The sequence below is a fragment of the Henckelia pumila genome, chromosome 1, assembly GCF_033568475.1.
Source record: "Henckelia pumila isolate YLH828 chromosome 1, ASM3356847v2, whole genome shotgun sequence".
Lineage (NCBI taxonomy): Eukaryota > Viridiplantae > Streptophyta > Magnoliopsida > Lamiales > Gesneriaceae > Henckelia > Henckelia pumila.
In genome coordinates, this window is record NC_133120.1 from 79,402,651 (window position 1) to 79,472,037 (window position 69,387).

Here is a 69,387-nt window from a genome sequence, read left to right on the forward strand (position 1 = left end):
CAGGAAGAGGTGGAGTTAGATGTGGTGAACTCGGGTTTATGCAATAGAGATGATGTCAACCTTTGTATCTAGATCTTGTATATGTTTTGTTATAAACACTTACTCATAAAGACTTGTATGTTTGTCAAGAACAAGAGTATGTAAGATCTTGTGGGTTGTATATCAAGTTCTATGTTTTGTTGCTTGGTTCACTCATAGTTATGCATGTTTTTGCTTAGATTTTGAAGCATGTATCATGTTTGAAAGGTTAGATGTTGTTTGAGATTCAAAACAGGGGCAAAGGAACCATTTTTCAGCTCTTTGGAAGCCAAATCAGAGGGTCAGGCGCGCCCGCCCAGCCCAGAGGCGCGGCCGCGCCTAACCAAGGCACTTTGGGTGCCTTGGCCCGAGCCTTAGGCGCGCCCGCGCGTCAAGGTAGTCTAAAAAAAATGTTGATCTTTTGCGACGTGTTTTTGCGTTGCTAAATGTTCTGTAGTATTTATTTGATTTTTAAGCAGATTAATATTTTGATTGAATATTTCTTGTTATTAATCGCCCTTTAAGATGAGATTAGCACCCGAGATCCCCACAATAGGTGGTATCAAAGCTTAAGTTCTGGACTGATTAGAGAGAAGCGAGCGGGGTAGATCGAGTCCTCTTGATTGATTGATTTTGCTTGCATGATTTAATGTTTTAGATTAAATTGATCACATGATTATGTGTATTGATTTTATAAGCATGCTTTACTGCTTTATCAAGTATGTATTATTTGAGCATGAATTAGAACCGGTTTTGGATCAGAACTTGATCTCTAGAGAAGGCATGAAAATGCTAATCAGAGGGGAATGAAACAGAATGGGTGAGTCTGATATATTGATACCTTTGTGTGCTAATACTTTTGAATATCAGATATGCCTCCTCGTCAAGCGCCGGTTACTAGACAAACATTCGTCGTTCCTCCGCCAGAATAGGCAGATGTGCCACAAGCTACAGAAGCTCCTAGACCAGAACAGGGCAGTACATCCAATGACCCAATGGATGTTACAGCAACACCTATGGAGACTTTACTGAAAAGGTTTCAATCCTTCAAGCTGCCTACTTTGAAAGGAACCGAGAACTCAGATGAACGTGAATGCTGGTTAGAGGATATGGAAATGTTGTTTGATTCCCTAGATTATGCAGATGACAGAAGAGTCAGACTGATTGGGCACCAACTACACGAGGTTGCCAAGAGTTGGTGGATAACAACCAAGATAGCTTTTGAAAATCGAGGTACAACTATCACTTGAAAAGTATTTACAAAAGAATTTTATCAACGTTTCTTTCCAGTGTCGTACAGAAAGGACAAGGGTGCAGAGTTTGCAAATCTGAAACAGGGGAATCTGAATATAGAAGAGTACGTTGCCAAGTTCTCTTCATTGCTAAAGTTTGCTCCACATGTAGCCGGAAGTGAATAGGCCAAAGTTGATCAATTCATCAATGGACTGAATCCAGATGTCTTTACCCTTGTGAACTCTGGGAGGCCGAATAACTTTGCTGATGCACTTGATAGAGCAAAGGGAGCGGAGGCTGGTTTGATTAAACAGAGCGGATCATCGTTTGTTGCATAGTATCAACGACAACCACAACCCCCAGCTCAGTTTCAACAATCATCTCCTAGATTGGAGGGAGGTAGCAGCAGCGGTGGTAAGAAAGATTATCTGAAAGCAAAAGGAAAGCAGTGTAAGAATTTAGGCAGTGGTTCATCCAGCTCTAGTGGGCCAAGACAGAGTAGTGCTGGACAGGATTCAGGCTATACAGGAATGTATTGCAACAAATGCGGAGGAAGAAATCCCAGTGATCAGTGCAGAGGTGTGTCTGTAAATTGTAACATATGCCATCAGCCAGGACATTTTGCCAAGGTGTGTCCACAGCGTGGTTCAGTGAGGTCTCAAGGTGCGGGATCATCACGATCAGTGGCTCAGCCTGAAAGGCAAGCATCTACTGTACACTCCTTCCAGCCACAGCCTCAGCAACAGAATAGAGCAGGAGGTAGTCAAGAAACGAATCAACCTCCAAGACAACAAGCTCGAGTCTTTGCCTTGACTGAAGAGCAGGCTCAGGCAGCACCTGGCGACGTTATAGCAGGTAACTGTACTCTCTGTGGTTATCCTGCTTATGTGCTCATAGATACAGGTGCATCCCATACGTTTATATCTGAACAATTTGCAACATTACATGCATTGTCTGTTGAGTCATTATCTGTTGTAGTATCTATATCTTCACCTTTGGGGAGCGGTATAGTATCAATGAAATCTGTCAGAAATTGTATACTACAGTTTGAAGGTAATGTGATAGAAATAGACTGTATTGTGCTTGGGTTGTCAGACTTTGATTGCATTATCGGAATCGATATGTTAACCAAGTATAGGGCTACCGTAGACTGTTTTCAGAAGGTTGTGAGATTCAGACCAAAAATGGCAGGGGAATGGAAATTCTATGGTAAAGGTTCGAGATCTCGAATACCTTTGATATCAGTTCAATCTATGACTCGTTTATTGCAGAAAGGGGCAGAGGGATTCCTTGTTTATGCAGTAGATGTGTTGAAAACTAGCCCAGAATTGGCAGATCTGCTAGTGGTTAGTGAGTTTGCTGATGTCTTTCCAAACAAAATTCCAGGATTACCTCCAGCTCGGGAGATAGACTTCAGTATTGAATTGATGTCAGGTACGTTACCGATTTCTAAAACACCTTACAGAATGGCGCCAATTAAATTGAAAGAATTAAAAGAACAACTTGAAGATCTCTTAGCAAAAGGGTACATTAGACCGAGTGTTTCACCCTGGGGCGCTCCGGTTCTATTTGTACGAAAGAAAGACGGCTCAATGAGACTTTGCATTGATTACCGGCAACTGAATAAGGCAACGGTAAAGAATAAATATCCATTGCCTAGAATAGATGATTTGTTTGACCAGTTGCAGGGTTACTCAGTGTATTCCAAGATTGATTTACGATCCGGATATCATCAGTTGAGAGTGCGGAATGAAGATATACCGAAGACCGCATTCAGAACGAGGTATGGTCATTTTGAGTTCATTGTTATGCCGTTTGGTCTGACGAATGCTCCAGCAGTATTTATGGGTTTTATGAATAGAGTATTTCAGAAATATCTCGATGACTTTGTTATTATCTTTATTGACGATATTCTGATTTATTCTAAGAATATGTGTGATCATGTCGAGCATCTCAGAATTATTTTAAAGACTTTGAGAACAGAAAAGTTGTATGTCAAACTGTCAAAGTGTGAATTCTGGTTGAAGAGAGTGGTCTTCCTTGGGCATATTATATCCGGAGATAGGATTTCTGTTGATCCTAGCAAGATTGAAGTTGTGATCAGTTGGCCTAGATCGACATCTGTACCAGAGATACGGAGTTTTATGGGCTTAGCAGGTTATTATCGCATATTTATTAAATATTTCTCCAGTATTGCCAAGCCTATTACTCAGTTGACTCAGAAGAATGCACCTTATGTCTGGACTGAAGCATGTGAAGCCAGTTTCCTTGAGTTGAAGAAGAGATTGACGAGTGCACCAGTTTTGATTATTCCTTCAGGTACTGGTGATTTTACTGTATATTGTGATGCTTCTCACAGGAGATTAGGTTGTGTGCTTATGTAGCGAGGACATGTCATTGCTTATGCCTCGAGACAGCTGAAACCACATGAAACCAGATATCCTATCCATGACCTGGAACTTGCAGCCATCGTATTTGCATTGAAGATATGGAGACATTATCTATACGGTGAGAAGTTTGAAATTTATTCAGATCATAAAAGTTTGAAATATCTATTTTCACAGTCTGAACTGAATATGAGGCAACGAAGATGGCTAGATTTACTGAAAGATTTTGACTGTGAGATTAAATATTATCCGGGAAAGTCCAATGCAGCTGCAGATGCCTTGAGTAGAAAGGTATGTGCCTTATCCTTATCTACGATAGGTATCACTAAATTGGTAGAAGATTTCTGTGTTTCTGGATTGATATTTGAAACAGATATGAAGTTTATCAGAATTTGTGCACTTCAAGCTGAGCCAAAATTGTTGGTTAGAATTAAAGAAGCACAGAGAAATGATCAGAGTATTCAGAAGTCCGTTGACATGGTCAGATCAGGGCATCAGTCTGAATACAAGGGTAGTGTAGATGGTGTTTTATATGTGAATAACAGACTTGTTGTTCCAGATATTTCAGCTTTGAAACAGCAGATATTGAAAGAGGCTCATTGCAGCTGATATAGTGTTCATCCTGGTGGCAGAAAAATGTACAATGATTTGAAAACTCAGTATTGGTGGAAGCAGATGAAATCTGATGTTACAGAGTTTGTATCTCGTTGTCTGAATTGCCAGCAGATAAAGGCCGAAAGAAAGAAACCAAGTGGTTTATTGCATAGCTTACCTATTCCAGAATGGAAGTGGGATCATATTTCTATGGATTTTGTAACGAAGCTACCGCGTTCATCCAGAGGTTGTGATGCTGTTTGGGTAGTTATCGAAAGATTGACGAAATCAGCCTGTTTTATTCCGTACAGAATTACATACAGACACGACCAGATGGCAGAGATTTATGTCAGAGAAGTGGTAAGATTACATGGTGTGCCTAAATCTATTGTTTCAGATCGAGACTCTAGATTTACATCGCACTTTTGGCACAACTTGCAACAAGCTCTTGGTACTTGATTGCACTTGAGTACTGCGTATCATCCTCAGACTGACGGACAGGCAGAGCGGACTATCCAGACACTCGAGGATATGCTTAGAGCTGTAGTGCTAGATTTTGGCACTAGTTGGCAAGATTCACTACCACTTGTGGAATTCTCGTACAATAACAGCTACCAGACTAGTATCGAGATGGCTCCATTTGAAGTATTGTACGGAAAGAAGTGCAGATCTCCTCTTTATTGGGATGATATGTCAGAGACACCTGATATTGGGCCAGATATGATTCGAGAGATGACCGAGAAAATAAGATTGATTCAGAAAAGAATGAAAACAGCACAAGATCGACAAGCCAAGTATGCAAATGTTCGACGCAGGCCTTTGTGTTTTGAACAAGGAGACCGAGTGTTCTTGAAGATTTCTCCATTCATAGGCACTGTCAGATTTGGCAAGCGAAGGAAGTTATCTCCAAGATTTATTGGTCCATATGAGATTCTCGAGAAGATAGGCAATCTTGCCTATAGACTTGCTCTTCCTCCAGCTCTTTCTGGAATACATGATGTCTTTCATGTTTCTATGTTGCGGAAGTATCAGCCTGATATTTCTCATGTTCTCCAGCCAGATGAAGCAGAATTAGGTGAGACTCTGAGTTACTTTGAGAAGCCGATACAGATACTTGATCAGAAAGAAAAACAACTCAGAAACAAGACTATTCCTCTTGTGAAAGTTCAGTGGAGTAGACATGGAGTTGAAGAAGCAACTTGGGAAGTCGAATCAGATATGAGACAACGCTTTCCAGACCTATTTCACTGATGTGAGTTCTTATTCAATATTTTTGTTATTTTTTTTATCTTATATGCGTATAGATTGCATGTGATTTCGAGGACGAAATCATATCTTAGAGGAGGAGAATTGTAAGGCCCGAGATTATTTAATTTTAATCCGAGAATATTTAATTTGAAAATTTTTGGAGTTTAGATTTAAATTCTAATATTCTTAAATTATTTAGGATTGAAATTGAATTAAAAAGAAGTTTCAAGGGCCAATTTGCAAATAGTGAAGAAATAAGGGGCCAAAGTGCAATTTTAACATTTTGAGTGTGGCACTTGGCTTGATATAGAGATAAACGTGTATATGCATGTTTTACATCAGATTACTCAGCCCAAAATCAAGAACATCATCTTCTACCTTGGAATTTCGTCTTCCAAGTTAAATATTTCAAGATCCGTGCATCTGAATTAAATTTCGGGTATAGTTCCGTGATCCTTGAAAGACGAGCTTCGATTTGGTGTAAGTATCTTTATGATCCAGCATATTTCGAAATTGAGAGGATACAAAACTCAGAATTTGATGTTAGATATGTGTTCTTGAGTTTCTATGTGTTGTATTATCGCAATCGGGTTGAAGAACGGATGTCGTTTGGAATTGATATTATTTTTCCAGCTAATATTCGAACCTAACCATGTCTGAGTTGCTGGTTTTTGATGATATATTGCTGATATGAGATGCTTGTGAGTTAGATTTGATTGATAGATTGGTTAGATTTCAGTTTCGGTTACCGATTTCGTACCGTTACGCCGTCGGTTTGAAAAATGATCAAGTTGGAGTCTAGATTGTTTGAGCTGAGTAGTACGTGAGTTCTTGCTGATGTTCTTAGACATGTTTGATGTATTTTCAGATTGAAAACAGGGGGCTTCAAGTTAAGAATCACGACTTTGAAACCAATCAACGGAAGAACAAGGTTTGTGACTTGTTAGCCTTGAAGATTGAGAAGAGTATGAGCAGATTTTGATTGTGTTCTTGTTGTGCAGCTAGATCAGATTTGAAGAGCTTTGAAACCAAGTTAGAAAGATATAAGACAACCTTTGAATAAGGGCTTGTACATTCAAGAGATTTTGCTTGAATGCCCTTACAAAACCACATACTATGTGCTTATATATCTTGTATTTGCACATTTACTTGCTTGTTTGACTTAGCTTGTTATTAGTTGGCTTTTACTCTTCTGCTTCTAGATTTTGATGCATTCATCTTGAGCCAACAACCCTTTGAGATTTGAAATGGCAGATTCGCCAAAAGAATACGGACGTTTGGATATATATAAAGGAACCTAGGAGATAGATCAACTCCTATTGTTAGAAACTTGATATAGTATGCCAAAGTCCGGGAAAAGAGCTCAACGCCACCCCGAAAGGGAGAGTAGGTGGGAGATTTGTTGTGTTCTTATTCCTCGGGATCTCAAGAATCGATATAGAACTTGATAGCAGATTTTAAAATCATGCATTGCAATAGATTGGTTTAATGCTTGTTGAGATGTTTATATGAGTATTTATTTAAACTATATGATATGCATGATATAGTTGTTTTATACTGGGATTCAATTCTCACCGGAGATATCCGGCTATTTCTATTTTTGTATGTGTGCATGGGAATAGATGGGGCGAGCACAGGACAAAGAAGGTTGTAAGCAGAAAGAGGTGGAGTTAGATGTGGTGAACTCGGGTTTATGCAATAGAGATGATGTCAACCTTTGTATCTATATCTTGTATATGTTTTGTTATAAACTCTTACTCATAAAGACTTGTATGTTTGTCAAGAACAAGAGTATGTAAGATCTTGTGGGTTGTATATCAAGTTCTATGTTTTGTTGCTTGGTTCACTCATAGTTATGCATGTTTTTGCTTAGATTTTGAAGCATGTATCATGTTTGAAAGGTTAGATGTTTTTTGAGATTCAAAACAGGGGCATAGGAACCATTTTTCAACTCTTTCTAACCCAAATCAGAGGGTCAGGCGCGCCCGCACAGCCCAGAGGCGCGGCCGTGCCTAACCAAGGCACTTTGGGTGCCTTGGCCCGAGCCTTAGGCGCGCCCGCGCCTAAATGAGGCGCGCCTGCGTGTCAAGGTAGTTTTAAAAAAAAATGTTAATCTTTTGCGACGTGTTTTTGCGTCGCCAAATGTAGGGTTTTGCGTCGCTAAATGTCATGTAGTATTTATTTGATTTTTAAGCAGATTAATATTCTGATTGAATATTTCTTGTTATTAATCGCCCTTTAAGAAGAGATTAGCACCCGAGGTCCCCACAGTTTGGGTATTCGTTGTGTACCTTGTGGCGGGGCAGGTTTGAGGCTGGACGGTCTAGGCGGCTCTCAGCAAGATTGAGCTTGGGAGAGTGTGAAGTTGTAGGGGTAGGGATTTATTTACCCTGAACCTTCGATTTGGTTGTATAACAGTACCTATACACTTGTGATATCGTCGGTTGTATTCTGCCGATTGGATTTGTTGTATTTTAATTATCCGCACTTTACGCTTTAAGCTTTATTGCGTGCGCTTTTACCATAACTCTGATTAGGTAGTGGATACGGGTTGGGTTACTACAGGTCCCGACCCGACCCCGATCGGGTCCAAAAATCGGTTAAATCGGTTTTTTAATCGGGTTCGGGTAATAACCGAACCCGACTAATATTTATTCGGATCGGTTTCGGGTAGTAAAATGTTACCCGAACTACCCGATCGGGTACCCGACTACCCAATTTTTTTTAATTTTTTTTAAAAAATATAAAATATATTAAATCAAAAGAAGAACACAGAGAAGGGAATAAGAATGCGTAAAAAAGATATAAAATAAAATACTAATAAAAATGGAAATAAGGAACGATTTTGGTACTTGAAAGCATTAAAATAATTAAATTAATAAAAATAGGCATAATGGCATTTGAACTTGAAAGTTGAAACCAGTAAAATAAATTAAATTCCCCACAGGCCACATATCTTATTTTCCATTCAAACATTCCACCCACAGTAGCCCAACACATAGAGATTATGCAAAGTTTGAATCCATTTTGCATTTTTTTTAAAAAAAAAAAACGGGTAACCCGAACCCGAACTGAGCCGAACCCGACTTAATCGGGTACCCGACTAGGTTATCGGTTCGGTTTCGGGTAGTATAAAACACAACCCGATTAATCGGGTACCCGACCCGAACTACCCGAAACCCAAAATACCCGACCCGTTCCCACCCCTAGTTGCAAGAGCGAGTGGTCATAGGATGAGATGGTGGGGGAGGTGGAGGTGGTGGTTGTTTAGTATGGTTCGGTGGCGGTCTGGTGAGTGGTTGGTTATGTGGTGAAGGCCCAGCTGGTAGGTTGATCTGCACGGCCGGAGGAGGTGAAACCAAGGAGGTGAGTGGGACCACATTAGTAGGGGGTTCTGTAGGAGGATGAGACTCGGGGTTGAAAGAAAAGAAAGGGAAGACAGACTCGACAAAGTGAACATGATGAGAGACACGGAGCTTGGAAGAGGAGATGTCTAGACAAAGGTAGGCACTTTGAGTGAGAGAGTATCCATGGAATATACAGGGAGTGGATTTTGGATCGAGTTTGTGAGAGGTGTAAGGGCGAAGCTAGGGATAGCAAAGACAACCAAATGTACGAAGTTTCAGTAGGTTAGGAGATCTGTGAAAGAGCTTCTCGAAGGAGGAGAGCATGGAGAGATTGGGCTTAGGCATGCGATTGATTAAGTAAGTGGCAGTTGCGAAGGCAAACGGCCAGTAGGTAGTGGGTAAGGATGCTTGGTGAAGAAGTGTAAGACCCATTTCGACAATGTGACGGTGTCGGCGTTCCGAAAAGCCATTGTGTTCCGGTGTATGGGGTGGAGTGGTTAGATGAGATATACCATGATTGACAAGAAGGGATTTGAGAGCGAGGAATTCTCCTCCATTATCAGTGTATAGGGTGATGATTTTATGGTTGAAATAGGATTCGACGAGCGATTTGTATGCCGAAAAGACTGAGAGAACCTCAGATTTCCGACGTATGGGATATAGCCATATATATTTGGTGAAGTGGTCGACAAAAATGACATAATATTTATAACCATCCATGGAGAGTACGGGTAAGGCCCATACATCAGAGTAAATTAGTTCTAGAGGAGCAGAGGAAGTAAGTGAGGAACTAGAGAATGGAAGTTTATGACTTTTATTAATTTTGCAAGAATTACAATGAAAATGGGAAGAAGAGCGACTAAATACTGGAAGTGCCCTAGACGAGACTAAATGACGCAAAATATCAGAAGAAGTATGACCAAGACGAGCATGTCATAACTGTGTGGAATCAGATTGAGCTGGATAGGCAGAAGGTGGAGTATAGCAATTAGAAGAGAGTGGCCACACATAAACCCATTGATTACACGGTCCGGTGAGAAGCAGATTCCCGATGCTGAGATCCTTCACCTGAAAATACGAGGAATGAAAAGAGACAGAAACATTGTTAGAATTGCATAGTTGAGATACAGAGATTAGGTTTTTGGACATTGAGGGAACACATAATACATTATTAAGGGATAAGGTACTAGAGGATGTTGGTAAAACAAGCAAGCCAATATGAGAGATAGACAAACCAGTTCCATTGCCAACTACAATGGAGTCATGACCATCATAGGGGGAATGGAGTGAAAGGTTGGCAAGATCTGTAGTGACATGGTGAGAGGCACCCGAATCAAGCAACCATTCATTGGGAGTGGCTGTTGGATACGAAGTGGTGAGTGCTTGAGGGCCTGCATAAGCTGGACGAGAGTGGCCGGGAGGAGATTATGCATTGTAGGGCATGTAGCGGAAGTCAGGGCAATATTTTGCAGAGTGGCCAGTCACACCACACAATTGGCAGCGACCCAAATAGGGCTTGGGTGCCGAGGGTGGATCATGAGTGGATGAACGAGGAGTCCATGAGTCAGGAGGGCGAGAGTCACGGGGACGGAGTGGAGCTGAGTGCCCGGAGGTACCAGTATGTGGAGAGCGAGCGGAGCGATGCGTTGGAAAAGCAGTGGCAGGACCGGAGGGGACTGGTTTGGAAACCATGAGATGCGCCTCAAAATTAAGCAATTTTTCATGGAGTTCATCGAACGTGATAGCTGAATCACGTGCCTGAATTGCAAGGGACAGATCCTTGTAGGTGTCATCAAGGCCATTGAGAACCTTGAGAGTGAGATCTTCAGGATCAGTGAGAACACCCATAAGAGCAAGGGCGTCAACGTTGTCCTTGATTCCTTGAATAAATTCAGTGATGGACTTCGTGCCTTTGACAGCATGAGAGAGTTGAGATTTAAGTTGCATTATGCGACCCCTACTAGGAGCAGCATAGGTTTTGGCAAGCGTAGACCATGCTTCGAGAGACGTTCGAGACGTGGCAATAAATGGGATAATAATGGGCGAAAGTGCACCAATAATAGCACTAAGCAAGAGCTGATCTTGGCGAATCCAATGAGAGTAAGCAGGGTTCGGGATTTGCAGATTGTTGGAGGTAATGGTAGGTGATGGACAGGACGTGGTACCATCAACGAAACCGAGAAGATCATATCCAATAAGAAGAGAACGAAACTGGATGAGCCAGGCGGTGTAATTTGTGGAAGTGAGTTTAAGGGGTGCTTGGGCAGCAATGTTAAACGAGATGAGAGCAGTGGCCGGTGGAGGTGTGACAGCAGGGGGCGTGGGCTGTGATTCAGAGGTGGCCATGATCGAGAAAAAAGAAAAAAAAATGGAGAGACGGAAGTGGCGTGAGCCTGTAGGCTTTGATACCATATAATGTAGGGAGAATTAATGATTGTATTGACACCTTTGAGATATATATATACAAGTTACAACATAATCACATATCTTTTATCTACATATATAAAAGATATTATCCTAACTATAAAGATTTGTACAAGGCATAAAATATGGAGAGAGATCTCAAAGAATATATGCAAATATATGCTAACAGACACATCATCGATAATTGTTCGTATGACATTAGCCTCTTAAATTTAAGATGAAATATATATTCGAGACATAATCATAAAAAATTCTCTAAATTCAAAAATAAATAAATAACCTTGATTTCAAAAAATATGCATAAATCGTTCAGAACTTGTCTTTAGGTTTAAGTTATCCACTCAGCTAATACAAATATCAAACTGGTTTAAGTTTCTATCATTTTTCGTTAACAATAACAAAGATCTACCAAATTTTCTCCGAACTTGATGGAGAATCAGATATCCGATCCGAATGGAGGAGGATATGGATAGATGTTTTGGATCCGATTAAATAAATGGATAATTGCGTATGAGGATTTTCAAGTTTGGGAATGGAGGAGGATGTAGTTATTGGAATATATTTTATATTATCTTTTATATATTCTGTTTTATCTCTTCTATATTTTGTATATTATGTTTTCTTTTATTTTCCTATTCATTGTATATAAACACATCGTGTATTCATATATGTCCCACATCGATAAGATAGAGTTCCTGGGAGTTCAAGATATGATCTTGGACAACCCACTCCCCTTGAGCTAGCTTTAGGGGTTGAGTTAGATCCAAGTCTAATATCTTAACATGGTACCGGAGCTCATGCTCACCGTTATGTATTGGATCTCGCCTATAATTGCGCCGCTTATAGTTAGACCACATATTAATATCTCCAAGCTCCAGATGGGCGTGTGGTGTGGCCGTGTGGGTATGTATTGAAATTCTGAGAGTTCAGTATATGGTTTGGATAACCCACTCCACTAATTCTATTACTGTAGTAACAATCTATATATATATATATATATATGTGTGTGTGTGTATGTGTGTGTGTGTGTGTGTGTGTGTTAAAAGAATATTATTCTAATGTACTTTTGTTGAATAAAGTATGATGAAACAAAAAAAAATTATTAGTATAAAGCAAATGTTATTTTTATAGAATAATTGTTTAGAAATAAATTATTTATATTATTTTATTATTTTTATATGATTTTTAGTTTGTTATTTATTTTATTTTATTGTTTTTAAGATTTTTGTAATTAAGTATAATTTTATTGAAATAATTCAAATTTGAAAAAAATACAATTATTGGTGATAATTAATAGGATATTTGGGTAGGATATGGATATCCGATCCTTCGACTGGTATGAAGATGAGGATGAAAGTTGAATATAAGATGAGTATGAGAATGAGTATAAGGGTGGATAAAATAGAGATGGGGACTGAAACATGAAATTTTATCCGAGCTCGACTCATTGTCATCTTTAGTTAATATTTCTAAAAATCATGTCGTATCCAAGATGTATACATTAAATATTATTTCATACAAAATTTTGAAATAATTTAAGATTGAATTGATTCTTTCCAACAACTTTATTTTGTACAATTCGACATTTTTTTAAACAAATATATACACATGTTGTATCTATAAAATGTGATATTATAGATGAATTATATTCAGGTGACAAAGATAAGACAGCTAAAACTTAAAACCAAATGTTTCATTTAACGTTTAGATTATATAGTGGTCAAAACAAGTTGAATAGACAAGGTGCATGGGGTAACCTGTAACCCATCATTTGGTGAGATGGACCGCTATTTGGGTGTGTTGAGACAATCTTCTCATTGGGCCAAGTGGAGCAAATTTGACGGGATAATTGCATTTTGACCCCCTGTGAAATGTCCAAATAGCTGAAAACCCCCCGTGAAAAATAAATAAGCTAAATACACCCTATGTTATACAAAATGCAGCACACGTACCCCTAAATCCGTGAAGTAATATTCACGCGCAGTGTGATGTGAGTATTGTTTGCTATTTGAAGATTTTTCAACCCAAAGTACCATAAATGCCCTTAACCCTATATTAAATCATTGGCTACTTTTTGCTCTTCTTCAATAATTCCATCGGGCCAATTGTGAAAGATTGCAATGGAATCTTCTTACAAACCCAGAAATCCAACCATTTTGGAGCGCTTGGATTTAAGGTACCCAACTCCTACAACTTGTTCTTGCAATGTTAGAGCTGATATCAAAGTTGTGTTGTCCGAAAAGAAGAAAACCAAGGGCCTTTTATACTACTGTTGCTCGAAGAACCTGTGTGGTTTCTTCCGTTGGTGTCACCCCGATGATTATACTTTGTTTCCAAATGAAGATGGAGATGAATCTGATGGTGAATTTAAAGGTCAGAGTTACAATAGCTATGGTGGTGTGAAGAACAGAGATAAAGGCTTTGAAGTGGAGGCTACTTCTACTGCGCGAGGAAGAAATTCTGCTGAAATTGAAGCTGGTTATGTCCATGTTTCATGGGTTGCTTGTGCGTTGCTTCTACTAGTGCTAACTGTTCTTTTGTTAAAGTAGTGGGAAGACAATATGTGTCATAGCCCATTGTTGATGTATTTGAAGTTTTTGTGTTTCATTTGAGTTGTGTTTCATTTTGTTGCATTATGTGTGTTTCATTTGAGTTGTGTTTCATTGTGTTGCAATATGAAATTCGTGCCCTGTATTGAATCCAAGTGTTTAGATATGAAATTTCAATTTCTGTAATTTCTCAGTTCATCAATGGAGCAATTTATGTCTTATAATTTCAACTAAAGATCATAACTTCTTTGAAGAAAAAACAACCATTACATAATTCTAACTTCGAATAAAACACCATAAAGAAGCAACAAAAGCAATTTTATGTCTTTGTAGATATTGCATTCCATACAAACCAAAAGTAATCAGTAGCCCATAAGTAATGACTTAATACAAAACATTAGAAAACAGCAAAAATACTGTCATGTACAGACTACGGCCCCCATCTTGGCAACCTTCTTCCCAACCTAGCAGTTGCAGTAGCTCTGGCTATTGCATTTGTTTTTCCAATTGCAGTTGCCGTAGCTGTAGCTCTAGCTCTGGAGTTTGCACCAAAAGCACTTGAATCACCAGCTGCAGTAGCAGTAGCTCTACCTATTGCAGTTTTATCTCCAATTGCAGTAGCAATAGCAGTAGCTCTACCTCTACCTCTTGCAGTTGCATCTCCAATTGCAGTGGCTCTGGCCTTGGAACTTTCACCTCCAGTTGGTTTTGCAATAGAATTAGAATCCACACTTTCATTTGCATCTAGTTTTGCCCTATTCAAATGGCTCATTTGCACCCTTCTTGCAGTAGTGTTAATATCCTATCATCATTTTGTACATGTTAAATTCATAAAATGACACTAAATTACACAACACAACACACAAAAGAGGCACGGTGCACAATACCATCAATCTATTACTTACACTTGAACATATATTTGATGCAAATGATGTAGAACCAATAAAATCTTGTTTTTCAGAACTTTGAGGTGTACTACTCAATGATTCATAAGGCATAGATCTAACACTTGCATCTCCACTTGTAGCTGCTGCTACTGATTCTTGATTTCCAGCATGTCCTTCAACAGTCCCCTACATTAAAATTAATGTCAAACACATTCAGTTATGAATATGCAATTGAAATGATTACATGTGATTGAAATGTAAATATGAATTTTCACAGCTGTGTTTCGGGGCCTAACAGTTTTGGCTCTGCTTTGGGACCTATCATGCACGGATTCTTCATTAGTCCCCTGCATTGAAGCCACTATCAAAATAATTCAATGTTATAAATATGTGATTGAAATATATATATATGAAATTACCTTGAAATATTTGGATCTTGGATGTATTGGATTTTTACAAGTTGTCTTGTTATGAGATTGTTTCAAACACCTTGAACATGTATGAGTAAGACCCTTTCTTGTAGAAACACTGGTTTCCTCATCAACTTGTCTCCTTCTCATTCTCTGAGGTCTGCCCTTTTTGCTCTTATAAACATATGCATTAAGTGGTTGATAAGGTGTTTTGCAGTAATCAAGTTCCCCTGGAACAACATGTATCATGTGTGAGTACACCTTTAAATATTCATCCTTGCTGTAACAGTTGTGTACAAAATCCTCCAACCTCAACCTACTATGACCAATAGAAGTGCATGCATGAGAGCAGGGATAGCCACATAACTGGAACATCCCACATGTACAAGTCTTCTTCAACAAATCAACCACATGTTGTGTTAAAACTCCGTGTACTGACAAACACTGAACTTGATACTCATTTTCACCAGAATATATAGCAAAAAAGTTTCTGGAAAACTTCTGATTCTTGTTAATCCTTCTCAAAATGTTAGGACATATCTGACCAATGTATTTCTCCATACCAGTCTTCTTGACTTGAATTCTCTTCATCAACTTGTTTCTAATATACTCCAGCATTGTTATGATAGGCTTGTCCCTTGCATCTATAATGAAACTATTGAATGATTCGGACAAATTATTGACTACACAGTCAGACAAACATCTTGTGGAAAAATGGCTTCTAGCCCAATGAATTGCTGGAATTTTCTTCAGCCATTCATATGCTGTCTCTTGACCTTCATTTGACTTAGGATTCACTTCAATTTTCTTCAGTAGCTCCTCAAACTGATTCTTGTTTCCTGTTGTAGCAGCCTTCCAAAATAAGTCTTTCAACTCTAAACTTTTGAATTTTTTTTTTGAAGTTTTGATACATATGCCTCAAGCAATATCTATGCTCACAATCAGGAACAAGTTCTCTCAATGCTTCTACTAATCCTTTCTGTCTATCTGAGATGAAAGTCCACCTATCTTCTCCCATTCCTCCTATATCTTTCAACAGAATTTGAAGAAACCAGGCCCAATTCTCTCTGTTCTCAACTTGCACTACTGCAAAAGCTATTGGCACCATATTATCATTTCCATCCCTACCAACAGCTGCCAATAGTTGTCCACCATGTGTTGTTTTCAAAAAACAACCATCTAGACCAATAATTGGCCTACAACCTGCTAAAAATGAGCATTTCATTGCATTCAAGCTAAAATAAAGCTTATCAAATATTGGGGGCTCAAAATATTCCTTTCTCTGGAGAAAAAAGAACTTCTTGGGTTAAAATTTCTCACTGTTTCACAATAATCCCACAGTCGATGGTACTGTAAACTGTTGACCCCTCGTAGATTTTGGACAGCAGCCTTCTTAGCTCTAATCACTTTCCATTTGCTCACTTCAACTCCACATTTTGTCCTTATCATGTTTTTGAGCTGATCAATCTTAATGTCACAGTTATCTCTAACAATCTTCTCAATTCTCCTACCCAAATACCTTTAATTTGCAAGCTTGTTCTCATTAATTCTGGCACAATTATGCTGACCTGAGATTGTCTTGATTTGAAATATTGGTCCACCCATTACCAAAGACGCATGAATCCTCCAATTACAACCATTTTTGCACTCACCTGTTATCCTAGTCCTTTCATTTTTCCTCAAAACTAATTCGTAACCTTGTCTAACACTATGATCTCTCAAAACCTCCCTAAATTCTTGTGCGCTCTTGAATTTCATGCCCACAACTAGTGAAAAATTCTTCATATCTTGTCCATCTTTGAAAGTTGGATGCCTAGGCCCCTCTTCATCAGAGCCCTTCATACTAAGATCATCATCTTCTTCTTCATCTCCATCACTATACCATTCACACTCAACTGTGGTTTCACTTTTCTTCCTTTTTTCACCTACTTTACTCTTCCCCCTCTTCTCATTTCTAAATTTGTTTTTCTTTGAAAAGCCATCACCCTCAGTACTCAAACTCTCAACAAATATATCTTCATCACTGCTCGATTGAACATCATCCAAACCTCCTTTGGATGATGGATTTGAATAATTTTCATCACTTGAATCATCAAATTCGCTAGAATCTAAAATGTCATCATCTGCACCACTAACAAAATTAGTAGGATCAGGGTCATGAGAGCTACTTTCATTGTCAAGTACTTGGTCAGAGGCAGGATTACATTCATTCTCAAGTACCTGGTCAGAGACTTGGATTTCAGGATCAATTTCATTCTCACTCACTTCACCAGAGGCTGGAACATCTTTCTTATATTCAATATAACCCACGGGATTAGTAGGTACAATGTTTCCTAATTCATCTAAAACCATTTCTGGTTCTGGCATTGTCTCTTCAATCCATATGGTTACCAAGTCTGAATCCTTATACAACGAATACATATTCGACACATCCACATCTCCAAAAATATTCACCAAACCGTGTTCAATCACTAAACCAGGAATTCTATAAAAAAAAATTAACATTCAACTTTTTTCTACCACAAAGCTTGTATAGAGCATATAAATCCATAAAATTAAACCTGTCAAAGTTAACTTTTTTAAACTCGTGCTTAATCCCTCCAACATAAATTAATTTGGGGTACGTGCTCTTGGGATTAACTTGAAACGTACCTCCATGCCATACATCAAAATTAATTGAAAGATCCATACAGCGTGAAAGAAATAGAAATGGGAAATTGATTTGAAGAATAGGGTTTCTGCAAGAAAGTGGTCAAAGATCGCGATCTGCAAGAAAGTGGTGATGTGTGGGTATTATTACTTGAAGGGCAAAATAGCCTTCACCAAATTATATATAATTAAATAAACTCAAATATTACGATGGCACGTGTGTAACTTGTTTAATAACATAGGGTGTATTTAGCTTATTTATTTTTCACGGGGGGTTTTCAGCTATTTGAACGTTTCACAGGGGTTCAAATTGCAATTATCCCCAAATTTGACCATATTTTAATTATATTTTGTCGGGCGGGTTTAATGCGGAACCGAGTCTAGAATCGGCCCATTGCACAATTTTGAGAACTAAATTCAGTCTAATTAAAAATTTGTTTTATATCTATTAGTGCACAATTTTGACAACTATAACAAATGCGTATATTTTTAAATCGGTTAGGCGTTATGATGAGAACCTCCTCCTATGTATAGGGTAAGATTTGTGTCCAACAGTATATCTATTGATAGGAAAGTGGATTGAACCATAAATCTTGTCACGATATATATTTTTTTCCCATTTGAAACATATTTTATGTATCGCGAACGAGGGCTTTTTCTATGCTACACCGAGTGAATTTCATTCGGTCCAGATTCACATGAAATCCGAAACGAGACATATATTAATATTTCCAAACTAGTGCAAAAACGAATAATATATTTCTAGGTATATATCCCCCGAAGCAAGCTAGCTCCTCTATTTTGTTGACAGAAGCTATTGAGAGTGGAAATCTGAGCAAATAAATTAAGTTAAAGCAAAAGGTTCAATCAATCAGAAGCCAATTAGTCCTGAATTGAAGCAACGAGTGGGGACCCAAACCCCAATAAAATCAGAATAGTACTGTGCTTTTGGTGGTGACTGATAACAAGAATTGACTCATTCTTAAATTACTTTATCAAATCCTGCAAACCCTTTTCACCATTTAAGTAACTCTTTCCTTTTCTGGTATAATATGGTCCCTCCAACTCTTTCACTTCAACCCCACCTCCCCTCTCTTATATATTTTTATTTATTACCAACAAATTGTAAAATACACGTTACACTTTGTGAAAGTGGAGTATAAAGAGATGTTAGAATATTCCCTTGCATATATAATCGATTTATTTATTTCAAATACAATTATTAGATGTGTGAGTATATATGGAAATTGTTAGAAGGAATTAAGACCTTTGCTTGTGTTTGGGCCTTGTAATTAATTTGAGATCTATTTACATGTTTGTATCGTGCATAGAAAAATCCGGAAAACTTTTTCATAAGCCTCGCGAGACTTACAGAAGGAATTAAGGCTCCGTTTGGTACCGTTATTAATAATTTATGTATAAAATTATCATGTCTAATCACACGTTCTTCTCATTATATTATTTATCCATCTATTAATTATAATTTTACATCAATCAAATCATTAATTATTTATCTTATATCAATCAAATTATTGAATTGAAATTACTATATTACCCCTTATAAATAATATTATTCATATTTTTTTATTATTAAAATGATAATATGGTAATTTGTCATTTTTATATAAAATTTAATCAATCAAATCAAATAAACTATAATATATCAATCAAATCAAATCAAATCAAATATCCACTATCTTTTCTTATTTATTTTTTATTACATTACATTACTTATCTATATATTATTTATCACATCACTCGTATCAAACTCAGCCTAAGGAGTCTAATTAAACAAAAGAAACTAGATACTATTATTTTTTTTATTACAACATAGGAGTACTGCTGAAGCCGGGGGGGAATTTTTTTTTATTCTACTGTCTACATGGCTTCGAATCCATACATATCTTTCAAATGGGAGATATTTACGTCGTTCCCTAGGCGTTGCATGGTGTGATCCCTAGGCGTCGCTGGAAAAATCTGTTGCCCATCTAGGCGGTGTAAAACCTGTCTAGGTTGGTAATAAAATTAAGAAAAAATTGTAAATTTGGTTCTGTATATTTTTCATTTTATGATTTTGGTCCTCTATGTTTTCATATTTTAGTTTTAGTCATGTATGTTTCGATTTTGGCAATTTCGATCATTTTTATTCAAAAATGCTTACGTGGTACTGTACACATCAGCTCCACATCAGCGCTGATTTGGTGTTACGTCAGCGCTACGTCGGAAAAAAGACTAAAATTGCAAAAAAAATAAAGATAGCGGACTAAAACTGAAATCTGAAAATATAAAGGACTGAACTCGCAAAAGTGACAAACATACAGGACCAAAAAAACAATTTTTCCTAAAATTAAATGCTTAGGCATGTAGTTCAATTTTTTTTTTCAAAAAAAAAAAATGTTAAATTTAAAAATATTAGTAAAATTTTTGGGGTAGAACCAACATAACCTTGGTAGAAACCGAAACAAACCAAAGTAAATGGTTGGGATATTGCATTATATATACACTTCTAAAACCGAAAATTGAAAAAACCAAAATAAATTGTATACATAAACCTAACTCATGAACCGAAAGATGAATTATACCTGATCTAGTTTTCTCGGAGGCTAGGAAATTAAAAAGAAGAAAAAGAGAGAGATTTGAATTAACCAAATAATAATTGTATGGGGCAATTTGAATCTAAGAATTAGGTAGGTAGGCACGTACACAGTTCCTTTAATAATATATCTCCAAATTAAATCCAATATTATTACTATCCATCACCATTGGGAGGAAGGAGAAAGAGAAGAAAGTAGCTGGATGGCTCGAGGAAAGATCCAGATCAAGAGAATAGAGAACCAAACAAACAGGCAGGTGACGTATTCCAAGAGAAGAAATGGGCTTTTCAAGAAAGCTCACGAGCTTACTGTTCTCTGTGATGCTAAGGTCTCCATTATCATGATTTCCAGTACTCAGAAGCTTCACGAATATATCAGCCCCTCTTCCACGTACATATATACCTAAACTTATTCATTATTATTTTCTATTTTTATTTATGTTTCAATTCTTGATTTTGTTTTTATGTTTAAATTAATTATCAAGAACGAAGCAGTTGTTTGATCAGTACCAGAAGGCTGTTGGAGTTGATCTTTGGAGCTCACACTATGAGGTTCTTGTTTTTTTATTTACATATATATGTATTTTTTACATGAAAGTAAAACATACAAGATCAAAATAAGTTTAATTAATCAGCCAGATCCATCACAAATTATTTACATATATATTTAATATTTCATTTCTCTCAAAAATTTGTTTCTTGATGAGTTAAATCTGTAGATCTGCTATTATTATTATTATTATTTTATTTTTACAGAAAATGCAAGATCACTTGAAGAAGCTTAAGGAGGTTAACAGAAATCTTAGGAGGGAGATTAGGTATGTCAATTAATTATATATATATTTGGTTTAATTAATTAAATCTGATGAATAACTTAATCAGGCAAAGGATGGGAGAGAGCTTGAATGATCTGGACTACCATCACATGGTGAATCTTATAGAAGACATGGACAACTCTCTCAGAATCATTCGAGAGAGAAAGGTTTCATCTTTATTTTCATTTACTCTCTACAATTGTTAATTTCTTAACCAAAAAATTAATTAAATAAATAAAATTAGGGTTTTCATCATCAAGGTGAGTTGAATAAAATTACCCTTATTTCTTTAATTAATTTCCCCTAGCTAGAAAAATACTTTAAACCTAACTAATTATCAATTATCACATTAATTTGAGTCCACTAATTATTCCAACATTATTTCAAATGTAGTACAAAGTTATTGGCAACCAGATCGAGACTGGCAAGAAAAAGGTACCATATATAATGCACACATTCATGTCATTTTTCTCTTCCACATATATTAAATATTCTCTTTTTCGAATTGCTGATTTATAATCGTCATTTTCTCGGTGTGTTTCAGTTAAGGAACGTCGAAGAAATACATAGAAATCTTGTTCTGGAATTCGTAAGCATATTCTTTGCTCAATCAACTGCATGTGTTTCTCAATCCAATAATATTAAAAAAAAAAAAAAAAGGTTGACTCCGAAAGGACCCCATCCCACATGAGTTAGAGGCTCATTGGCTCATGCGGGGGTTAAATCGAGGGATGTGCACGAGTAGGCAGGGACCTGAGAGAGGGAACAACATGGTCCAACCCCCAGAGCATACCCCAAATATTTCAATGAGGAATATGCTCCACACGAGGATCGAACCCGCAACGCTGGGGAATTTCTTCCCACGTCACCTCAGACTTTACCAACTCGCCTATGCCCCTGTGGGCCTCAATCCAATAATATTGCACGATTATTAACAGGCTTTCTTGCTTGGAATATGACAAAATTAAATTATATATACATTGACCTTTAATACTTGTGCATCATATATATTATAAGAACGATTAATTTTTATCATGCATGCTTGATCACATACATGTGTATAGGACGCAAGGCAAGAGGATCCACACTACGGATTAGTCGACAATGAAGGGGATTACAATTCAATGCTCGGATACCCGAATCGTATAATCGCTCTGCGCCTCCCGGCTCATCACCACCCAAGTCTCCACAGCGGCGGGGGATCAGATCTCACCACATTTGCTTTGCTCGAGTAATTATTTCAGTTCTATTACTAAACGTTTAACCAAGTTTCTAGAATTAAAAGTACTAGTTTGTGTGTGATTGTTATGAATATTTTGTGGCATGTGGGGGTATTGTTAAGATTTCTGATGAATCAAGTTGGGGCTGAGACCAGTGGCATGCAATAATAACTAATGGTACGTACTTTTTTTTCATCATAATTATCTTTAATTGCTTTGAGTTTTGTTGGAATATATATTATGGGTAAGAAATGAATATGTTACGAAATGAATATATAAAGCTGAAAAAGTGTATTTCATCTGATATCAAAGTTCAAATTGGAGATAAAGTGTCGGGTTCGAGATCCAAATGTAATAATGTCCTTTTTTTTTGCTAAAAAAAACAATGAGTATGTTAAAGTGGAAAAAAATAAAGTGGAAAACTTTGGGGCAATGGTCCAATTAAAGGGTGTGGGCTAGACAGTATGCAGCCTGTTGACCCAAATCGATTTGTTCAATACATACGAGCCTGATGTTCAATATATACAGTTTGGTCCAATTAAGTTGTGGGCTATACAGTATGCGGCTTCCTGGCCCAAACCGATTTGTTCAATATATACAAGCCTGATGTTTGAACCATATGCAACTGGTAGTCTGGTACCTTATTATTATTATTGTTATTTTAATTTTAATCCACGTCGCCTCCTCATGCAATATAAAGTTATTTTCAACTCTCTTAGTTAAATTTCCTGACTCTGTTCTTGTTTACAACTAAATGCAAAAATAATGGAATCGAGAATTTTTGCTTGGATAGTTTTAAGAATTCTGGCTCCGTCATTGCCCGCGATTCGCTTGTCAAGAACAAAAGAGAATTGACAAGCTACTAACTATGTGTCCCTTCATAGACAACATAAGTTTCTGCGAGATGGGGAGAGAATTTGTGTTCGATACATAGTTCGGTTGTAATTATAATTTTATATTATCTGCTTATATAAATTTCAATCTAATTAATTTTTTTATATTTATTTCATATAAGATATGGTGGTTGTAATTTTATTAAATGAAAATAGTTTCTCTCGTCTATTTAAGTAAACGGCAAATAGTAGTTGTCTGGGGTTGATGCTCCGTATAAAATTGTATATATAAATAATATATATATATCTGTGTTTCCAGATGCAATTAATTTTTTCCAGTACTACGAAACTATTTTTATAAGGTTTCAGACTTTCACGTGTCAACTGAAGCTTTATTATTACTCTCACACCTGATTTTGATAATAAATAAACAGCTAAATGAGGTTATATTATCTTATCGGTCATATTATGGGTTATTCAAACTTTTTAATATATATATTATTTTTGTGGAACATATATTTCACCTGACCAAATGCATCAAAAATATCATATTTTATACAAAAAATATTATTTTTTTATTAAAAATATGTATCAAATCGAATTGTCTAAAAAAAATTGCTCATTATTCGTGTGCAACACATCGAAAAGTGTGCTAAGTATTCCAAACCAATGTTTTCAAAAGCGGACCGGACCGACTGATTCGACCGGTTCGATTGGAAACCAGTCATTGATCCGGTCCGAAACATCCTCAAAAATCTTTTTAACGGTTCAACCACTTAGAACCCGTCAATAACCGATCAAAATCGATCGAACCAGCCAAGAACCGGTCCCAAGAACATGGTTTCTAAAAGAAGGCACATGGTTTCTTTGCTCACCGCATTATTATTTGGGTTCTTCTTATTTTTGATTAAAGATTTTATAAATCGATCAATCTGTGCTCAAAAAGTTCAATTTCCAAGAAAATTATTAATATATATCTTATTATATTATTATCGAAGAGCACCGTTACTCTAAAAAAACAAAAGCAATATTTAGTAATTGAATTAAAATTAATTTGATGAAACTATAAAATAAATATTTAAAAATACATTTCAAAAAACGAAAAATATAAAAATATTTATTTATATTTAATTTCAGGCATCCAGTGCCGACTCCAGGGGAGGCCACCTAGGCAGCTGCCTAGGGCCTCCCCTAAGGTAGGGCCTCAATTTTTTTTAAAAAAATTATATTATATATTTATGTTTTATTTTTTTTTATTCAAAATTGTTGATGGATTATGGTTCATGGATCTTTAAATATTTTGTAAAAAATTTGAAAAGTTAATATATTTTATTGATTTTGGTAATTTGTTTTGTTTACGTAAAAATAAAAAATAAAAAAAATTCTTTATAATATACAAAACTCTTTTTTCGTTAAATTTTTTTTTCAAGACTAAGGTTGCTCAAAGTGGGTACATTATCATATCATTTTTTTTATAATGCATTGGTATTTTTATTTAATTTTTAACCATTTTATTTTTGAAATTTGATCTTCGGGATTTTAATTCCTTACATATTTTAGTATTTAAATTATAATTTGTACTTGTTTTGTTATATTTTAAAAAGCGAAAAATCAAGTATTTATATTTTCTTAGTTTAATGATTCTTACTATATTTATGTTATAAATATTTTTTAGTTTTATTTTTTTAAAAAAAAATTCAATTCAATTGTTTATGTCATTATTTTTAGTCGAAAGAATTTGAAATTTTGATTATCACATAAAATTAGTGTATTGATTCTTTTTTGTTGAAAATTTGACAATAAATAAAATCAGTGATTAATATTTTATTAACATCTAAAATATATTTTATATTATGTTTATATTATATCTCATATCATCGATCCATATTTGTAATTATTTATTTATTTATTTATTTATTTGTATTTGTTTTGTAAGATTTGCATCTTGTGAATCATGACGAGAAAAATAACATTAAAATCTGGAAGTTCGACGAGAAAAAAAATGCAATAGTTTATTAAATTATACATTGGTGATCGTTAAGTTCATTTTAATTATTATGAGTTCATATGTAATGTTTTTATATTTAATAAAAAAATTTATATAGATCTTAAATTAGCTTAGTACCTTCAGTTTTCTGGAAACGGCCTTGCATGTATCCATTATTTTCTTCATTTTTCATGTTTTTGTTTTAATTTTAATTTTAAATATGTTAGAAATAAAAATTCATAATATATATATATATATATATATTTATATTGGGGCCATTAAAATGATAAATATTTAATGTGCTAACATTATCACCGCACACGCAGATATTCTAGTCAAACATTTAATTTGATCCCACACTAGGGACTAGATAGTAGATAAGGCTGACCCATAGAAACGAGTAGAGATTCTAATAAATTATAATACAAAAAATCTTCCCATTGTTTTTAGAGTTCAATCTATCTTATAATATTATTTTAATTATCAATATAATAGTTCAATAATTCATCACGTCAACCCTTCAATATAATTATACTTATGTGTTAAAATATAAATAAATAGATTCATTATTTGAACAATACCATAAAAATAAGATCTCATTAACCCTCTTTCTTGTTAATAAATTCATTTGCTTCTTTTAGTTATTTCAATTTTGATCATGACAGATATTGATGTGTGGTAATATAATAATTAAATAAATCTTGTGCCATGATTTGTCAACAAATTGGCCATATTCGATACATGTGAATCTAATTAATCTGGAGAAAGATATTCGACTCTTATCTTTAAATAAAATCTAATACAAAATCAACATTATCCTAAATATATATATATATATATATATAGATATATATATATATAGTCATGATCCACTGCACATCAGTATGCAGAGATTTTATGTGCACCGCGGGATGTTCGCACGAACATCTAAAAAAAAATCAGATATTCGCGAGAACATCTCAGATGTTCACGCGAACATCACAGGGTGCACACAAAATCCCTGCACACTGGTGTGCAGGAAAACAAGATTATATATATATATATATTTATTGATATTCCACAAATATTGACTATAAAGGTCATATTTGTCTCATTGTTTTAGCTAAACTGCTATCTTATTATTATTTTTCTTAGTATTTTACTCTTAACCACGTTTAACTTACAAATCTGTCCGAGTTTAATATTTTTAAATAATCAAAGTATAGTCTTTGTCTTGTAAATTTATTTTTCTTTTGATGTTTTTATTGTTGATTTAGAGCTGTCAAAGTGGGTTGGACTCGCTGAATTAGCCCATCCGGCCCCTCGGCCCGCTATATAGGCGGGTTAAGTTGACAAATATTCAACCCGTCTAAATGGGGGGCCGGCCCGTCCGTCAAGTGGTGGGTTGCGGGCCAATTCGTCTCAACCTTCCAAATATAACTAAAAATTGGCGGGTCGGCCCTCCCCGCACCGTTAAACAGACGAGTTGGTTTGATATTTTCCAACCCGTCTAAATAGTTGGCCGCTCATCCTGCCTCCCAACTGGAGATTTTGGTAGATTGCAGGTTGGTCCGCCTCGTCGGCCTGTTTTGACAGCTCTACTGATACTAAACATTACTGACACAGTATTATAAACATTACTATCATATATGACATCACCAAGAACGCGTTACATTGGAGCATTAGGCTTTTTTTGGACATGTACTTATAAAATGTTTTTATAAAAAATGTTTTTTAATAACTTTTTATAAAATGTTTTAAAATTTATTTTAAGAATAAATATGTGTTTGGACAACTATTCTATAAAAGCATTTTAACATTACAAAAGCAATGTTATTCATCTTTGTCTTCCATAGTTATGTTCTAAAAACATCTAAAAATACCTCTCAACTGTTCTTTAAAAACTATACTTAAAGAACACTTTTTAAAAAATATTTTTTCAAAAATATTTTACAAAATTTTATCCAAACACATATTTTAAGGTTTTTCACTTATAAAACAATAAAATATTTTTAAAAACATATCGAAACGAAACCTTGTTGCCCACTATAAAATGTCCAGTCCAATTTAGTGTGCTTATAAAGTTGAATTGATTGTGTAATTTACATGGCTTTACATTAGGAAAAGTTTAATGTACCAATATATATATATATATATATTTTGATTCTCTCAATACATATAATCAGACAATGGAAATATATATATATATATATATATATATATATATATATATATATTTCCATTGTCTGATTATATGTATTGAGAGAATCAAAATTTTCTCAAGTAAAATAATGTGGTGCATATTATTTATTTGTATACTTTAAAACACAATCTGTCAAGTCCGTAGACAACAATGCATGTAAAAGCAAGTCAACGAGTATAACTAAAAGCGAATAAAAGAAAAACAACGCAAAGAATCAATATCGAAGTTTTGACAGATAAAATGACCAAAACCAAAAATAAGATCTACTTACAAAACTATTTTGATAATTTTTTTCTAAATCCGGGATTTCAAAAATATGCTCCATAATTTTCATATTTTTACAGTAAAAAATGTGTCAAAAGTGATCCTAAAATTGAGGAAATTTCATGTTGCATTTAAGATAATATTCTTAAATTGTATCTATGAGTTAACATTTATCCTCACGTGTGAGCTTCATAATTTTTTTAATCGATAAAAATAAATTCATAGTTCAAAATGTTCTAAATGTCCTTCAGACATCTATGGGCTAATCAAGATAAACATAAGCTAAATTAACTACGGAAAGAATAAGAAATCGGGCATACCCGAATCAATCTAAAACATACAACACCTATTAATTCAGAAAACTAGTTGGTGTCGCCGGAACTGAAGAAAAACATATCCGCGTGCCCAAAAAAAAAAATCTTATTTCAGATCTTAAAAATTTCATACACAGTAAACTTAAAAATAAATATCCTATCCATGGAGAGTTACTACCTATATTGGAAGGGGTTAAACTTGTGTATGAGAAAAAATTCGAAGATGTACAGGTTGCTACGAACTCTCTACTAGTTGTGCAAGCAGTTACAACTATACAGGAGGATCTCGGCTACCCAGGAGTTTGTGTCACAAATATTACGAAGAGAATGCATCTACTATCTCAAACCTTAGTCATGTTTATCGCTCAGCGAACTCTGTAGCGCATCACAGGGGCGGATGGAGGGGGTGGCAGGCCTGGGCTACAGCTCAGGCCTGCTTTGGCCCATGTAGATATATATCTTGTTTTTTAAATCAATTTTTTTTATGTTTTTAGCCCAAATTTATTATAGCACAGCCCATATTGATTTATTATTTTCGATATATTATATAAATTTTATAAATACATTGATATTTCAAAAATTTTAGCCACCCCTTATTTTATTTCTGGTTCCGCCCCTGGCGCATCATATTGTTATTTTTGCTTCTACCTCACAATCATTTTTTGTATGAATGAATGATGAATTTCCTTTGTGATTGGTTAGACTTGTAATGGATGATTTTAAATAATAAATTTACAAGTTTTACCTTCAAAAATAAATAAATAAATATCCTATCCATGTTGATAACATTACATTTGCGATAATATTTTTTGAACCACTTGATGCTAAAAATTTGGATCGAAAATAAAATTACACACCCCTTAATTTTGATTTTTATCAAAAAAAAATTCAAGGATGATTTTTATCATTTTTTAACTATATTAAATCGTGTCTAACTACATGAATATGGGTGATTTTTGTTTGTATTTATTTCTATAAAAATAAAAATATAGCAAACAACAATCCTCTTAACAATGGATACTGATACTTCATGAGAGGGATCATTACATGCTTAGGTCCAATTCGAGTTCATAGCCAAGAATCAAGGCTTGAGTCCAACTCTAAGGGTAAGGTCGGTCCATGAGAGTAGATGATGATGCAAGACATGTTGGAGTTGAAGTTGTACCAATAGTAGCAAATGGATGACACAGGTGAAGATGAGCTAAGAGGTGTGCTAAGGAGTTAGAGATGAGTTTGGGAGTTGGGAAGCCAAAGATGTGCTAAAGAGTTAAGGATGAGCCTAGAAGTTGAGAATGACGATGACGGAGGAGAGTAGGTAGGGTAGAGCCTATTTGAGATGGGCGAGCCTTAAGCCTAAGCTTTGACTCAAGGACAAGACCCTTTAGTTTCAACCTCGCCTCAAGGGTGAGGCCATATACTTTGGATCGCCCAAGGAGTTGGGGTGCAAACGAACTGAAACTGTTCGTGAGCTTTACGAACCCGCTCGATAAATATTTGATTTGTATTCGAGCTTATCGAACTCGAGCCGAATTCGAACATGTTTGAACTTTTTTTTGAGTCGAGCTCGAGCCGAAATTATTCTGTTCGATAGTCGCGAATAGTTCATCCTTAATATTTAATTAATATAATATAATTATATAATAAATATATATACATTTCGAGCTTTCGAACCATAATATCCAAATAGTTCACGAATAAGTTCGAATATTTCGAGCCGAGCTCGAGCCAAAATATTTGAAATTATCGAGCTTCGAATCGAGCTCGAACTCGAATATACTTTATCGAGCCGAATTCGAGCCTTAAAATTTTACCATTATTCGGCTCGATTCAGTTCGTTTGCACCCCTACCAAGAAGGGCGAGCCTTGATCGGATGAAGAAATGTGCGAGCTACACGCAAGTGGTACCTTACGAAAAAGACGTGTTCTCCTACATCTCTCCTTATAAATATCAGATTTACTCATTTCATTTGCAACTCATTTTCAATTTCATTTCGAGAGACGTTCAAGCTCCTCTTTTTCTTATTTGTTCACGTCTATGACCTTATCGTTGAAGGGACTACGCCGGGACACCTTATCGACCCCCATTAACACTCTTTGTTTGGTTTCAGATTCACCTCGGATTTGACACACTAGATTTATGTTGTATTTATACGTTGGATTGAACCCTCCAATTTTAACGAGTATGATATACCTAGGGCTGAGATATCGAACCAAAATATCGACTTTTCGGGATATAGTACCGAAATTTTTTCGATATATATATATTTTTTTGATATATCGAATTTTTTTTCGGTATCTATATGGTATTAGTATAGTTTTTTTCCATACCAAAATTTCAGAAATTTGATATCGATATCGGTATGAATTTTTTTCATGTCAATATTTGTGTTACGGTATACCGAAAATCCATTCCTAGATATACCTATTCTTATTTTTATTGTTTTATAAACATGTGTACATATTAAATTCATTTGGCAAACGAATGGTGCTCGACAATGGATTGCTGGTTGATTTTAATTTTCACGTTACCATTCTTCGACAGGTTGGCGCATTTGCAAGCAAATATTTTTAATCGGTGACATGTGTCCCTTCCACCCATCTAAAGTAACTCATCAAAATTCTATTATTTAAATACAAAAAACCAATCCCTAATTTATTTCTAGTTTGATTCAATTATTTAAGTTCAAAAGCTATTGACTCGAACTTCCTTGTACTCTTCAATATTGGGAAATTAAGTTAGTAGAAAATGTACTGATAATGCTATACTGAAATCAATATATATTGCTTGATGATCGAGTTTTTACATGAGTGAGTTGAAAATATAACCTTTTTTATGTTTATTTTTATATAATAATTATTAAAAGTGACATGATATCCATATCTTATAATTATTAAATTGTCCCTTCAAAAAAATTTATATAATTGAATGATTTTTTTAACATAAAATAACTCCAGAACTTGAACCTCACATCCTGTCATTCACAGAGTCCACAATTCATCTCCCTATATAATAGATTCATCATGTTCTCCAAGAATCAAAAGTGAATTGACATATAAATAAACGAAGGGAGAAAGAATCACGAAGCCAAACATCAATCAAATGAAGATCCAGTGTGATGTATGTAACCAAGATGAAGCATCCGTCTTCTGCACGGCGGATGAGGCGGCCCTCTGCGCCGCCTGCGACCGTCGCGTCCACCACGCCAACACCGTCGCCGGAAAACACCACCGCTTCTCCCTCCACCAACCCACCACCAAACAGTCCCCCGTCTGTGACATCTGCAAGGTATTTCAAACTTCTGGCGCCACTTTACCTTCATTTTGTGCCTTTTTTCATTCAAATTCTCATACCTCTGTTTTGTTTAAAAATTCGATGGCATATATATATAAACAGGAGAAAAGGGCTTTCTTGTTTTGCCACCAAGACAGGGCGATTCTGTGCAAAGATTGCGATACTTCGATACACAAAGCAAATGCACACACTCGAAGGCACACCAGATTTCTACTCACTGGTGTGATCCCTTCTGCAAGCTCTTCCCTTGATGATGTCTCCGATACAGTTTCAAGCTATACAAAGCCCCGAGACTCGAAAAAGAAGCCGGTTTCTGCTGGCATGCCCTTTACCTCGAAGAATACAGCAACCCAATGCACATCGCTAGAATCTTGTGATGAAGGGCATGTCCAGTTTGCGAGTGGTGGGAATCTAAATGGTTCGGTTTCAGCGAGTACAATATCAGAGTATTTGATGGAAACTATTCCTGGTTGGCATGTTGACGACTTTCTTGATTCCTCCACTGCTTATGGTTTTTGTAAGGTCTGTATATATATTGATCTTAAATCTATCTCCAAATTTGTGTTCCGGGAAGATTTGGTTGATTTGATTTGGTGAATTTGCAGGATGGAGGAAATGGTGTGCAAGTGCAAGTGCAGCCATACTTTGGGGGTGATTCGGAGAGCAGAATGAGTGATTTTTCTGCAGAAAACATGGGATTTTGGGTCCCTCAAATGCCGCTTACATTTCATCAGAATCAGAATCAGAATCAATCAATGGAGTTATTATCCTTCGGGATACCAAATGGGGAATTTGCGTTGGATAACATAAAATCTAGCGGAAAATGGAGCGAGGATGATACTTTTGCGGCTGTCCCACAGTGGATTTGTCCACCCTCCACTGCTTCCACGAGATATTGAACTTCATGATTGTGCCATTAAGAGAAAAATGTGGAAAATAATAATAATAATCTTTTTAGGAAGGAAACCATTTCCTAGAATCGTTTATTTTATCATTTTTTTTTATTTTCTCTTTTGGTTTTTTTTTTTTTTTGGTTTAATGAATGAATGTAGTTTGTGCTGAAAGAAAGCTACCCATCTTTTGTCCCCCTTTTCCTCCATGTTTGGACTTGATGTACCTTTTTGTCTGTAAATATCTACCTCATGTTTCGTCCATTGAAAAAATCCTTTAAATCCAGTGAAGCGTTATGCTATCAAGTAAACTTTATGAACGTAACTTACAATTAAAAATGCAATCTTTTTATCTCCATCGTTCTGAAAAAGCTCAACCTTTATCAAAGATTCAAAATTTTTTTGGCAGTGTGTTTGGTACAACTTTTAAGAAATAATTTTTAGTTTTTTTTTTTTTTACAAAATTTTTAAAAAGTGATTTCTAGAAGCTTTCTCAAACATTTTTTTTTACTCACAAATTATTAAAATTTTATTAAGAAAAAACTGAAAAATAATTTTTAAAAGCTTTTTCAAATACTAGCTTAAAGCTTTCTCAAATAGTATACCTATGTTTAGTTGCAAAGTGACTCTTGATTGTGTCACGGTATGAAGATCTTTATTATGAGTGGAAAGATAAGGACTACCCACCGTCACACACTGGATAAACTTGTTCTGTTCAGTTCATTTCATAATTTCCTTTGTGGGGACAAAAAAGAATTTCAAGTCTTTTGTAGCTTTTGAATCTTCCTTTTTCATTGTATATGGCCGCGATTCGCTACAAATTTTTTCACTTTATCCATTAGGGTTTCCCTCCAAAAATCTTGAACCTTGGAACTCTTCTCCTAAAGTGACATGAGCACCCTCGAAACTTTTAAATAATGCTTCCCTTTTTGTCATCAGTTTTGTCTCAAACTTTCAATATATGGTCAAATGACTTGAATTCTTTTAACTTTGTGAATCATGAAACCTAATTATTATTTGAAGTTTTTATAAACTAGTTTCTAAATATTTATTATATGATGCATAATTTAATTATGATATATACTTTAACGTTGATGAAATTGATTATTTAATTCTTTAGCGTGACATTTGATTAGAAAATCTGAAAAGACAAAACTTCTCTTCAAATAAAAAACAAAAACAAGACTAGTTAATAGTTATCCACTCTAGTTATTAGGAAAAAATATCGAATTTTTGGTATACCGAAGTTATCGTATTGAAAAAATACCAAACTTTTGGTATACCGAAGATTTCGGTGCGGTACGGTAACGATACCGAATTTTTCGGTACGATAACGGTATGAAATTTGAATATTTCGGTATATACCGATATATCGATATACCGAAATATTATATAAAAATTTCAAAATATATAATATTTTCAAACAATAAATTTGTAAATTTTAAAAAATATATGGTTTTTTTGGGTATAAAATGGTATATACTGATACTGTACCGAAATCTCGGTATACCGTAAAATTTTGGTATAATCGGTATGCTAGTTATAGATATCGAAATTTTGGTATATCGAAAATCGGTATACCGAAATTTTCGATACGGTATCGGTATAAAATTTTCTTATACCGTAATTTTCGGTACGATATACGGTACGCGTTTTTCGGTACAGTACGATACGGTACGATAGAGTAGATGAATATTTGCCAAGAGTAAGGAGTTTCATTCCTCCTACCAACATATATTCTTGGACTAGCATGTCGTACATGTTTTATCTAGTGTTGTCTATCTAATTATCGTAGTTTGCAGACTATTTCTTAGTCTGAAAGTTTATCCAGTGCACATCGAAAGGTAACGGATGTGGGACCTCACGTCATAAAAAAAATATATGAATAATGCTAAAGATAAAACAAATTACAAATATCATGTACAACGATATTTATAACAATTATATCGTGAGATTTTGTTATTATATCACTAGATTTATATTCAATTTATCATGAGATTTTGATAAATGAAATTTTTGTATTGACTTATTTGTGTTGTACAAATTTCGTTGTACCAGTAGCATTACTCAAAATATATATATGACTATCGTATAAGATAGAATAAGTAGATGTCTTGAGATAATTTCAAGGATACATATTTTTCACAGATGTTGTTAAATATGAGATCTGTCGAAAAAGTTAATTTATGAGATGATCTCACGTAAATTTGGTGAGATAGGATCGTGAGATGGTTTTGGGATTAAACTTTTATTTGTTTATTTTTTTAAAAAAAAAAATCAAGCTCATTATAACAGTTATATTTATAATCAAATGGCAATAAAGTAGGAAATTAAACCCACCGAAGTATTGGATAATAAATTATACCCCAAAAGTGATTTTAAAAATATCATTGACAAAAGTCCCGAATCATGAGTTGATATGATAATATATTTGTTTTCCGCGTTCTCTTTTTAAACCACTTGAAAAATATATGGGAGCCAAAAATGGCAGGAAAAGGGGAATGAATCGGTAGTTGGATTTAATTTGAAGTTGATGTATAGATAGGAATAAGGAGGCAAAGAAAAAAACTTGTGGGCCAATTGTGATATGCAAGACATGATTTCCACATAATTGAATCTTTCATGGACCAATTATCCAAACCTCTCCATCAACTACAAACTCATATACTCACCCCATATCCAATGCTTCTATTTTATTATATTAAAATACAAAAAATTCTCACTTTTCCAACATCAACCCAGTTGTTGGATTGGATAGAGAATATCCAACATTAGTGATTATGGGAATAACGGGCGACCCATCATATTTCTGTTCTTAACCAATCCAAATTCTATCCTCATACTTTTTTTTCTTTTTTTTTATGTCTAATAATAATAAGTTTTCCTACTGAACGAGCCTTGTAAATTGAAAATTGAAAACTCTTTATGGATTGAAGTTCTATATTCGTAAATAGAGGAAAGGTTAATTTTACCAGCTAAAAACATGAAGAATTGACTTGCATTCTTGTATAACATCACCAGTAATCCCCACATGAACAAGCACCATATCTGAAATGGCGAAACCTTTTTGGATCTCTTATAATGATTTCGCGACCCGTAATCTTGGACATCAGCTTAACCACAGTATGACAGTCTCCAAAAGTTCTGAGATTTTTTATCACCTGGATAATACTCCCTGCCACTGTGTTCAGAATCCCAATTCCTTTACTTCCTCGTCAACGTCGTGGATCACTGATGCTACAGAGGGTACATATACAACTTCTAACAGCTTCACAGATAATTCTTCCAGATAATCGTAAATTTTCTCATGCTGAGGATGTTTCCTGTCCCCAGCAAGAAATGTATGAACACGGCCCTTTAGTTCAGTGAGACTAAATCCTGGTGATTTAACAAATCATCGGTTTTTCATAAACACCCTCATTATTTTCTACATCTTGCCACCTACCGGCATCAGCATAGATATTCGAGAGTAGTGTGTAATAAACCGAGTTGTTTGGATCCAACTCGAACAATTTATTTGCAGATATCTCCCCAAGATCCACGTTTTTATGTATTCTGCAGGCAGCCAAAAGGGAACACCAAATAACAAAATCGGGTCTCACCCTCATCTCCATGATCAACTTATATGCCTTTGTTACATAACCTACACAACCAAGAAGATCAACCATGCAACCGTAATGTTCTATACTTGGTTCTGTATTAAAGCTATGTTGCATCGCGCAAAACCAGTGCCACCCTTCGTCTACCAGGCCACCATGGCAACAAGCTGACAGGACTGATACAAAACTGATGCTGTTTGGTTTTACACCTGCCCGAATCATACCAGAGAATACTTCAAGCGCTTCCTTTGCTTGACCATGCATCCCGTAACCAGCAACCATGGCAGACCAGGACTTTACATTCTTTTCGTTCATCCTATCGAACGCTCTCCTCGCCATATTTACCCTCCCACATTTGCTATACATGTCAATAATTGAAGTTCATCATACTCAAGATTCCTCTTTATAACCTACATAGTCAAAGAAAACATAAAGATTGCTAAAGTAAACCAAACCAAAATTTAACAGAAAATGTATCATCCATTAGGAAAATTGAAGGTACCTGATCGTGCACACACTTGCCTATCTGCAACGCTCTACTATTCGCACAAGAAAACAAAACAGTAGACAACGTTACATCATTATACTCAAGCTCTGCACTTGTTACCATTATACGGAAAACTTCAATGGCCTCTGCCGCTAACCCATTTTGCACACAAACGGCGATTATAGAATTCCAAGAAATTAAATCTCTTTCTTCCATATCATCAAACACCTTCCTAGAAAACTCTACAGAGCCACACTTGGCAAAAGCCTCTATCAAAGTATTGCCGACGACTAAAACTGAATCCAATCCACTTTTGGTCACAAAGCCATACACCACTTGCGTGACATACTTCTCACCAACTAGAGAACATGCCGACAAAATGGAAGCCATGGCACCCCCATCCATGCACTCTTCCTACTCCTCATAGCTGCTTCCGCTATCTTCAGTCAACTGCTCTTTAAAAAGCAACAATGCTTCGCGGGGATAATCATTTTGAACATATACATTTATCATAGACGTCCAAGAAACCACATTTCTGCGCGGAATTTCGTCAAACACTTTTCTCGCATCCTCCAACTGTCCGCATTTCGCATACATATCAACAAGTGCGGACGTTATAAATACATCAGAACCGTAACCGAAGATGAAAGCTTGTTGGTGGGCTTGCTTTCCCGAGTTGAGATCACAGAGCGCAGAGCAGGATTTAATAGCACAAGGAAAAGTTGAAAGATTGGGTCTGAGTAATGACTTACGCATGAAAGAAAAGGCTTTGAGCGCTTCCACTGGGTTGCCACTCCGAGCCAATTCGGCGATGACGGAGTTCCAAGAAAAGATGCTACTCTTGTCCACATACTTGTTGAACAGATTTGCGATATTTGCATTGGTAGAATAAAGATAACGGCGTTTGCATGACAATACACGTGAATTCCATCTCCAGTACTCAGCTTTGATCATTCCTCTGCCACCCCCCTTTTTGTTCAATCATTCGCAAATTGCCCAGCCCAGTTGATCTCCAATTCAGCGACTTGAAACATTTCGACCTGTGTTTAGAGAAGCGGAATTCGACTGAGTGGCTTGTCAAGTTATGGAACCAGTTGAAACTTTTTAGCATTCTTCTATTAATTTGAATTTTTCATGACAGAAATTTATTTTACTGCGGAAACAGAGGAGTTAACTGAAGTTTATTTTTACGTGAAATGTTTTAGCAAATATAAAGTTCAATCTTTAATTTTTCGTAAAATGAATTTCTCTCGTTTATCAAATTTCGACCATAACCCATATGATATATTAAATTAACTCTCGTATGCTTCTGATAACAATTTAATATTAACATGAAACAGAGACTGAATATCGATTATGAAACTTTTCATTCTCCCCTAAAATTGAGGGTCGAGTCACATACAAAAATGGGATTTTTAGTTTTTTTTTTTTTTTTTTTTACTCCTTTCTCCGATATAACATTTTCCATCCGTGGCGTGTTTGAGTATTCAACAATCTCAGTAAATACTTGCATTCATGATTCTTGTTTGAGTACCGTTGAGCTGATATATATTTATTGGATGTATGATTTCATCACATTCGAAAATTAATTGACATCTCAGAGGTGCTCACATAGGTGTCCATGGTGGTGGGTGTGCAAGATATACATGACAACTTAAAATATATATGATTCTCACATTGAATAATATATTATAAGATCACTATATTGAATTTAGAATTAGACGTATCACTAGTACGCTACACATGAAGTACTGTCTCTAAAGCGAATAAAGCTGAACATTGTGAGGCAAACAAAATGCTAAAGCAAGAATGCACAATCAAACCTAAAAAACTTCAGCTACTTTGCTAGCAAGAACACGTTCTCGTCTCTCCACATATCCAAATGGGAACCACCCTGCTTTCCCTTTGCATTCGCCTTCAGCCCAACCATTGTTGGTCACCTGCAAATCATCAAACCGTAGTTGGCACCATAAACAAAACTAAACTATGAACAAACACAGACCACTTCATACGAATCATCGAGAACATGCACGATCCTATACGGGAAGGTTTGTTGATGAAATGCTTAATTAGAAAGATTATACATTGACGAAGACAAATATGTCTTCGTAAATGATATAGGTAGGTAGGAAGGCATAACATTCGTTGGTCCTCTGTTCACATTAATTTGCGCAATAATCTATCAATAATGGGACAAGACAATAGTAAAATAATGACGGAACTTTTGTCATGAAAAATGTTACATATGAAGGTTTGCACATCCAGTTACACATTACCTTAGAAATTACAAAACTACCCCAACGGAGAGATCTTTCCATTAGTACATTTGGAATAATTTTGTAATTTCAAGGATAATATGTAACCGTAATATCACTACTTTTGCCATATTGTAGAAATTCGCACATTTCACACACAAAAGAGTTATTACAGGAAGAAAGTAGTGCGGAAATACATACCTTTCGAACAACAACATAGTCACCGATTGCTAAAGTCAACTCTACATCAGACTCAGCTTCATATGAATGCATGACCTACAATGAGATGAATGCATCATGAATCACACACTTAAAACACAAACTAAAAACATGCACTCAATAATCATGAATGGGTGCACAATTAAGGGTCTGCCCGCTATATAAATCAAAATTTTCATCACAGAGTCGCTCCAGTGTCACTTTTCGATTATTATATAACATAGATAAGACAGCCATATAAGACACAAGGGGATGCAGACAAAACAAAGGAATCAAGTACCTCGCCCAAGAAGTATCCCATGCCATCTGTGAACACATTATATGTCTGAGAAACAAATAAATTTTCCAACTTGTTGTATGAAGTTGGAGGGATCATGTCATCAGTAGCTGTCACAGGGGAAGCTTCAAAAGATTGACGCTCAGACAACATCTGCCCATCCACAAAAATATCTATCAGTAGGCAAACAAAACTTTGTCTCAAACTAAATTTAAGATATTATTTTAAGATTACAGATACTTTAAGAAAGCTTTGTACCTCCTCCCGTAGCTCATCAAGTATCTGTAAAACATGCTGGTGATATGTGCGCTCAGCTGCAACCTTGAATAAGAGAAAATTATGAACTGAAGAGTAAACAATTCCAATCCTGTGGATACATGTATTATCTGGAGTGATTTTTATGTCAAAAAATTAGAAAGCAAACAAAATACATGGCATTACCATGGATGCTAGTCGCTGGAGAGTCAATCTTTGTTGTTGACCTTCTACAGCTGCCATTGCTGCTCCAGCTTCTTTACCCAGGATCGTCATGTTTGACTTGAGCTCAACAAGTTTCGTTTCTGCAGCCTCCAGCTTTAACATATTATCAGAATGAAAACTTGGTTCTCTCATTCTAACTTGGCGTCTAGAGACTTCAACAACCTGTCTGGGACAACCCCAAATGAGAGCACAAAATGGTCACGTAATGCATCTTGGAACTTCATAATTCTGGAATATGAGAATGTATATTACTTCAGATGGCATTGCCAAATTTTGTGAAGAACAGAGTTCATCACATGGCATGCATCGCATTTCAAAGTATGAGTGTTACCTGAGCTTCAGCTTCCTGTCTTACTCTATCATATCTCTGTGCAAGTTGTCGAGCATCCTCTAGTGGAGATCCGACTACCATGGCTCTTAAAGGCTCTGCAACCTGGAAGATTATTTCATCACTGAATATAGTGATAGAGTAAGAAACACAGATTTGCTTTGAAAAAGAAATCGTAAGATACAACAGTAAATGCAGTACATATTATTTGCTAGATATATTGTAATTATGCAGTAGATCGGATCTGGAAAAACTGACACCAAATTATATTTGACTAATCGTGTCACAGAACCTGTGTTCCCAGCGCTGTTAGAAGATTTTTATACTCTTTTTCTATTTGAACACGAGCTCTGCTAAAGCTAAATGCCACTTTAGATAAAACACTGCCACTTGTACATGTGTTTTCTGTACCATATTTTCTGCTGTCTTCAGATAACTTGGTACCTGATGAAGGAATGACCTCTTCATTAGCCATGACTCTGATTCACTAAAGATGAGAAATTTAAGAAACTTACCGATCTGAACCAGCTTGGTTCCAGTTACAATATAACCATCGACACCACGAACAATCTCTCTTTGAAAACGCTGAGAACCAAAAATTGTTTTTTTTTTAAAAAAAGGCAAAAACATAGAAACACAGGATCACAGGTGTATAGGTACAATCGAATAACCTTGGCAGCACGAGTCGACGTGTATAGCTTCTCCAAGTTTTGATGCCGTTGAAGCTCAGTTTCATCAGTCACAATATTTTCTGAATCACCAAGCCCCCCACCAAATTGTTTGAGAACAGCCTTGTCCACAACAGATCCCATTAATAAAAAAATCTGATTTGTGGTCATTATGCAAGAACAACTATGACCAATTGAAGCTAAGTTACTAAGCCCACAAGGCACAGCAAGTGACTCGGTGCATTTTTAAGGCACACATAGCGCCTTAAAAGAAAGAATTGTGAGTTTAACTATTTAAGTGATACAATTTAATGTCCACTGAAATTTGCTTTTTGGAAGAAAAATCTATTTCATTATTACCATTTAGCTTGTGAATCACATATTAGATGCTCTGATATAATTTTACATCATATATAAAAGTTCGAAAATTCTATCACACATTGGCTACACTTCCATAAGGGAAGTCATGGAATCTCAACACATAAACTGCAGATCATTTTCGTCATCTCCAACGTGGTAAGTTAAAGACTTAAAGGTCAGGATCAGCAGTTAAGCAGTAGGCTTTATTAGCCCATGGAAGAGAACAATAATGCTATATTTGACACTCCTATTAATATTGACCACAGCAATCTAGGGCATCGAAATTCGAATCCAATTACATTTTACTCTACTTCAACTCCATTACTTGTCGTGCTTTACTTAAAAAGAAAGCACACTGAACTCCTCCTCCGGTTGCATGTGTAATAATATTCAGGAAAAAAAAATGAAATCTTTACACGAAACACACAAGTGCTATACTCTAATCAACCCTGCCCCCTACTAAACTATTCATTAGCAGTAGAAAGCAACTGAACACCATTAAAACTAGCTTAATCGCAGATATTTAAAACAGTCAATGAGCAGTACTCCTCGGAAACGAAGACTGAAATTTCTTCACTAAAAAGAATCTTAAACCCAAAGGTAATTGAACAAAATCTGTGCGTGTGCGTGTGCGTGTGGAAGAAAGAAATGGATGGAATGGCACACTTGCTGTTGCTTGGCTACTTGCTCTCTGAGCTTCGATGCTTGTTTCTTGATAGCTTCCATGAAACCTTAAATTTTGTGCAAATGTTGGGAGATTTTGAATTTGTTGGGTCTTTTCAGTTCACCCTCTATAAAAGGCCGTTTCGTTTCTTTCTTGGATACAAATTAAATTTGTAAGCAGGGATATATATGAACTGTAATAAATATATTATAAAGTAAAAAAAATAAAATTAATGAATATCATGTTTATTTTCCTTTTCAAAATTAAATTAGGGGAATTTAATATTTTTTTGTTAAAATATCTAAAATTTTGTTATAGTTCATGCAAGAAAAGTAAACTTTCTTTTTATTATATTTAGTTTTTAGATTGTAAACTTTATTATGTGACTAAATATGTATAAATCTCTGGACATATTCTTGCAATCTTTTTTATTGTAATAGTTAATTTGAAACGTTTTCCATCAAATTAAGATAAAAGAAATGATACATGTACACATTGAGTTATATGTTGGGTTGCACATTACACATAAAATTATAAAATTATCTTTCAACTTTATTTGAAAAAACTCTTTCCAAAATACATTAATGATATTTATGTAATTTCAAGTACAACATTTAACTCAACATGTAACTCTTCATGTACATGTAGCATCACCCGTAAGATAATTTAGTCAAAGTTTTTTTTAATCTATTGACCCGGTTGAGTTAAGAAGAAAATTATAAGTTCTTCGGATTTTTAGGGAAATTTGAGGAAATACTCTTGGTCAAATTTTATTTTTTAAAAAATAAAAAATTGTAATTTTAGTCCAAGACTCCAAATTGACATTTCTTAGGTTTTAGTTCTGAATTTGTCAATATTTGATTTTCACATTAAAAAAACAACCGAGTTGACTTTTTTTTGTCATTTTTCATTTGAAAACCATCAAATCTATCAACTTTATGTTTATTTGACATCGATACTATTACATGATTTATAATTTTATATAGCGAGAATAAAACTTATATTCTACACATTAAAATCTATCTGAGAAAAAATGAATGAGAAATTAAAAGTATTTTCCTTTTATTTTGAAATATTGGGTATGATTTTGTTTGTTTTTTCCTCTGATATTGTTTAGCGTCGTTTTATTAACATGTGTAAATATAGGTTTATTGTCATTATAAGAACGACGTAAAAGAACATCATTGTCAAATAAACAATATTCGATGACATTAACATGTTAGTGCTTTTTGGGTAAAAAATGACCAAACAAAAAAAAATCAAATTTATTGAATTAAAACCAAACATTAAAATATAAGACTATATTTCAAAAACAAAAACAAAAACTTGTGTGAGACGAATATCCTAATTGGATAATCCATGATTATGTATTATTTTTTATGTTAAAATTGAAACTCTTTCTTGTAAATATGAATAATTTTGACCATTCTTATTGATAAATATTCGTGAGACCATCTCACAAAAGACCAACTCATTCAAAAATAGATTGACTTATAAAACTAATGATAATTTTTTTAAATACTTCATCAATCCGAATTGATAGAAAGTAGGTTTAATTCATATAAATTAAGCTTTTTTTTTTTTGAAAATATATAAATTAAGTTTTTTTAAGAATATATAAATTAAGTAAATAGAACTTAAATATAAAGAAAAGATATGCTGCCCATTTCTTGGTGGGGAAATTCTAAGCTGCCCTCCGGGGTAGTGCTCGGAGGGCAATCCAACAGCCCGGGCACTGTGCACATTACCATGATGTGATGTGCGCAATGGCCCAGAGCCATTAGATTTGACAGATCGGGTAGCATAGAATTTGCTCTCTTGGTGTTCAAACCATGAGCACTGCTTACGTGACAGGTGATGTGATATAAATTTTTTTTGATTAATTTACATATACACTAGTAAATAAAATTAAATTAAAAAAACTTATCTATCCAAATATAGGTTGGGTCGATGCTGCCTTTGGAGTTGCTATCCAATAGCAGATCGAACGGTCCAAATTAATCTACAGATCAAATGATTTGATCTATAGATTAATTTGGGCCGTTCGATCTGCCCTTGGCAGCAACCCCAAGAACAACATGAACTGGTCCCCAAATACCATACTTTACTCAAAAAAAAAAAAAAAAAAGTCTCCGACATATAATTTGACATTTTGACCCCGCCCGCATCAAGATTCAAGAGTAGAGGATTGCATATATAATATATTGGAACCATGATCTTCATAAATTATAAATTTTATTTCTATATGAGTATAAAATAAAAATACTATATATAAATTGCACATGAGTTCGGACACTGTATATGTCACAATTACTTGATTATATTGTACACATAACTTATAAATCAATCTCAATGCTCGGATGCTTCACTTATTAATTCCTGGAAATATGAACAGCAAGATAGATGGGGGCAGCAGGCAGCCATTGTATGAGGAATGGGACCTCCGTAGTCTCCACCACCAAAATACGGCGACGGATTCCATATCCCGTAGTCCTCTTCTTCCATCGGCCCAGGCGGACCGGGTAATTGGAGGGCCTCGTCTGATAACGAAGGTGGCGGCGCCGGTAACGGCCCACCTGCAACTGCAAGCACCGTCACAGCCAATAATAAGACCATAATTGACCTCATTTTAATTAATTATGATACGTAGTGTGCGATTTAATTTCTTGAGCAAATAATAAATATTTTATGAGTATTATATAGTTTATAAGGTTTGAGCAAGCTTGGAGTTTGATTAAATTGATGTGCATGCTTGTTGTGTGACGAAATCATGAATGTGGCGTGTGTTGGTTTGCGAGGGAACAGCTCATGTCGTAGGAGGGCGGCCAATTTCTCATCTCCACTTCTTCAAATATATATATATTACGTAGAATTAAGCAACCAAAATAAACGTAAATTTTATGTATATGCAACCAAAATATGTATATATTAATGAGGATTTGGTTCGATGTATAATTATCTCACATCGATCGGATAAAATTTCTCGAAGTTTCATATATATGGTTTCAAACAATTCTCTCTTTGAGCTAGTTTTTTTAGTTGAGTTAAGTTCAAGTCCATCTCTTAACAATAATTGCAATAAATCACCTTTTTTGTGGCATTGGAACCGACATCGTATGAAACTGATCATGAAACCAGATGAGTGGACGACCACTTGTGGTCAGGGTGTATCTAGGAAACTAGAGGTGCTAGACTAATTTTTAGGTGAAGATATTATGTAAATTTTTTTTTATTAAAATGTATTACGAGTGGATAATTAAATGAAACATAATTATCATTATGCTTCGTTTGGTAATCTATATTATTAATCTTTGTATAACTCATTTTATTTAATCACGTGTTCTTCTCGTCATATTATTTATCCATCTATTAATTATTTATTTTGCATTAATCAAATTATTAATTATTTATCTTAAATCAATCAAATCATTAAATTTAAATTACTATATTACCCCTTATAAATAATATTATTCATATTTTATTTATTGTTAAAAAGACAAAATAGTAATTTATCATTTTTATATAAAATTTAATCAATCAAAATCAAATAAACTATAATCCATCAATCAAATCAAATATTATATTCACTATCATTTTTTATTTATTTTTTATTACATTATATTACTTATCTATGTATTATTTATCTCATCACACCTACCAAACGGTAAACTAACTAGTATTACACCCCGTGCGATGCACGGGTGACGGGACTTTGTTTTTATGATATTAGTATTTGTATAAAAAATTAGTAAGTACACGTGTTTGAATAAATAATTAAAATACAACTTAAGTTTTAATATGAAAAGATTGGAAAATCCATTGATTTAAATGTATTTCTATTTTTTAAATAACTTATACAAAAAACATTCATATTTATATTAATTTACAATATAATTGAGTTAATTACAATAAGTTTAAAATTCTAAAAATATTGCAATCATTTGAAATTCATTGTGGTAAATGAAAATAAGTAGGAGGTTGATTTGAGTTTACATTGCTGAAATCCATAGAAGTCAAATAACCAATCCAAATGCACCCTAAACTGGTTATGGGCTCCGTTTGGATGTGTTAAAAAAAACGTTCTTAATGTTTTATAAGTAAAAAACATTTAAAATTTGTGTTTGGTTAATTTTTTTTAAAACCATCTTGAATTTTTTTTAAAAAAAGCATTATTGGATAACATTTTTTTAAAATATTTGAAAGGTTTTTTTGGTTGTTTTAAAAAACGCGAGGGCCAAAAAAAACGGAGCTCGATTTAGAAAAGAAAAAAATGTATAAATGATGAAAACTTCATAATACAACAATTATCATTGAATTTTTTTCTAGTTGTTATACCACATATCAAAATTTTAAAATATATTAAAAAAAATTAAGATTCCTAGGATTCAAAATTTTTAGACCTTTGTGATTCTTAACTCTGGATACCACTAGCAATGACAAAATATGTGGCTTTTAAAAATAAGTCCTAGATGAGACAATGATTCACTCTGTCATCAAATAATAACATATTTGTCGGAATAAATATTTGTACAAAGTTTTGATGACAAATACAAAATAATAATAATAAATCAATATACAAATATTTAATGTACCAAAAACAATCATGACATATTGAAGTAAAAAAATAGAAAAATTCCTTTTAACATTTTATTTTTGAAAATGTATATAATCATGAGTGTGTAGATTTTTTTTAGATTTTTTTATTATTTATTTATTTTTATTTTGTACATATAATTATGGAAAAATTAGGGTCATTCTATGCTGCACCGGGTGAATTTCACCCGGTGGATCATAGGAAGACCCAAAAAATTATTATATTTTTTGATAAATTTTTCTTCTAGATTATTTTTTCTGCACATTAAGATCTAATTTTTTTTAAAAAAATGTAGATATTTTGTTTTGTTTTGATTTGTTGCAAATATGTAAATATTTTTCCAAACATTATAAATTTATGGATTTTGTTTATTTTCTCGAGAGATTGGTTTATCTAATAATTATAATTTTGACATATTCAGTACTTGTATTCTATTAAAAAAAAGAAAATTTTAAATGTTTAAATAAAATTTGTTAATTTTTAAATTTGAATAGATAGATAGAAAAATTAAATACAAAAATACTAATGTAATATAAATCGCATAACAATACTTTTATAAGATGATGTTACACTAAATTCCATATTCTTGAAAAATGTTCTTATATTAAATATAATAAAAAATTAATATGAAAAGTATATAAAATTAAATAAATAAACCAATATACTATGACTGAAAAATAATTATTATATATTTATTGTATATGCATGTGATATGAAACATTTATAGGTTCGACATTCTAACAACAACTGAAATTTTAAAAATATCATATAATTTTATTTTATAAAATTTATAATTTACTCATAATAATGCAATTATTTATTTTTTATTATACTTTTTTGTATATATATAAATATATTTAATAGATATAGTAAAAATAAATAAATAATGTATTTTTTGGTTATTTTTAATGTTTTTTGATAATACTATCCAAAAGACATTCCATAATTTATAAGTTTTTAGTAAGATAGATGCACATAAATCGAAGATGCAAGCATGAGATATAATGATACATATATTTTTATTATTTATTTATTTATATATATATATGTTAGTAGATGACACCGAAATCGAAGAGTTGTAATGATGATGCTATTACACATTAATTTTTTTGAAATATTTAAATTATATTATATGCTTTTATTTTTAAATTTTTTTTATTTACGTAGATGCATAATCTATTTAAATTAAGTATTTTGAGCGGGAAAACTTGAAGTTTCTTATTTTGGAAAACTTGCTTGGTTACTCCGCAATCACCTACTAATCAAACTTAAGCATGCAAAAAATATATTAAAGCACAATGATTCAAATAATAACCAGCTAGTGGAAACTGAAACGATTCATTAACAACCAACCGGTGGAATACAACGGATACAGAAATCAACTAAAATAACTGTTATACAACCCGATCGAAAGACAGTACTAAAATCCACAAACGAAAACTTGATACGGAAACAATTCCAACACCACTACAGCCCAACGATTCGCTACCTCCCGATCTGTCAATTCTAATCTCTGCCCCGTGGAATGGGGAGTCCAGAAACAAAAACCGAGAACGGGAGCTAACAATGTTCAGTACGAAAGTATGAGTATACACATGATATGAATGCTAATGCAAATGAACGGGTACCGAAAATCTATCACGGTAAAACTCTGCTCAAACAAGAGGCGTCATGGTATGTAGCACGTCGGGTCGTCGCATTAGGAGGTGACTCACATACCAGAAAGAAAGTGTGGATATAGATGACCTGATCCCGAAACAAAATGAGTCCAATCATTCACTCAATAACTCGGGATTGATCGATCCCACTACAGGTTATATTAAGGTACATGCTCAACATGATGAATGCATGCAATATAATAAACGTGACATAGTATATGCACATAAGCCATGCCATATAAAATCTTTCAAAAAAAAAAGTCATGTCATGTACACATGCAAACATAAAACATGCATACTCAACCTGGATAACTCGGATAGTACGTCCGTACCTCAATATAAGCAACCTAGCAATACTGACTCTCTAATCCAAGACTATAAGCATATAATCACCATACCACTTATTGCTTACTAAAAATCTTAACTAGACTAATAGCTACTCGCTGAAAATAATCAGAGTTTAGACTTATACATGCGTCCGTCGTTAGTCCTTTGATGATACTGACCTCAAACTCTAGGTACAACTTTGCTCCGATCCCGGTAGCGCCTCGCTATCGACTTACCCTCAAGAAAACGCCCGGAAGCCCTCCAAAACCTCCAGAAGCGAGAGAGAGAAGAGTGAATTGGTGAATGAAAGTGAAGCTCTCGGCCCCTATAGATAGACGATGACCGAAACTACCGATCCTACGTTCGAAACTTTCGATCCTCTCTATCGGAGCGGACCTTCTGAACTGGGGTTCGGAGCTTTTGATCTATCTCACATCAGTTCACCAGTCAGAAGGCACACACTTTTTTATCCAAAGATGGTCAAACCTTTCGATCGTGGGTTTCGAGCTTCCGAACTCGCCATCTACCTCCGAAGTACTACGCTGCTTTCGAATTGGTCTTCGGAGCTTCCAAACTGTCTAATAACTTGAAGTCCTTGGAACTATTTTCGATCGATCTGAATCCGATTTTCAACTTTTTAAATTCTATTGGGAGTCTTTTAATCATGTTTCGACCAATTAAACATGTTTTAACAATTGACTAATTTTATTAGGAAATCTGACTACTACAATGATTAATGCCTTCGGTTTCGAAGCAGAAAATGATTGTTTTGGGGGGAAACATTTGGCCATGCATGAGGGTTAATCAAGGTAAATTTTGAGTGTTTAAATCAATAGATTTAAATAATGGTTAAATACATAATTAAGAATAGAGCCGTCAATTTGGGTTAGGCCCGTCGGGTTGGTCCGGCCCGTCACACAATTTAAATGGGTTGGGTTGAAATTTTTTCAAATCGACAAAAGGTGGGCCTAGATGGACCAACCCGCCTGGGCCCGCGACCCGCGCGGATTGGCCCGCCGCGGGCCTGGAAAATTAATAATTTATTTTTATTTTTATTGTTATATATGTATTTTTTAATAAAAGTTGCGATTTGTTTTTGTATTAATTACTTTATATAAAATTTACACACATGAAATCAATAATTAAATTTTTTTATTAATATATTTCTATTAATATTTATTTATGAAATGATATTTATAACTAATTATAATATTTTTTATTTATTTTTATTTATCGTAATACAACCCGCGGGCCGGCCCGTCTAACCATCAACCCACCTTGGGTTGGGTTGGGTTGAGGATTTCCAGCCCGTCAGGATGGTGGGTCGGCCCGCCATCGACCCGCCAAAAGATGGGTTTTTGGTGGGCCGGTCCGCCCCATCGTGAGTTGGCCCGTTTGACCGCTCTAATTAAGAGTAAATATGTTGTTTGATTTTCTATTCTTTTTGTCATTTCGAATTTTTTATTTTATTTTATTTTTAATAGATAGGATGTCGAAAGAGATTTACTTTTAATCCGATAAAATTTGAGCCCCACCAAAAAAGAGGTCTCTCTTAAAATCGTCCTAAGTATGGTGCAATGACATCAATGTTCATAATATTTTATAATATGCTATATCAATTCCATATTGGATGACATCACAAGCTGCATTACTTTTTGTTTGAGTTGAAAAAGAGAAACATAAAATTGAATTGAAATCAATTCCATTAACAATCAAATCGTAGACGACTGGAAGATGCTATGAGGCAGTGTTGCTATCATGTGTTAATTATCCTGTTTTGTTTTGTTCGAAGGCAGGCCCAAAAAAGTGGGGATGAAAACAGGCCCAATTAAGTAACGTAACGTCCGTCCATTTTGGCCTATTTCACAATCATTCAACTTATGCCACCAAACTTTGATTTATCCGTTAGGCCATGGGATTGTGTTTCCACAATTATTCCAATTTTTCATCATAATTTCATCTCACATTATTTCAACATATCCAAATAATCACCTCGTACACTATTTTAGTTACATAAAATGTGAATGCAAGTTTGATACATTGTACTTTTTGTCAAAATTATTATTTTCTATTGTAAATATGGATTGTCACACGGGAAACACACTCTTAATTTATTATTTTCTCCGGATGTGTTGGAAATAATTTAATGTTATTTTAAGGGCATAAATTGGATCTCTATCTCACTTTGCATTGTGTCCTAATTCCTAGCTAGTGAATGTTACAAGGAACATTGATGATATAAAAAAAGAAACAACATGCAATTGATTGCCAAAATTTACAGTGTCTTTTGGCGGTCTCCTCAATGCATTCCTATTTATGTATTATTATTAATCATTCATTTTTGCCACAAGCCTGCACTACTTTAAAATTCACAAAACTAGATTTAAAAATCAGTTTGCTGAAATATGGTGTAAATTTAAAATTAAATTATTTAACTATTAAAGCACAATATGTAATGACACAATAAATAAATAAATATATTAGTAAATTTTAAGGCAATAAAATTCCACATATATATTTTTTCCTTAAAAAAAAAAAGAAAGAAAAACTTTTGGTATTAAATTCTAGTTCAACCAACCAAACAACCCATAAGACACCGTTTCCCATTTTGTCGCTTTCATGAATATCCATGGTGTGGATTGAAGAGCCCGCCAACTAAATAAATTACCTTTTTCCTGTTATATCCGAACTTTTTTCCAGTACTTTTTCTTTAAAAAATTCGACATATTTTCGTTATTATTTAAATATTATTTTTTATGTAAAAAATATTAATTTTTCATTTTAAATATAAATTGGATTGAATCGTTAGAGTCATAAAATTCAAATGAAAGAATTTATTCAAAAAAGATTGGTTTCTATCATTAACAGATACTGGTAAATGTTGAAATTTATATGCATGAGCTAAATAATAATCAAAGGTAGGGACATTACACAAAATTAAAAAGTTGAGTATATAATTTCATATATGAAACAATATGACCCCCATATAATATGGAGAGTGGTCCAAGTGATTATTTATTTTATCTTATATGGTCAGAACTCACAGCTCAGATAGTTCACAAGAATCACAATTTGAGGGTGACACCTTAAATAATCATATATATCCATTATTTTTCTGCTATTATAATGTGATTTATTGGATATTTATATTATTAATTAAATGTAGCAAAAAATATAACTTGTAATTTTTCGTGCTTCATTATTAATAGAGCGTGAATTTTGGTCATTTATATAGGGAACATAGACCCAACTTGGATTGAATTGTGGGAGTTATGCTCCATCAATGACACCATAAATGAGGGTTTATTTTGTATACAGTAAATGTGTATTATGAACTTTGACAGTCCACACAAATTTATAACTCAATCATCTTTCAACCATATGATATATGTTTACTATAATTTAAATCTGACTTATGTCGTAGAAGTCAGAAAAATGTTGATATGATATCAAAGACGATTAAATTTTCAGAACAAAGTATCCTCAACCGAAACACAAAATAGATAAACTTAGTCTTAAAATAGTAACGGAGTGATTATTATAGACAAAAAAAATTGATAATGGTAATGAAAATCTCGAAACTTGAAACGAAATGTGGGGGGAGTGTTGGACTAATGATGTTTAAATTCCAGGAATAGCGACTTTTGAAAGAAAGTGCAAAAAGGCGTTTCTTTTTATCCTTTTGAAATTGTCACTATTAAAAACTAAGCACTGCAGGATTCGCACTGTATGGGTTTCCTTGTTTCAGTTTCTTCTCTGCTACCGCTACAATACGCTCCCTTTGCGCATTCCTAAAACTTCACCCCCCCGCATAGCGTCGCCATTCTTCGTTTCCCCCCACATGCCAACGGCTAGTATCCTCTTCGTGGTGGGGCTATGGGCCGCGATAACCGCCGCCGTGACATGCGCCGGCCTGGACTCCGAAATCCAGGCGTTACTTTCATTCAAAGTCAATCTGCACGACCCTCGCGGCGTCATGGATGGCTGGGATGCGTCCACGCCAGCAGCGCCGTGTGACTGGGGCGGCATTCTGTGTGACGATGGCAGGGTGCACGAGCTCCGCCTGCCACGGATGCAGCTCGGCGGCCGGCTCAGTGACCAGCTCGGAAACCTGCGCCAGCTGCGCCGGTTGAGCTTGCATTCGAACAACTTGAATGGCTCGATCCCAAGCTCACTCGCCGAGTGCTCGCTTCTACGTGTTATCTATTTGCAGTACAACTCACTCACCGGAGAACTTTCCTCCGCATTTTTCTCGAATCTCACGAATCTCCAAGTTTTTAACCTAGCTCACAATTTCATATCCGGTAAAGTGTACGGGGAACTTCCGGTGAGCTTGAAAGTACTTGATCTCTCTTCAAACTCGTTCTCCGGCGAAATGCCAGTGAGTTTTTCGTCGACCCACCAGCTCCAGCTCATCAACTTTTCATTCAATCTTTTCTCCGGCTCTATTCCGGCAAATATCGGAGCATTGCAGCAGTTACAATACTTGTGGCTCGACGATAACGAACTATACGGTACTATTCCATCTGCCCTTGCGAACTGTTCTTCGCTTATCCACTTCAGCGCGGGGGATAATATGCTTTCCGGTGTTGTGCCGGCTACTTTGGGGTCACTCAGAAGTCTTCAAGTCATCTCCCTTCCGGATAATCAGCTCTCCGGTAGGGTATCTAAGTCACTTTTCTGCAAAATCTCTGCATTAAATGCTACAGTCAAAATTCTTATCCTGAGCTCTAACGGGTTCACGGGAATCGACAGTAATGATGGAGGAACGTGTGTTAGTGTTCTTGAAGTTTTAGACCTTCACGAGAATCAGATAAATGGCGTGTTCCCTGATTTTTTAACCAATATTTCTACATTCAAGAATTTAGATATTTCAGGGAATTTAGTTTCTGGGCTGTTGCCAGATCTCATTGGGAATTTAGTCTCTCTGGAGTTGTTTAGAGTGGGTAATAATTCTTTAACTGGGGGAATTCCTGAAAGTGTGACAAAATGTGTTTCCCTGAAAGTTCTTGATCTTGGGAATAATAAATTTTCGGGTTTGATTCCAGATTTTTTGGGGGCAATGAGGAGTTTGAATGCGTTGATTCTTGGTGGGAATTCGTTCAATGGTTTGGTTCCAGTGAGTTTAGGGGGTCTTGTTTCGTTAGAGTCATTGGATTTGAGTGATAATAAGTTGACTGGCGCTGTTCCAGTGGAGTTGATGAGACTTAGCAATCTGAGCACTCTGAATTTGAGCAACAACAAATTTTCAGATGGAGTTCTGCTGAACGTTGGGGAATTGAAGGGGTTGGAGATTCTGAATACGAGTGGCTGTGGGTTCTCAGGAGTGATTCCTTCGAGTATTGGGAATCTTTTGAGGCTCAAAACTGTTGATTTGAGTAAGCAAAACTTGTCAGGAGAGTTGCCTGTTGAGCTCTTTGGGTTGCCGAATTTACAAGCTGTGGCTTTGGATGATAATTCCTTGTCTGGTGAAGTGCCTGAAGGGTTCAGTAGTTTGTCTAGTTTGCAGTATCTTAATCTTTCATCGAATAGTTTTCATGGTGGGGTTCCAATTACTTATAGATTTCTGGGATCGTTGGTCGTTCTTTCGTTGTCACACAACCGATTGAATGGTACAATTCCAGTGGAATTGAGCAATTGTTCAAGTCTTGAAGTTTTAGAGCTGAGAGAAAATGGCATAACCGGTGATATTCCCAGTGAATTTTCCACTTTATCTCATTTGCAGAGGCTTGACCTGGGCCAGAACAGCTTAACTGGTGAAATCCCGGAAGGAATTTCCAACTGTTCATCTTTGCTTGCTTTATTATTGGATTCAAATCACATCACAGGTCACATTCCCGAAACATTGCCAAGGCTATCGAACTTAACAGAACTGGATCTCTCTTCAAACAATCTGACTGGAGTTATCCCTGCAAATCTTTCATCAATTTCTACCTTGCAGCACTTAAATTTGTCAGTTAATCATCTTGAAGGTGAGATTCCACGAGCCTTAGCTTCTCGATTTAGTGATCCTAGCATTTATGCCATGAATGAAAATTTATGTGGGAAGCCTTTGAAAAAGAACTGCATTAGCACGAAAAGTCGAAAGAGGAGGAGATTGATTATTTTTATAGCTGTGGCTGTAGCTGGGAGCTTGATATTGCTATTCTGCTGTTGTGGCTACATATACAGTCTCTTAAGATGGCGCAAGAAGTTGCGAGCTGATTCAGCTGGAGAGAAGAAACGGAGCCCGAGTCCTGGTTCACAAGGGGCACGAGGAAGTGGAGAGAATGGGGCTCCAAAGCTTATCATGTTCAATAACAAGATTACATATACAGAAACTGAGGAGGCCACAAGGCAGTTTGACGAGGAAAACGTGTTGAGCAGGGGTAAATATGGGCTGCTGTTTAAAGCCACTTATGCTGATGGAATGGTTCTTGCAATTCGTCGTCTTCCCAACGCATCTATTGAAGAGAACACCTTCCGTAAAGAAGCCGAATCTCTTGGAAAAGTTAAGCATCGCAACTTAACAGTTCTTAGAGGCTATTATGCAGGGCCACCTCCTGATATGCGACTTCTTGTTTACGATTACATGCCAAATGGAAACTTGGGCACTCTTCTTCAAGAAGCATCACACCAAGAAGGGCATGTCTTAAACTGGCCAATGCGTCACCTTATTGCACTTGGAATTGCTCGCGGTCTAGCATTCTTGCATTCTGTCTCTATAATCCATGGTGATATAAAGCCACAAAATGTCCTCTTTGACGCTGATTTCGAGGCCCATCTTTCTGATTTTGGGTTGGATAAAGTTACTATACCAACCGCTGCTGAAGCCTCCACATCTACCACACCAGTCGGTACTATCGGTTATGTGGCACCGGAAGCCACCCTAACAGGGGAACCGAGTAAAGAAGCGGATGTATATAGTTTCGGGATCGTGGTGTTGGAAATTCTAACCGGGAAGAAACCGGTGATGTTCACTCAAGATGAGGATATTGTAAAATGGGTGAAGAGGCAGTTACAAAGAGGCCAAGTTTCGGAGCTTCTGGAGCCCGGTTTACTCGAGCTCGACCCCGAGTCATCCGAATGGGAAGAGTTCTTGCTAGGGGTTAAAGTCGGATTGCTTTGCACTATGCCTGACCCTATGGAGAGGCCTTCTATGACTGATGTAGTTTTCATGCTCGAAGGTTGTCGGCTAGGTCAAGAACTTCCTTCCTCGGCCGATCCCACGACGCTTCCTTCACCCAACTGAAAATCTACGTTCTGTTTAGAATTCATTCATTAATGCAGTCATGTGTGTATTCTTTTAATGTATGAATGATTAAGCTCGCATTGAAATTTGTTGGAGATTCATTCTCTTCTTGTGTCGAACTCTCTTACATGCTTTCATCAAATTTCAAGTTCTCCATTTGATTATCAGTGGCGAAAACGTTTATGTTTTCATGGCTTTTTCGTTTATATATTAATCAATTCAATGTCTTAACTTACAAGAGATATATCTCTTATCGCACCTAACGCTGACATAAATCTAGCTTGCTCAAATTTATAAAATTTTGTGTTTATAATATAATTAGCCATAATAATTTTATATTACAGAAATGCCCATATATATATACTCATGCAACGTATGAGCAATTGCACGAATTAATTATCTAATCTAAATCTAAACATGAAAAAGGACATGAAACTAAAAGAGCACCTGGCGTATCATCGCATCTTTCGATGTGTATTCATATAAATAAACAGAATGAGAAAAATAGCCGTTGCTTTGGTCAGTGTCTTGGAACCTAAAATATGCAGACACACTTCATAGGAAAAGGGTATTGTCCACATCTGATTGGTCGAGTTTTGAGTAATTTTATTTTAATTTTGGGTGGGCTCCAAACACAACCCACGTCTATATATCAGTTTGACCGGTCATGTGGGGCCCGATCTTGTCGTTTTGGGCAGATTATGTGGTAGGGTATTAGGGAGTTGTTTGGCTAGATGACATCTGTATTAGAGACATTGTTATTTCTTTAATATTAAAAAGAATTTGGGATAAGAATCATAAGATCGTGGATATTGCCACTACTTGTTATTTGATCGTTAACTTATATAATATGGAATGGGATTTTGGAGATAAGAGCGAGATGTTTGGTCAAACTAGATAACTCATTAAATTTCATTGAATCATCATTTGTGATATATTCTATGAGACACAAATTTGCAAGCTACTGTAAAGTGACAAGTAGATATATATCTATTGATATATTATACCTGACTTGATTGATCTCATATTGTCGACAAGTAATCATTGAGACACTTCGTCTTTTGTGTCAAAAGGTTGTAAATTCACAAATATTGTAGTCTATCTCGTGCATAATACCACATATTGTGCATAATACCACATATTAGACAATGTATGAGGATTGTGTTATATATTTATGTATGTATATTTTATTATCTCGGTCTTGTCCTAATCATGCATAACCCTAAAACAGAAGAACGTTTGCTCTTTTATTTACAAAAAAGTTGTGAATGAAGGTTGATGTCACGTGTTTTTTGTTTTAATTTCTTTTTATCCCCAATTAAGAGATCACACCCTTCCACAATTCACAATTAATTTGACCTAATTACATAAATGGCGTCTCAAAATTTAAAGTTTTATGATAAGATGCAACTCGTAATTTTAAACTAATAGTAGTCCAATCCAAACATTACATTAGAATTGTTCTCGATTGCAATAATTGATCTCCAACAATTATCCTCTCAATTATCACACCACTTTGATATTCAACATAATCAAACATATGAATTTGGGGTTTGTATCAAATAAACCATAAATTATTTGCAGTTTTATCAAAAGTTATAAATAATTTTATTATTATAATTCAAATCTTTGAATCGTGCAACATCTCAAATATTATGACGTGGTTACTCTTCCAACAAAGTAATTATTGTTTTCAGCCGTGACTTACTCATCAAATTTTCAAAAGAAGGAACAATAGAAAATTACAATATATCATCTTTCTCTAATATTTTGTTAAAACCATCAATGGTTTAAAAATTGAAACTTACATAAGAACCCCAAAAACAAAAAAAAAACAAAAAAAAGAAAAACACTTGAGTTGATAATAGTAATTGGTTTTTTTAGCCTATTCTAACATTCACCACCTCTTTCGACCAATTGACATTTACACACAGTCAAACTTTCACTCGTGGGGGGTTAATTTTTCATCATTCATATGTGGTCTTTTTCTTTCCAACTGCCAAACACTCCTACTAGACACAACAATAAATGAAGATAGATAGATAGTAATGAATAATAAAAAAACGAATTGTACTGTAGCAACTGCAGAGAAAATGTGTAGTGTTGTGTTGAGAGCTGTGAATGGAGTAAATGATGAAAGATGGAGACACACGAGTACTTGCATTGAAAGTGATTCATCACTGTGATCTCAAACCACTTTCTTGCCTTTTTACAGTAGGTGAAAATTAATATATATATATTACTCAAAAAATATAAACATATATTTTTTTTTAAAAAAGGTGAAGATAATTTATTTCTTTTTTTTCCTGAGAAAACTTGTAACATTTATTTAAATAAGAGGAGGATCTCTCGTTATCGATTTTGTTTTCTGAGTTAGCAATTATTGATTTTACCTATGTTAAAAGGAGGATCGTTATCACAATTAAGGAGTTGTCTGTTTTAGGAAAAGAGTTTTCATGTTATTCTGGCAAAAATAATGCATGTTCACAAGTATAAAGTTTAAAAGAAATTATATCTACCGTAACAGCTTATTTGAAACCAGTTACACGGAAAAAAAAAAAAGAAAAGAACACAAATCGACCAACACTTCGAAATTATTAATTTAATAAACTGATAAAGTCAGGACTGAAAAAAATAATAATAATTTATAAAGATTACTAATTTATCGAATACTAGTTTATTAGAGATTTGACTTTTACTAATAAATTTAGCATCAAATAGGGTAGTGAGCCCCTCCATCAATCATCACTTCAATATCCCTCCAATAAATTCACTAATTTTAACTTTCTACATTACATTTTTTTAAAAAATAAACGCTTTATATAATGTGATGTTAATTGTAAGGAATCATTACGACGTACGAGACTCGTTAATTCTAAAACTTTGAAATGGAAATAAATAAAAGTTTGTTCGTTCAAATACGACATGGCCTTTCAAAATCAACGGAAAAGGTCGAGTTTGCAAGCCCAAAAGGGTCCTGCCGAGCAGTGGCTTCTTCCCATGTCCAAAATCTCAACAGTGTGTCTAATGATTAGCCAGTTTCGAGTATATTTCAAATGATACGAAAGGTTGAGAAGTAGTTTATTGTGGGATTCACCACATTTTTGTTTTTCATCTTCCATTTCTTTCCATCCATAGGGGAGTTGTTTTGCCCCCCAGAAAAATGAAAAGAATTCAAGGACAACCCTGAAATCCCCGTATATTTTAAAATAGTTTTGCTAGACAACGCCCTAGGAACAAATTAAACGTTCATCAAATACAGCAACGTATTCATTATAGAATTAAGAAGGGTATACTCACGAAGCATCACTAATTGAGCGCACGAACTAGCTAGTTAAAGAAGAAAAAACATTCGGAATCGGGAACTATAATATTCAGTGCCAGTATTACCCAGCAAGAAAATTGCCATACTGTTGAGGATTTTGAACTTCGCACCCAAGTTTACTAGCATGGTAAACAAGAAGAATAGCATACATAGATTTGACAAAATAATACAGGAGGTGGTTTTACATATATCACATCTTGTTCTAGCAAGATAAATCACCTTAAGAGCCCATCAGGAACTTTATTTGGGGAAAAACAAACTTCCCATGTAAAATCTACTTCCATAACATATCAACCACTCAATTATTCTGGTATAAATGAACCCAAAAACATTGCCACGGTCAAAATCACCAGTGTAACCAAAGAAAAATAAATTATGATTCTTACTTGAGAGCAAGGAACTGTCACATTTGTCAAGCAATAATACTCTCTTACTCTGCTCGAGATTGACCAGCACGAGAGGAAAGAATGATGCCAACAATGAGCCCATAAAGAGCCAGGGCTTCAGCAAAAATAAGGATAAGAATCATCCCAACAAACAGCTTTGGTTGCTGAGCGTTGGCCCTGTCAGGGAATAATATGATATTAGTAAATATCGTTGCATCTCATAAAGATAAAAAGACAATCCAAAAGGAATAAAGCCAATCGCTATCTGAATAACGCAAAAGGCAACAAAAGAAAATCAAGGCATATATGATCATGCTTTACTATGGAAACCACAACTTCTGATTAAAATGATAATGAAATACAAGAGCACTGAACTCAAGTTGGCAAGTTGTCTTTGAATCACAAAGAGATAAATCCTTGCATTATCTCAATCAAAATAGAACGTTTCAGCTTTAATCAAACTAGGCTGAGAACGCTTTTGCCCTCATACACATCATGATTACTAAAAAATAAAACCACTGATCACATTAAATGTCAGGGTTAATTTTGCACAAACATCAGATTCATGAAGGCTTTCAGGAAAATTTGTATGTCAATCAAGAAATGGAAGGCATCCGGTAACCTGACAAGCACAATGACTTCTTACTTAGCCTGCCAACTATCCAGTTTTCACTCAACTCTCACGAAGAACTTGCATTGGAAGAATCAGGAGAACGCCATTAATAAAATTAAACAGTTAGAAGAGCAATTCTCAATCGAGAAATAACATTCTGGTTGCCACAAAAACTAAAAGACAAATGAATAAACAATGAAAACGATGAACAACTAATGACAAAACCAATTTTTTTCTGTTAACCATATCGACAAGTCACAGTGCACCCTGTAAGAAAATTCAAACGAGTGCACAACCAACAAAATCATAGCATAAGTCCCAACAAAAAGAATATATTAAATTGGGAAAAGTGAAGCTCAATAACTACACGCTAATTGACATCATAATCGAACAAGTAACTTCATTCACGATGATTAATCATCCATATCCAATACCAATAACAGAAAAAATGAAGTGACGACAAAGAATCGCACCTGACACCAGCATCTCCGACAATGCCAATGGCCATACCAGCAGCCAAGCCAGCAAGACCACAAGAGAGTCCAGAAGAAAGGTGCGCATATCCATCAAACAAGTAGTATGACTTAGCCTTAGGGTTAATACCAGTACTGATAATCACAGCAATAATCAAACCGTAAATACCCAAAACACCAGCCATAACCACCGGAACAATAGACTTCATCACCAACTCCGGTCGCATCACCCCCATCGATGCCACACCGACACCGCTCTTCGCCGTCCCGTACGCTGCTCCCATACCTACAGTAAAATAATTCGAATATATTAAAACACAAATAGATCAGATCCGAAAAAAAAAGCAATTGATCGCGAATAACAACTCACAGGAAAATACTAGAGCGGCGGCGGCGCCAAGGAAACCGAAGAATGGCGCCGTTTCATCGCCGCTGAATGTTGAAGACATCTCTGGATCAACAAATTGGATGGGGAGATCGGATCTGAAGATGCTTGCTTTGCTTGCAGAGAGGATTCGAGAATTGGTGAGCTGGGGAGAGAAACAGGAAAGTCGAAAGCTTTTTCTGTGGTGGAGTGAGATTCCAATTTCAATTTACATTTTTGCCCTGTCGGGTTGTCTTGCGTTTTGACTTGTAAAGGGGTTGTTTTGACTTTTAACTACCAACAGATACTTTTATAAATATATATATTAGCAATTTGTTACTCGCATTTCGTGTTAAATAATTTGTTTTTATAATAAAATTATATTTTAATTAATTTTGTCAGTTAATATAATTGTATTATATATTAAATACAAAAATTAAGGTGAAAAGAAAAAAATATTTAAATTAAAAAAATAAATAAATCATAATGGAGGGGGAAAATTGAGATAGTGGATATAATATAGATTTATTTTTTAAAACCAATACAAAAATATTTTTGCACCACCGTTCTATGCGTAAAAATTAAAATAATGGATATAATATAGATTTATTTTATTTTAATTCATAAATTTCTTTTTATGATTTAAATTAAATTTGTGAAAATGTATTAATAAAAACACACACACACACATAAATAATTATGAAATGATGAATGACCTTTAAATAATTTTTTAAAAAACCGTTAATTTTTACACATTTAAAATATGAGATAAATTTTAAACATAATGGAAGGTATTTTAAACAAAGCAAAAAAGATTTCACTATCCATATCAAATTAATTACTATAAAAGATATAGACATATAGTTTACTTGTTGAGAGAATTATATTATCATGTAAATGTAACTTATTGAGCTAGGTTGATATTTAATAATATCGAGCGAATTTATTGTATAATTCTTTGAAATGATGAAAACAAATCAAATTAAAATTAGTCATTGTATGAGAAAAAAATAGGGAAAATTGCAAATTTAGTCCTATATTTTTGTCACTTAGCGATTTTGGTCCTCTATGTTTTCACATTTCAGTTTTAGTCCTGCATGTTCTGATTTTTGGCAATTTTGGTCATTTTTATTCAAAAATGCTTACGTGCCACTGTACACGTCAGCTCCACATTAGCACTGAATTGGTGTAACGTCAGCGCCACGTCGGAAAAAGGACTAAAATTGCCAAAAAATAAAGATAGCGGACTAAAACTAAAATATGAAAACATAGAAAACCAAAATCGCAAAGTGACAAATATACATGACTAATTTTGCAATTTTCCCAAAAAAAAATATGGATTTCAAAGGGTTGATTGCAATAACATTCGATCTCGATAGATAATTAAAAAAACGAAAAATACTTAATGTTACAAATCGGGTATAAAACCTTCTACTAGGAGAGATAAATATGCCCAACTTTTTGTAGCATATATGGTTGAAATATATATGTTCGTTTTTTCATAAAATGAAAAATGTATTAGCCAAATAATATTTTCTAGGAGATTTTATTCCTCTAGACTTTTCACGATGAGGCTCGATGCAGTTAGCCTAGTCCTAGATTTCACATAAATATGCATTTTTGGCATTTTTAAGCTAAACAAATATTAAAATATGTGTTAAAAATATTAAAATACAACCAGTTCAAAATATTTGCAACAGACAATCTTTTGATTAAGCTCGGAGCAGATCATTATTTGGGTAGAACTAATTTTAATTCGCCCCAACTCGTCGTTTTGTTCATGAAACACGACCATAAATTATGTATATTGTGTCATTAGAAAAAAATATATAAGACTATTTTGATTTCAAATAAATGCATTTTTTTAAAAAAAATAATATATATTACTTAATATATATCTAAATAAATAAATTGGGAAAACATCCATTTAATTTGAGCACTAAATCAACCCTTTATTTTTATACTACAAAGTAACATTAACATAAATAATTTTTCAAACAAATTTATCGCTAGGCCTATGATATGAAAATATTATAAATAAATTAACTCCTCACACAAGTTAAAAAAAACTAAAAAAATATTTATTAACCAAATTTATTTTTCAAAATAAAACCAATTATTAAAAATATAATGTTATTGAATTTAGGCATTATCTATAAATTATTGTGCTTAAATATAAAAATGCATTCCGACAGCTTGCTTAAATATTGTAGAATTTAAAGAAGAAGAAAAATGTAGAATTTACAACTTCTCGACGCGCTTTGTTATGTAGTTTGGCAAGCATAATGCCCATGTCGCCAGATTGATTGAATCTTTTAGAAGTCAATTAAATGAATTTTCATGTTGCCCACCACAACGGAAAATTCGATTCTGCACACAGAATACAATCTTGTATGCAACGTGTCAAGTTTTGATTGGTCCAATGATGTAGGCCCCTTATAAAATGTGTGGGGCCCACATGCCTTGAGTTTATCAAGGCATGACAGCTACCCATGGGGTAGTGCCCACAACATGCATCTCAAGTAACACGAGAATATTATTATATCATATGAAGAATATGAGTTATTTCATGTGTGCAATAAATATTATTTTTCATAATTAATTGGCAACTCTATTTAAACCTCCATTAATCAATCTTCAGCAAACGATACAAATTTAAAGTACCCTATAGCCATGAAAGCTCCTCCATCCACCTTAATCATTCTCCAACACATTCTGATCCCGCTTCTACTAATTCTGCCATTCCACCGGAATATTCACACACTCGCCGCCGGCAAATGGGACCTCCTCGTCCCCAACATGGGCATATCCGCCATGCACATGCAACTTCTCAACACAGATCGAGTCATCATCTTCGACACCACAGATTTCGGAGCTTCAAACATCTCACTCCCAAACGGAAACTGCCGCAATAATTCCAACAACCTCACCCTCAAGACAGACTGCACCGCGCATTCCGTCGAATACGACGTCGCTTCCAACTCCGTCCGCCCCCTCACTCTCATCACCGACCCCTTCTGCTCCTCCGGCGCCGTATCGCCTGACGGGACCCTAGTCCAGGTGGGCGGATTCAACGACGGGGATCACAACGTCAGAATCTACAAACCATGCGGCGGTAATTCTTGTGACTGGCAAGACAACAACGTGAATGCCCTTGTACAGAGAAGATGGTATTCGACCAGCCACATTCTGCCGGACGGTCGGCTGATTATAGTCGGCGGCCGGCGGCAGTTCAGTTACGAATTCTTCCCGAAAAGATCCGGAGCTGATAACGCTTACAGTCTGCCATTTCTGGTGCAGACGAATGTCCCAGTACTCGAGAACAATCTCTACCCCTTTGTTTTTCTCAACACCGACGGTAACTTGTTCCTTTTTGCGAATAATCGAGCTATCTTGTTCGATTATGTCAAAAGGGTGGTGGCGAAAAATTACCCGCAAATCCCAGGTGGAGACCCTAGGAATTACCCTAGTTCAGGTTCTGCAGTTTTGCTTCCATTGAAGAACAGCGCCGGAGCCGAAGTAATGGTGTGTGGAGGTGCACCAACAGGAGCAAATGGTACTTTTATCGGAGCTTTGAATACGTGCGGACGGATCCGAATAAACGATCCGAATCCAAGCTGGACGATGGAGACCATGCCAATGGGTCGGGTCATGGGGGATATGTTGTTACTACCAACCGGCGATGTGTTGATCATCAACGGAGCGGGCTCGGGTACGGCCGGGTGGGGATCCGCTCGGAACCCGGTTCTATCGCCGGTAATCTACCGACCGAACAATCGAGTCGGGTCAAGATTCGAGGTGCATAACCCGAGTTCGAGACCGAGGATGTACCATTCAACAGCAATACTCATTCGAGATGGTAGGGTTCTGGTCAGTGGCAATAATCCCCATGTTTACTACAATTTTGCAACCAATCTTTTTCCCACGGATTTAAGCATAGAAGCGTTTTCTCCTCCGTATTTGGATCCCAAGTTCGCAAATTTGCGCCCCACTATAGTTTCACCTCCTTCACAAGCTAGAATCGGGTACGGACAAAGGATCGATGTCCGGTTCTCGATTCCTCCGGGTCGGCTTAATGGATCTTCTGTCGTGGTGACAATGGTGGCACCATCATTTGTTACTCATTCCTTTTCAATGAATCAAAGACTTTTGATTCTTAGTGGAGGGAATGTAACGGCTGTTGCAAGATCGACTTATCAGATTCCGGTCGTCGCGCCGGGTTCCGGCAATCTTGCACCATCGGGATACTATCTCTTGTTTGTGTGCCATCAGGGCGTTCCTAGCGTGGGTATTTGGGTCCGAATTAGCTGAAAAAACTTCACATAATATTCTTTTCGAGTATAGTACTCCCATGCATGGGATGTTTATTAGTTAGAAATTAGAATAATTTGATCTTGAATTTAATTTATTCATCAAATTATATGTTGGAATTAATTTGCAGAAAATAAGGCTTTTGTGATTCCCTTGCACTACATGCAAATATATATGTTCTTTTATTCTCAAGTGCTGTTCCTAATTAGTTACAAGTTACAATTTTTTATCATGTAATTTATATGTTTTTTTTCATTTTTATATATCACGTTGACAAATTTACGGTGTTTGATACTAATTGACTCGAACATTTTCCGATGAGACCTTCGTTAAGGTGGAGCTATGAGATCAACTGGTCACATATTGGATTTTTTTAATTTATTTAGGTAAATTTAAAAGTTTTTTTTAATTTATTTAAATAGATTTAAAAATTTATTTTGTAATTCAATCTGCTCGAGATAAAAATTTATGTCTCGAGTCAACGCTCGTGTATCGTCTATAATGCAGGCAATTACTTAATATCTTTGTGATTTAGATCAAGATTAATGCAATTGTGCTCTAAAAAAAATTAAAAAAATTAACTCTGAATTTTTTTCTCGTAAACTCTGAAATTTTTTCCAATTTGCCAAACCCAAATGTAATTATATTTTCCCTTCGTACGCAACATGGACTTTCATCTCTATCATTCTCAGTTTATTTTTATCCCCCACTTGAATCATAATCGATGAAAATTTTCAAGTTAATATAATCCCTTTATTTTCTTAATTAATACAGTCTAAAATCATTTGTGACGCTAGTAGCAAGGTGCACATTTTTAATGCAAAGTCGCATTCTTAATTTAAGGTAAAATCTTTCGCTTCAACTCAAAACGATTATTTTACATGGATTGAATTTGATACTTTTCGATCTTGCAAATCAAGAATATCAATTTATTACAATTCTGCCTTTAATTAATACATAAAATAAGGATATATATATATATATATATATATATATATATATATATATATCTTATTATATTATATATATCTGGCAACGCGTAAAATTAAATAACTACTGTTCTGCTTAAAGTCGTAGACATGTTATGAAACCAACTTTGAAATTCGATCTGCTCATATTATATTTCGCCTTTTTTCGTGAATCATATTATTCCATTTACACCAAGAAAATATTTAGGAGTTAAAACAAGATGGCAACTGCATTCTCCGTGAGTATGTGCAGATGCATTTATACTTCTTCTTTTCTTTTTCTTTTTCTTTTTCTTTTTCTTTTTCTTTTTCATTTTCTTTCTTTCTTTCTTTCTTTTTCTTTTTTTTTTTTGCCCTTTTTGGCTATGTACCGAAGATGCATCACTAATGTTAATTAGTTGGTTTTTTTTTTTATTTTTTAATCGAGGTGAATATTGTCGTTTTGATATTTAAATTTTAATTTATAACTTTTTTCCCGTAAATTGGGGCTAATTGCATCAACATTCCCTGTTAATAATCAAAAAAGCAAAAAAACACCCTATGTAAAATTAATAGCATGTTAGACCCTGTGTTTTGAAAATTTTAACAAAAAAACCCCTATCAGAGGGTATAATTATGTTCGGATTTGTATAACATAGGGGTAAAATGTGCTACGTTTTAAAACACTGAAGGATACATTAGCCTATTAATATTTCTTATGGAGTTTTATGTCTTTTAGACTTTTTACAGAGGATATTAATGCAATTAGCCCCCATAAATTGATATAAAGATGAAAAATTCCAGAATGGTTTTGGAAATTCATTAGGAAAAATTATCTTTTTGGTCCTGTATGTTTGTCATTTTACGATTTCAGTCCTTTATATTTTCATATTTTAGTTTTAGTTTGTTATCTTTATTTTTTTGGCAATTTTAGTCTCTTTTCCGATGTGACGCTGACGTGACACCAATTTAGTGCTGATGTGGAGCTGACGTGTACAGTGTCATGTAAGCATTTTTCGAATAAAAATGATCGAAATTGACAAAAATCAGAACATGCAGGACTAGAACTCAATATGAAAACATAGAGGACTAAAATCGCAAAATGATAAACATACAAGACCAAATTTCCAGTTTTCCCAATTTATTATGATATAAATTTTGAAAAAAAAATCAGAGTTAGTATTTTTTTAATACATACTTATAAATTAAATATGTTTATGTTAATTTTCAGACAGGCTTATACGAATATATACTCGTAAATGAAATTTGAAGTTATATAAATATTTATTGAATTCATCTGCGAATAACATATATAAGTTGAAATTAACGATGAAATTTGGATTCAATATTAAAATCAGTTTAATTTGATCAAATAAAAAATTATAAATATATATACTATATTATTAAACTCGAAACTTTTTAATGTCTTCGTCGGTCATTTATTCAATGTCGAATTTATGCCGAAATTATCATAATTTATCATCAAAATGTTGATATAAAAAAAATCTAAATCATATAAAAAAATCTATATAATTTTTTATTTTAATTAATTTTGAAAATTTTTATATTATTTTTTTATATGTACGGGTCGCGTACCAAGAATATTAGCATTTATTATTATTACTATTATTATTTTTCAAAAGCCTCTTGTTGTGGCAGGGTTTGGCAGACCCCTACCCGTTTATTAAAAACAGAAAAAGCAAAAGAGGGAGATTAGACCAAAACCTTTCAAAATTACAAGAACTCGAAAAAAAAAAAAACTAAAATCAAAATAAATATTCGCATTACAAAGAATTAAAATGAAAAATTAATTCTAATGTAAAGAAGGTCAGATCTATCTAATCTGCATATTCCTTTGAGACGCCCCTTGATATCTTACCATTTATTATTTTTGATAAACTATAATAAACCGAAGAGTACTTTTGTTTCTTGTAGTGTATATGTACAGAACGGTACAGTGGTACATATATGTTTGACTTGGAATAAAATTTTCAAATCTACCATTTCTCTGCGTATTCAATTATGTTTTATAATTTTTTAATTAGACTTATGATTCAAAATAAAATATTTATACAAACACTATGAATTAAATATTTTTACTAATATTCTTAACGACTTTGTTCAAATACAACTATGTCAACGGAAATTCTTTAGCCATATATAACATCGACATCATGTGTCAGACTACGCTATTATTTTTAATTTTTATATATATTTAATCTATACTATCGATAAAATGAATTGGCAGGTTGACTTTTCATGTATAGATTGACAGAAACAAATCCACGAGTACAAGCCAACAATTCAGTACCTTACTTATGATTTTTAGGGTTTGAGTAAAATTTAAAAATTATTTTTTTAACTTTGTAAAAATTATTTAAGAGAGTTTTTGAAAACTAAATATCTAAAATACTATGGACTTAATTATAAGAAAAACATATAATGTTAAAAAACTTTATAATTTCATTAAATAATAAATTAAAATGTTACAAATAATCACTTAAATAATACTTTGCTATTTTATCAGCAAAAACATCAATTATTTGACAATATACGAAATTCAAGAGAAAATAAATGCACCGTTTGAAGAAATTTCTCATCATATGCCTAATCATGCCCACGAATAAAAAAAATATCGCAAACATTCCTAAAAAAATCAGAAAATTAGAAGAAAAAAAATTAAAATAACATGTAACTCTATGAAATCCAATAATCAATAAAGAAATAGAGGGGTGAAAGTTTTGAAATCCAAAAGTTGTTCTCCGCTAATTATCATGCGATGTGATTAGAACTTCAGTTTTGGAGAGAAAGATGATTGATGAAGAGGATAAAAATGCGATAATACTATTTTTTGTGGCAAAATCATGACATTTAAAAAAATTTACGGCACACATATATTAATAATAGTTTATGAATTTTTTTGGGCCCTCTTTTGGACCCGAGCCTGGGGCGGTGGACTCACTCGCCTCATGCCAGGTTCGGGCCAGCATGCCATACAAAAATATCGAATTATACCGATATTATACTGAAATTTTTTCGATATACAGACATTTTTTCGGTATATCAAATTTTTTTCGGTATCTATACGGTATCAATATGGATTTTTTCCATGCCAAAATTTTGAAATTTCGGTATCTGCACCGATATGAATTTTTTTCATACCAATATTTTTGTTATGGTATATCGAAAAACCACACCAACATATAATTAATAAATTTATTTTTATTAATAATAGTATATTATTCATCTATATTTGGTATAAAGTTTTCTAGCAAAAAAAACCTTTCTTAAGATTTTAACTCCATTGTAGCAAGTGGTAATCTCATTAATTTGGCGAATACACTGACAAATAAAAGAACATCGTTCTAGAAGTATTTCCTCAATTATTTATTAGGATAGTCAAACGTTAATTGTAGAATAAACTGATAATTTATACGGTTTCTTTTATAAAATTAAAATGTGTCATATTTGTTATTTATATACCGAACTATTTAATTTTGTGTTTAATTGGATTCATTATTCTTATTCTCTTTTCCACTCTTTTTTTCTGAAAAAATAAAATAAAACTTTATAACCGACCAAAATCGCCTAAAACCGAAGATTAATTTATCTAGAAAAATCTTTCAACTAAACTGTAAATGACAATTGGATTTGAATTTTAGCAAAAATAAAAACTTAAAAAAAC

General features: G+C 34.5%; 6 protein-coding genes and 1 pseudogene across 6 annotated transcripts; 4 read left to right on the forward strand and 3 right to left on the reverse strand.

The window, feature by feature from the left end:
* Positions 1-20,329: 20,329 nt before the first annotated feature.
* Positions 20,330-22,462, forward strand: LOC140892926 (floral homeotic protein DEFICIENS). The gene is made up of 7 exons (XM_073301989.1): positions 20,330-20,730; positions 20,825-20,891; positions 21,096-21,157; positions 21,222-21,321; positions 21,548-21,589; positions 21,699-21,743; positions 22,219-22,462. The coding sequence occupies exons 1-7, from the start codon at positions 20,543-20,545 to the stop codon at positions 22,387-22,389; spliced, it is 675 nt and encodes a 224-aa protein (XP_073158090.1). The 5' UTR covers positions 20,330-20,542; the 3' UTR covers positions 22,390-22,462.
* Positions 22,463-30,892: 8,430 nt separating this feature from the next.
* On the forward strand, positions 30,893-32,403 carry LOC140875376 (B-box zinc finger protein 20-like). Its single transcript, XM_073279044.1, has 3 exons — positions 30,893-31,240; positions 31,349-31,768; positions 31,852-32,403. The coding sequence occupies exons 1-3, from the start codon at positions 31,055-31,057 to the stop codon at positions 32,143-32,145; spliced, it is 900 nt and encodes a 299-aa protein (XP_073135145.1). The 5' UTR covers positions 30,893-31,054; the 3' UTR covers positions 32,146-32,403.
* A 2,531-nt stretch (positions 32,404-34,934) lies between these two features.
* Positions 34,935-38,126, reverse strand: LOC140888252 (pentatricopeptide repeat-containing protein At3g26782, mitochondrial-like; annotated as a pseudogene).
* Positions 37,910-41,612, reverse strand: LOC140888244 (SH3 domain-containing protein 2-like). Its single transcript, XM_073295937.1, has 10 exons — positions 41,476-41,612; positions 40,453-40,572; positions 40,297-40,366; positions 40,074-40,225; positions 39,785-39,886; positions 39,415-39,615; positions 39,232-39,294; positions 38,977-39,126; positions 38,679-38,753; positions 37,910-38,162 (listed from the first exon to the last, which is right to left on the reverse strand). Exons 1-10 carry the CDS (start codon positions 41,533-41,535, stop codon positions 38,046-38,048), a joined length of 1,110 nt encoding a protein of 369 aa, XP_073152038.1. The 5' UTR covers positions 41,536-41,612; the 3' UTR covers positions 37,910-38,045.
* A 10,189-nt stretch (positions 41,613-51,801) lies between these two features.
* On the forward strand, positions 51,802-55,397 carry LOC140874637 (uncharacterized). The gene has a single exon (XM_073277987.1). It carries the CDS (start codon positions 51,894-51,896, stop codon positions 55,281-55,283), a length of 3,390 nt encoding a protein of 1,129 aa, XP_073134088.1. The 5' UTR covers positions 51,802-51,893; the 3' UTR covers positions 55,284-55,397.
* A 3,339-nt stretch (positions 55,398-58,736) lies between these two features.
* Positions 58,737-60,644, reverse strand: LOC140874725 (V-type proton ATPase 16 kDa proteolipid subunit). Its single transcript, XM_073278091.1, has 3 exons — positions 60,451-60,644; positions 60,081-60,366; positions 58,737-59,171 (listed from the first exon to the last, which is right to left on the reverse strand). Exons 1-3 carry the CDS (start codon positions 60,527-60,529, stop codon positions 59,039-59,041), a joined length of 498 nt encoding a protein of 165 aa, XP_073134192.1. The 5' UTR covers positions 60,530-60,644; the 3' UTR covers positions 58,737-59,038.
* Positions 60,645-63,117: 2,473 nt separating this feature from the next.
* LOC140875647 (aldehyde oxidase GLOX-like) lies at positions 63,118-64,899 on the forward strand. The gene has a single exon (XM_073279379.1). It carries the CDS (start codon positions 63,118-63,120, stop codon positions 64,753-64,755), a length of 1,638 nt encoding a protein of 545 aa, XP_073135480.1. The 3' UTR covers positions 64,756-64,899.
* Positions 64,900-69,387: the final 4,488 nt, after the last annotated feature.

What these genes read in the sequence shown, in the direction of transcription:
- LOC140892926 (XM_073301989.1), top strand. Translation starts at nt 20,543, where the DNA reads ATGGCTCGAGGAAAGATCCAGATCAAGAGAATAGAGAACCAAACAAAC. An exon ending in TCGAGACTGGCAAGAAAAAG is followed by an intron (nt 21,590 to 21,698) that starts GTACCATATATA and finishes GGTGTGTTTCAG; the next exon opens with TTAAGGAACGTCGAAGAAAT. An exon ending in GAAATCTTGTTCTGGAATTC is followed by an intron (nt 21,744 to 22,218) that starts GTAAGCATATTC and finishes ACATGTGTATAG; the next exon opens with GACGCAAGGCAAGAGGATCC.
- LOC140875376 (XM_073279044.1), top strand. Translation starts at nt 31,055, where the DNA reads ATGAAGATCCAGTGTGATGTATGTAACCAAGATGAAGCATCCGTCTTC. An exon ending in CCGTCTGTGACATCTGCAAG is followed by an intron (nt 31,241 to 31,348) that starts GTATTTCAAACT and finishes ATATATAAACAG; the next exon opens with GAGAAAAGGGCTTTCTTGTT. An exon ending in CTGCTTATGGTTTTTGTAAG is followed by an intron (nt 31,769 to 31,851) that starts GTCTGTATATAT and finishes GTGAATTTGCAG; the next exon opens with GATGGAGGAAATGGTGTGCA.
- LOC140888244 (XM_073295937.1), bottom strand. Translation starts at nt 41,535, where the DNA reads ATGGAAGCTATCAAGAAACAAGCATCGAAGCTCAGAGAGCAAGTAGCC. An exon ending in CGTCGACTCGTGCTGCCAAG is followed by an intron (nt 40,367 to 40,452) that starts GTTATTCGATTG and finishes TTTGGTTCTCAG; the next exon opens with CGTTTTCAAAGAGAGATTGT. An exon ending in AACCAAGCTGGTTCAGATCG is followed by an intron (nt 40,226 to 40,296) that starts GTAAGTTTCTTA and finishes TTCCTTCATCAG; the next exon opens with GTACCAAGTTATCTGAAGAC.
- LOC140874637 (XM_073277987.1), top strand. Translation starts at nt 51,894, where the DNA reads ATGCCAACGGCTAGTATCCTCTTCGTGGTGGGGCTATGGGCCGCGATA.
- LOC140874725 (XM_073278091.1), bottom strand. Translation starts at nt 60,529, where the DNA reads ATGTCTTCAACATTCAGCGGCGATGAAACGGCGCCATTCTTCGGTTTC. An exon ending in CGCCGCTCTAGTATTTTCCT is followed by an intron (nt 60,367 to 60,450) that starts GTGAGTTGTTAT and finishes ATTTTACTGTAG; the next exon opens with GTATGGGAGCAGCGTACGGG. An exon ending in GTCGGAGATGCTGGTGTCAG is followed by an intron (nt 59,172 to 60,080) that starts GTGCGATTCTTT and finishes ATTCCCTGACAG; the next exon opens with GGCCAACGCTCAGCAACCAA.
- LOC140875647 (XM_073279379.1), top strand. Translation starts at nt 63,118, where the DNA reads ATGAAAGCTCCTCCATCCACCTTAATCATTCTCCAACACATTCTGATC.